At 42.2% G+C, this 70766-nt stretch overlaps 3 protein-coding genes across 14 annotated transcripts; 1 reads left to right on the forward strand and 2 right to left on the reverse strand.

The window, feature by feature from the left end:
* Window positions 1–5025: 5025 nt before the first annotated feature.
* SNX10 (sorting nexin 10) lies at window positions 5026–31572 on the reverse strand. 3 transcript variants are annotated; one of them, XM_065751743.1, is made up of 8 exons: window positions 25362–25452; window positions 23586–23641; window positions 17014–17100; window positions 15294–15394; window positions 14546–14644; window positions 6464–6676; window positions 5895–6007; window positions 5026–5240 (listed from the first exon to the last, which is right to left on the reverse strand). In XM_065751743.1, the coding sequence occupies exons 2-7, from the start codon at window positions 23607–23609 to the stop codon at window positions 5929–5931; spliced, it is 603 nt and encodes a 200-aa protein (XP_065607815.1). In that variant the 5' UTR covers window positions 23610–23641; window positions 25362–25452; the 3' UTR covers window positions 5026–5240; window positions 5895–5928. The 3 variants fall into 3 exon arrangements, with proteins under 3 accessions (XP_065607815.1, XP_065607814.1, XP_065607813.1); XM_065751742.1 differs by lacking the exon at window positions 25362–25452 and adding an exon at window positions 31552–31572 and having other exon boundaries at window positions 5026–6007; XM_065751741.1 differs by having other exon boundaries at window positions 5026–6007; window positions 25362–25451.
* Window positions 31573–45930: 14358 nt separating this feature from the next.
* Window positions 45931–59528, reverse strand: CBX3 (chromobox 3). Of its 6 annotated transcripts, XM_065752938.1 has the most exons (6): window positions 58900–58972; window positions 57653–57703; window positions 53632–53774; window positions 51677–51842; window positions 50209–50303; window positions 45931–48607 (listed from the first exon to the last, which is right to left on the reverse strand). In XM_065752938.1, the coding sequence occupies exons 2-6, from the start codon at window positions 57674–57676 to the stop codon at window positions 48481–48483; spliced, it is 555 nt and encodes a 184-aa protein (XP_065609010.1). In that variant the 5' UTR covers window positions 57677–57703; window positions 58900–58972; the 3' UTR covers window positions 45931–48480. The 6 variants fall into 6 exon arrangements, with proteins under 6 accessions (XP_065609010.1, XP_065609014.1, XP_065609012.1 ...); XM_065752942.1 differs by lacking the exons at window positions 57653–57703; window positions 58900–58972 and adding an exon at window positions 59402–59528; XM_065752940.1 differs by lacking the exon at window positions 57653–57703 and having other exon boundaries at window positions 58900–58983.
* HNRNPA2B1 (heterogeneous nuclear ribonucleoprotein A2/B1) lies at window positions 59092–70553 on the forward strand. 5 transcript variants are annotated; one of them, XR_010623178.1, is made up of 13 exons: window positions 59094–59260; window positions 62630–62740; window positions 63512–63658; window positions 64965–65175; window positions 65483–65584; window positions 65665–65745; window positions 66310–66372; window positions 66768–66887; window positions 67125–67247; window positions 67864–67946; window positions 68098–69026; window positions 69271–69401; window positions 70207–70553. XR_010623178.1 is itself a non-coding variant. In XM_065752926.1 (11 exons), the coding sequence occupies exons 1-10, from the start codon at window positions 59231–59233 to the stop codon at window positions 67923–67925; spliced, it is 1050 nt and encodes a 349-aa protein (XP_065608998.1). In that variant the 5' UTR covers window positions 59092–59230; the 3' UTR covers window positions 67926–67946; window positions 70207–70553. The 5 variants fall into 5 exon arrangements, 2 of the variants coding, with proteins under 2 accessions (XP_065608998.1, XP_065608997.1); XR_010623180.1 differs by lacking the exon at window positions 59094–59260 and adding an exon at window positions 60135–60250; XR_010623179.1 differs by lacking the exon at window positions 68098–69026 and having other exon boundaries at window positions 59093–59260.
* Window positions 70554–70766: the final 213 nt, after the last annotated feature.

Raw genomic sequence — 70766 nt, forward strand, 5'->3', positions numbered from 1 at the left:
TTGGTGAAAGCCAGCCATCGAGGATTGAATAGCTCCTCACACTTTGGTACTTCAATCTCACCACTGAAAAAACAGTCTTCAGTTCAGTATAGAAAGCAAATGCAGGTAGGATGGGAATGTGGGAACAATGCGTTTTATGGGTGAAATCCTGTCCCATTCTAAGACCTTGAAATTCCCAGCAATTGAATTAAAGCCCAGTTTCACAGCGAGTGAATACTGCTTGTATAGGAAATCAAATAGATTCAAAGTTCTGAGACTTGGCTCAGAGGTGTGACTCCTGCAAAACCACAGTGCTCCTTTCTGAAGCACAGGGAGATACTCTCCTAAATGTGCCTTGGTCACCTGAGTAAACAGCATGAAATAGGAACACGTGAGAGGCCTTACAACCTGGGAATGTATGACATTTTGAGAGCGCACACGTGGGGGAGAAAGAATAGATTTTATAGACCACTTCATCATCACAATTATTGATCATGCATTAAAGACTCGGGACTTACACACATAAGAACACAGAAAACCACAAATGTCCAGAACAACAGAAAACAAATGTAGAGCTTCACGTACTACCCATCAGCTCTCAGAAACAAAAATGTATCTTCATTACATTTGAAAACTGATGTTGGAAAACGATCTTTAATTCAAAGCAAGTATTGTTTTGTCCTCGGGAAGAGAAACACCTGACCGGAGCACATCCACAAAGGCCACCTATTGGTTCAAACGAGAATGTCATTTTTAATCTGAGCGACATTCAGAAGGCAGAATTTTTTTTCACCTTCAATATAAGCAGCACAGTGGTCTTTTTCTCCATCGACTTCAACCGAACCAGCCCCTGCTGGATCTGAGCCACTTCTAGTCCAGAAGTGACATTCTGACTCAGGCCTTCCACGCTGGGTTAAGTTACTACACATCTGAGGCAGAGCTGTTCTCGTTCAAAAGGTGTTTTCCATACTCTGTTTTTTGTGCAACATTTTTGCTTTGCTTTATGATTAACCATCAAGGAACAGAACTAATGTGAGAACCAAGCCAACAGCCCATCTCAGCTGATGACTGATTTCTTGGACTGATGTACAAGCTCAAAAAGAAGGGAGTAGTAGTAAGGACTAACTGTAATTTTGCAAGCAGCCAAAATCACGGGTAGCGCTGGCAAGTAATTACTACAGCGTATTTTAAATATTTGAAAGTGCAAATACTTGTAAATTACAATAGCCTGCTATACTTTCAGATGCTCACTTTTGTGTTGTTTTAAGTAATGGTAAAGCACACGTGGCAGATCGTGAGCTCCTTGAGCTGGGTGAGGCTGTCAGACGAAGGATGCCCTACGAAGGAGGGCAGTGGAGATGAACCCAATGGGTCTGATTTTGGTGTTCATTTGTTCTCTCCCCCGATAGCCCATTAATGCGGATGGGACGCTGATTACAAAGAGGCAGCCTGACTCCGGCAATAGGTCTTCTTCACTAATCCTCACTGTCACAGAAATTCCAGCCGCTACCAGAGTAAGAGGCTCAATCCATATTTGCCAGCTCTAATATGAAATCTGTCAGAGCCCAAATTAATGAGTTCCAAATTCCTTACATCACGATAACAGGTTAAGACTGGTCAATTAATTACACAAATCCCGGCTTACATCACGGGGAGCCCGATGAAGCAAGTAAAACAAACCAAAACATTAAATGCTTCGCTTGGCTTTCCCCGCTCGCCGCCGCGCATCACCGCCATTTGCGCGGACCCCCGGGCGCCAGCAGCGCCTCAGCGCCGCGCACACAGCGCGGGGGCGCCGCCCGCCCGGCGCCTCTCGCTGCACCGCAGCGCCCCCTGGCGGCGCGGGGCGGCGCTCCCTCTGCAGGGCCGCGGGGCCACCGCCCCCATTGTGCCCGCGCGGAGCCCCCCCGTCCCCGTCCCCGCTCCGTTGCCACGGGCGGCGGTTGCCACGGGTAACCGCGCTGCGGCCGCGCGCCTCCAGCAGCCGGGGCGCGGGCACACGCGTGCGCGACCCCGCGGCGCGGAGGGGCGGAGCGGGCGCGGCGGGCAGGTAAAGCGCTGCGCGGCGCCGCGGGACGGGCGGGAAACGGCGTTCCGGCGGCATCGGGGCAGCGCGGCCCGGGATGCTCTGCCTGCCTGAGGGAGAGGGCACCTTCCCTATTTTTTCTTCTTTTGCATTCCTTCCCCTTCCTTTTTATTTATTTATTTTAACGTTTTCTTCTTCTTCTTTATTTTTCTCCCCTGCTTCGCTTCTTTCTTTATCCCCTCTTTTTTCCTCTATTTTTTTCCCCTCCTTTCTTATTTCCTCATCTCCCCCTCCCTTCTTTTTTTTTTTTTTTTTTTTTCAATTTCTTCTCCTCCTCTTCCACCCCCTCCCTCCCCTCCTCCGCCGCAGGAGCTTCTGCAGATGCTGCACACACACACCTACACACATATGCACAAACCGTTCACCGGGCTACCTCGCAGATCAATAAAGAAGCAAAGCGGAGGTGCCCCAGCCCCCAGCTGGGGCCGATTCCCGCTGTAGGAGACAGCTGCGGTGCTTTCCGACGCGTTATTGCGAAGGCGGAGCAGCGCTGCAGCACGATGCTTCAGCACCGTAACGATTGGAAGGGACCGTAGTCCCTTCCACCCCGACCTCTTCTCTGGTGCTGTGACTGCCTTTCCTCGAGCATCTGCGCCTTTCCTGCTCGAAAATGGATTGTGTGCTTTGATGCTGGGGAAAAACGCAGCCCTGTAAAAGCCAAAGGACAGAAACGCTGCAAAAACACACATCTCTGCACTCTGAGTGCTAAGTCACCTATATTGTGCACCTACTGAATTTAAGTATGTAGACGTTTTTCCCCAAATAATGACTTAGAAAAATCCCAGGCACGGGGTGTTGCAGGCAGAGGGTGAGGGGTTTGCAGGAGCACCCTGCTCCTCACACAAAGATCTACTGTCCAAAACACATTGCTTTTATTTCTCTCATCTTTCTTGCAAGTGTGTCCCAATGGCACTGTAACAGGTTGCTCACTACGTCCTGGGGGTATGCACTGTGTAAGTATACACTGTATGAGTGGGGCAATTTCCTCTTAATTTTTACAATAAATACATAAATAAAATTAAATAAAGAATGGGAATAGGAAAACAAAAGAAAAGCAGAAAGAAAACCAAACATAACTATGTATGCACAACTCAAAAATAGCTGAAATTATTCAGGGCACATCAAAGCAAATTGGATACCAATAGAAGAAAAAAAAATAAAAACGAAGCCTCAATGGTAGGTTTAAACACAGGACAAAAGGTGTAACTTGATGTAATTAATTGAAAACTTTTAAGAAATCATCATATAAAATGGGACCGTTGCATTCTGAGCAAAAGCTACAGCACAGCAGTTAAGTGCAATTACTTGAGCGCAGAATTATTGCCATCAGATGAAATTGGCAATAGTAATTAGATGTGTTACAAACTCGACATTACCCTGTTTGAAACACCAGCAGGAAATGGCACGATGCAAAATGAAGGAATAACACTCCGAATGCTGGGGATGCTCTCCTAAAAACAAAATATATGACACTGCTGAACATCACCGTGTTGCTCAAGTTGCAGAAGACGCCGATTTTCTTTTAATGTATTTAAATGTGAGTTAAATATAACTAATGCTTAACTGTTCCCAATTAAAGTGCCGTAAAGCATTCGCATGCACTTACATACAGCTGATACACAAAATAAATACTGGGACATAGAATACTTTTCCTTCTTCTTTAATAAATAATAATTAAAAAAAAAATGATGCAGTAGTACAACCAATGCACCCAACGAGAAGATTAAATATTTAAACATTTCTGTCCGACAAAAAGAAAGATCCAATTCCAATGTTTGAGCAGTCTGACAACAGAAATGGTGCAATAACAGAGCTGTTAGAAAAGCAGTTATTTATTTCAGAAACATCTCTGCTTGGAATACAGTCAGCAGCGCACAAACAGGTCAGCTCCTACAGCAGAAAAACAACACAGCCACAAAGGGTCTCCAGGCTTCGTGCTTCTGCACTTTGTCAAACATGAGGGCTTGTCTGCAGGCACAACGGTGAAGTGTTTCAGCAGTCCAGCTCAAGCTTTTCACATAAAATTTAAAAATAATTTAAGAAAAGAAACCTCTCCTCCCCAGTAGTTTAAATAAAAGCAGTAGCATCGTCCTCTGACATTGCTCCCATTTCCACCCATCTTCTAAATAAGCTCCAAAAACAATTTCTCTAATGTCACATCCTTTTGAAACAAAGTTGTGCAATGGAACCATCTCCGTGTGGCATAACAGCTATTTTTAGGCTACTTTCAGTGATAACTTGTTGCTTTAATTAAACGTTATCACTTTTACGTTAAAATAGCTTTGTTGCTAACTCGCACACCAGCCGAGATGGTGAATAGATACATTTGTGCAATTCAATAAGACTAAGCAAAAAGAAGCACGGGTATTTATCTCGGGAAAGTGCTGCCATCAACAGAAATCCGTGGCTCCAAGCAGTTACCTAAGAGATGTTATCCTCAGGCTATTAAAACACGTTTCTAAAATTACACAGATTCCCAGCTGGATGCTTTAAAAAAAGCATGCCCGCACATGCCTGTGCTAACCTTTATGAGGTGTCCAGTTCATAATCTATTGTTGCTGTAACACACAGGTTAAAAACACCCCTTTGAGAGGAGCTGCACGTTTCTTAAAGAGGACACACACACACACCCATTTTAGGCCGAGAAGTACAGCACTGGAGCACACGGAGCTCTGCTGGGGCCATCGGACCCCCCAGCTCTTTTTAATAGCAGCTAAATGTCAAATACAAGCACAACACCACGGCAAAACGTATTCCTTCAACAGAGCCTGGGACAAGACACTATGCAGCTGCGTTTAATCAAAATGGGAATGGGTGGTTACGAAGTTGTGTCCAAGCCTGCCTTTTGTTTGTGAAGCACTCCTATCCACACTGCAGCCACAATGGAACCGGCAGCTCCGGGTACACCCAAAGATTCAAGCCCACATTTGTGCTGCTTGTTGCAGCCAGGGGATCATCATCACCTTGAAGTGATGGGCACTGTTTACGCTGCTACATCAAAGCACCTCTCCTGCCATCTCCATAGAGGTGCCTAAAGTTAAAAGTGTTGGGTGGAGTCCTGGCCACAGTGCAGACAGTGGAAAATTCAGCCATTGGTTTTAATGGACTGTGTCCAAGATTTTCGCTGGGAACGAGTACCCATAATTTCCCTGGGAACTGAGAATCCTCAGCAACCCTAGAAATTATGTCATTTTTATTAACGTTTCCAATTTCCAAGCAACCATACACAAGAATTTTGGCCTTCAGTTCTTATAACATGATAAAAACAGGCTTTCCATAAACATCACAGAAAGATCAGGGAAGATATATTTATATCCCAAATTGTCAGCAGCATATAGTTTGTACAAATGTTGTTTTGCTGATGTTGCTGAGCTACTTGAAAAAGTTAATACCTTGTGGGGTATGTAATTTCATCACCAATGTCAAATGACTTCTAAAGATGAAACTTCTCTGTTGCAAATTACAAAAAGATGCTTTGACTGTGTTTGATATGATACACCAACTCTAAAGCTGAGGATGAAGTTATCTTTATTTTTCCAGCTCTAAGATGTGCACTCGCTAAGGGAAATATTTTAACAGCCATGTCAGTCAGCGGAACATGACTAACCCAGTGCTGAGATTATAACAGTTACAGAAAAGTAAATGCAATAGGTAACACATCAACCTGAGTCAGCTTACATAATAAATCAAAGAAATAATATCATGGTCTCTTTAAAAACTCTGTAAGGACATATTGTTGCATTGACAAGAAGTCTTTTAGGCTCACATTGCTAGCAAGTTGCATTCCTGTGGTGTATGTAACTAGTAAACATAGGAGAAACCACTTCACCCTGTCCTTAGGATAAGAGTACAGAACTGATCTTTCACGATTCTTCAGAAGCTAGGCTTGCTTTACATCCACATGAAATGCTGTCATCACTAGGTCCAAGCCCGGAGGATGAACTGCAGAAAAAGGGGAGAGGAAAAAAATAAAATAAAAGGAGGAAATTGGTTTTCACAACACACTCAAAGCCTGAGTAACAGAGGAGAACTTTAATTATCTCCAGTCACAAAGAGAGACAGGAAATTTGGACTTTTAATTAGCCATTTGGAGTGCAGTTGGATATTTTTTTTAGCAAGATAATTTAAACGCGAATAATTCAAGTCTGACTAAATGAAATTCACATAATCAGAATGCAGATAATTGAATTTCTACTGCATTCATTAATTCAGTGTGGAGGTGTGTGTGAAGACTTCTATGATGAGCTGTCACAGCTCAATAAAATCTCAGTCAATTAATTTTTTCATTATCTTAGTATTACATCAACAAAAAACTGAAGCACACGCATGCGTGTGTGTATATATATACATATATACACACACACACTCTCTCAGAAAGTAAAGAAATACAGAAATCACCTCTCTGAATCAGAGTCTGCATCGTTTCCCTTTTTTCTCTCTTCATCTTCTATAGGAAAGCGTCTGTTCAAAGAGGCAAACTTCTGAATCGCATCAGCGACAGAATACTTGGTCTGCCCAGATACGCAAGCCTCCATATCTTCTGGACTTAGCTGAGTCTGTAAGAAGAGGTGAAGCCTGCTGTCTGAGAGCAATAATGCATTTTGTAGAACCCTTTAAAAAAGAAAAAGAAGTGAAATGTTTCTATATGGATACACACACATTCTGAAACTTTTTACCAGAACAAAATCTAAATGATGTCCTGATTTTAAGATCTCTTATGAATCCTGAACCAATCACAGAAGGCGATGAACTTATTAAAATGATTAGGAGTGTGTTAATTTTTAAGTTATTTGGAATTTTAGGAGTCTAAAAACACAAAACTAAGAGTTAAGCATGTCTGCTATAAGAATAACTTCAAGGACATTTCTTCCACTAAACCACCATTTTTACCACATTAATTAATGATTTTTAGGCAGTCAGAGACTCTTAAGAAAATGTGGTCTGTGTTGATAATTGCTTTTTAAGTAGCTAAGCTCTTCTGAAGATTACAAGTCACCGATTTCTTTGGTTGGGCAAAGAAGTGCATGTGCCTGAAGTTCTGTCTCTGTACGCAGTGTCTGAGCTCTGAAAACCCCTGTAAGCAACAGAGCTAACATTAGCCAGAATTTATTTACATACTTACATTTAAGCAAGAGTGAAAATGCTGCTACTGAGCACAGCTTTAATTGTATCCATGAACAGTTTTCGGAGAAGCTTAAATGAAATTTCATACTAGCTTTGCAAAATTCCATTTTCATATTTGGTTTATATGTATTTCAAGTTAAATCTTCAAATGCGTTTAGCACAGAGCATTTACTTTCATACAGTATGGAGTAAAGAAAATGCAATGCACTCCAGTAACACAAAGTTGTAGAGGGACTTGTGTGGACTCAAAATTGCAGATTACTGCTACTTTGAAATATATATATATAAATAAAAATATATATATATAGAAATCACCTCTCTCTCTCTCATATATATAGGAGAGAGAGAGAGAGGTGATTTCTTACTTTCTGAGATTGTGTGTACATATATATATATATTTTGCAGTTTTGCTGCAGCATTTAGCTACAGAAGGAATTGTTCCATACATATAACCTGGAACACGTAACAAAAGATCTTTTGCTTATATGTGCATTTTTTTTCTTACCTGCACGAGTAAAGTCATGGCTCCCTACTGCTGTGCCAAATAGTGCCCCATAAAAATTACTTAAATATTTTAAAAGAAACCAAACTATGAGGAGTCACACCATTTACCTGTTTCTACCTGTTTAAGGTTATAACAGTTGCCCCCAAAATAACAGCTATGCAATAGGAAACAAGAAATGACATTAATGCAGGTAGTAGTAAAAGCAATAAGAAACAGTGCAATTGACAGATACTCTGATTAAAAGGAAATGCATTACTGATTAGTTCCTTCTACCAAATGAGACTGAAGAAGTGCTTGGACTGTAACATTTTAAAATACAAATACGTTCTGAAATCTGTGCTCTAAAGTAGCCAACATTACAGCTACATTTAATTAATATGCTAAAGAATGTCTGTGTCTATCCCTATACAATTCTGGCAAATGAAAATAAATAATAAGAGCTGTCTAACTGAAAGCGTAGGATATTTGTGTTTGCACATATTTCCATTGCTTAGGTAAACACACACACATTCTCAACCAAATAATTCAAACTTTGACTTCTTCCAGTGAGGAAATAGCTCCAATGAGTCCAGTGACCTACCAGGTGCATATAAAACTCCGTCTAAGAAGGAACAGGCTTCACTGAAACTCAAACACATTCTCATACCAACGCTGTCTTTTTAACCTCATATAAATTCTCACAACTCTCATTAAAAATAAACGTAGCAAAAAGAGTACATATCTGTAAAGCCAATGCATGCAGTGTATTAACATAGTGAAAAACTTCTTAGCATTCGTAAAGAAGCAAACGCTGTGCAAGTCGACCCAAATCACAGAATTTACAAGTCTACACACCTTGAAGCAACAGCCTCGTGAATAGTTTGAAAAGCCATCATTCACTGGACGCTAACAGAGGATTTCAGCCTCCACTCGTGGCAAACATACGCTCCAAAAGACGACAAACATTGAGACAGAAAATACAAGGAAAAAGAAATACTGTCCCACACAATCCATGTTTATGGTTTATGTGCTCAGAAGAGTGAATTTTCTCCTCCCTCTTTTCCTCCTCTTAAAACAGAGGGGGGAAAAAAAAGTATAAAAAGAAACAGCACAGAGCTTAGCCCTCGAGTAAGGATTGCTACTCGTTTTCCCAGGCTTATAAGCACAAGGAGGGGATGCACATTTCTGCAATTCTAAGCATTGGCGTGTCTAATACAAAGTACCACAGCAAAAGCCAAGAGATTAAATTCTGCCCATGGCATTTTGTTTCACAGATTTCCTCCTTACTCTACCTCCAAAAGTTTCCTGCCACCCAGCGAAAACACCAGTAACTAACTGCTCACACGATTACACCACACTTACAGCTTGGTAGCTGTTTGAAATTTATTCTATTTTCTTTATACAATAATGGGTAACTTTAAAATTGATCGTAGATGGTTTGAGGCGTTACACCAGAGGAGTAATGAGCGCTAATGTCAATGATATTGGACACAAATTCATTTTAGCTTTATTTCACGTCCAGTACAATTCTGCTAAGCCTTGACCTGCAAAAGCACCATTATTAACTCAGCAGTAACCCAACACGTGGAACAGCAAACAAAAGCGGTAAGAGTACAGACCGATCAGGACCTCAAGGCTACTGTCCTTTTCTTTCTTTTTCTTTTTTTTTTTTTTTGGTGCTATAATTCAATTTCCAATTTTACTTTACACTGGACTCATTATCTCCCTGCGATTTTCTTCTCTGCTTCACAGCGCCATCTGGAGCTGAAATGAGTGAAGAGAAACCAGGGGGAAGGAACAGGAAGACGTAGGTGAAGCTAATGGTGCGTATACACATTTGGGGGCGGAGGAAGACGTCAAACACAATGCATTTTGCAAACCATTTAAAACAAATGGAAAAATGCACACCTTTCACCTAGTCATACCTTTGCAACGTTTTCCTCTCTTTTAATTAAAAAATAGCTTTGCTTTCACCCTCCATCTGAACCAACAGGTTAGATTGCTTTTTAATTGCATCCTTCTAGCAATCTAAATGAAAAATAAATTCTTCACTCCCCATAAGCGCTATGTTTTCCTGTTGGAAATCCTGTCCCAAAGAAATAACCACATGTTCGTGGCCAGGTGCTGGAGCAGCGCTGAGGGTTGGCACAGCAGCCACCCCATGGCCCTCACTGAGCTGGGGTCTCACCCTGTGAGGTGCTGCACCTCTGGAAAAAAAACACTGGGCTCCAGGGACTGCAATATCAAAATCTCAGAGTGCAGCATACAAATGAAAAAGGCAGAATGCCCTAATATCAATACTCTTATTATGAATACCACAGCACAAGCTAAACATTCACACATTTTGAGTTCAACCAGGAGTGCTGGCAGTGTTTCTCCAGCAGTTTTATGACTACAGGTGTCAATGCAAAGCTTCAGTTGCAGTGATGTAAATGGGCTCTCTCCACAGTTGTGCTAATGTAAGAGTCTTGGGGCTCACAATGATAATTCCTATAAACTCACTGGACACATTTAAGAGAACAACAGACTTTCTGTGCATGCTTAGAATGACAATGAAAGGCTAAATCCTGCAAGTCTTTATCACATCAGCGGTCATTACTTGACAGAGATCTCACTCCTCTCAGCCAGATTGCTCACATGCATAATGACTGCTTATGTGATTAAGGGGGCTGCAGGAGAAGGCTTTACATTTGAATTAGAGATAATAAAATCATTTTTTATTCATGGCCATGTGAATCTCTGTTTGTAAGCTTTCAGTAAATGTCTGTGATCTTTGGATCCTTAAAGAAAAAGGGTAGAAAATGTGACTTCACAACCAAAATTAGTAATATCATTTTTGAGGAAATGCTGGGTAGTATACAAGGAGTATTTCTCCTTCTCCGTATTACAGCAAGAACATTTACTAAAGACAAAACATGTGCTTTGTCTTATTTGGACAAGGTCCAAAATCTGGTTTTCTTCAACATGATTTTATTAGGTATATTATACACTGTTCTGCTGGAGGAGAACAACATATGGCCGAACAGTACAACTTAATCCTAACTAAAGATTTCCTGTATCTACTGTAACCTAATACAATGACAGATGCACACTTGTATATGTGTGGAAGGTTAACACTCCGATTTTGTTTTCAACAAATTTACTCTGCCCATTTACATCATATCATGAGAGAAAGAAAATAAAACTTGAGAGACAACAGATCACAGCCTGGGCTGTGGCGCCCTCTATTGAACATCCACTCAGCCTCTTGCAGAGAGCACGGCTGCACAGCCTGCAGTAAACAAAGCTCCATTTCCTCCTTTTAAAAAAGCCTACTGTCTCTCCTCATTCATTTTTTATAACAGAGGAAATGTTACTGATAGCAAGCAACTGTGAAGCAACTGTTTAGGATCTGATAATGAATACATTTAAGAATTAACGTGCCTGCTAAGCATTATTCGCTCCAGTGGGTTTGCTTCTCTCACCAGATTGGAAGACCAGAAAAAGCTTTAATGCTTTGCTCGGAACAGCTCCATTGGAAAGAGGCAGCCACCACTCACAGGAGGAAACCCTACCTGCCCACAGCTGCAATGCTCCAGCACTGACCAAGCAGCCTCGGAGGCCCTGGCAGGCTGGGATCCGCCCTCTTCAGACCCAGTCCCCCACTTTCCACATGTGTCACCCTGTGGGAACCTCTCCAGGAAAAAGTCCTCTACCCCTGTGCCAGCTTATGCTTGTGGGAAGGAAGGCAATCTGAATCCCAAAGCTAAAAAGGAATGAAAGCAAAAGGGATCTTGTAAAACCTAGTACTATAAGGTTGTGCTTCACTTTTGACTTTTAATTTAACAATAAGCTTTTCCAGTGAATCTACCTACAGACATCCTCAAATATATGAGGATACCTACCAGGAAAAAAAAATACCAGTCTTCCTTATTCTTACAAAGTAATTCGTAATTGAAAATGGGCTGGCTGACTTCCGTTAATGCAAATGGATTTTTGAAATATTAAATTATGCCCAGGCAAGAAGCAAGCCTTATAGCTCTCCATCATTCAGAGATAATAACCTGTAAGAAAAGCAGGTCTTACCCTGTGCTGGTGTGGAAAAGACGAATCAAAATGGGAAACTCATTTTTAGACTTCACCAAACTCTATGGCTTGGATTTAGTTTCCAGCTATTGGCATGTTCTGCTGGAAGAAGCTACACAAAGGTCCTTTCTAAGCACCTCACCTTACTAACTAGCTGTGTAGAGAAACAGGTAAAGAAGGACAAAGGAACTTAAAAGCAGCTGACAGACACAGTGCTAAGGTGCTCCCAGAGTGCTGCCTCCAGCAGCAAAATCCTCATTCCAATGTCCTGATGAAGTTGCTGCAACTCACACACAGCAGTGGGCACAGGGCAGAATCAGAAATTCTTACAAACCTGAGCTCCATTGCCAGGTACTGCCTGGATCTAATAAGCTCATAGAGTACTGAATATAACTTGGGTTCCTGCATTACACGTGGGCATTTGAAAACTGTAACCCATAAATCTCTGCCTCAATAGGTGCACACAAGTGACGCTGATTTCTTCTCAAAAATCAGCAGCAGGGCATTTGAGCTTGACCATGATAACTGCTGCCTCTGCTGGAGAAGATGAAGCACTCAGCTCTGCAGCTCACTGATAGCTCATGCTGTCCTGACTCCATTCCCACCCCTTCGTTATATACCAGGAGGTCCCACCTCCCTGACCACTGCTGCACTATAGCACTTAGACCTTCAGTAAAGCCAAGTCTTTCTACATATATTTATATATTATCTTTCTTCTGCTTTTCTATAAGCAGTATAAACTATATATATACACACACACACACTGTATAAGTAATATATTTGTGGTTTATTTATAGCTTAAGATGGAAAAACTGGAGTACTCCTTGTAGTATTAGCCAGAGTAGTCCAAAAATCAATGTTAAAGACATTGCACTAGTTAATGTATCACCCCAGATGCCCTTTCATACCTTTGGTCTGGGCTTATTTAAAAAGAAAGAAAGAAAGAAAAGCAGCATCACGGCAGTATAGATCAGACAATAAAAAGATCCCTACTATAAATAGCAGTACGTCTAACATGCCAACCAGCAGAGGGCAATGGTAGAGCACGCAATTTGCCAAGTCAATTCATCACAATGCAACAGTATCTCTGCAAGTTCCTTCCAACTAGCCCCCAGGGCTGAGGGAAAGCTGACACCTTTTTTAAATGGCATCCAAGTTGAAACGTTTAAATCATTTCCTTGCAACAGAGATGCCTTTTTCCTCAATCCTAGGCTAACAGCAGCAAGGCAAAGCACTCAACAAGCTGTCATTTTCTCCTGTCAGTACCCTTTCAAAACAGGCATCCACAAAAATCAGAATGTGATGATCTGTTTTATCTACCTCTGTGTTTTGCCTCCTGAAGCACAGGCAGTGGCCATTATTATTTATGATGTTGAGATGCAATACTTTGTTACCAGATTGGCCTACGCACTATTTTAAAATAAGAGCGATTTTAAAAATGCACCACTCTGTGAGGAGGTGCAGCTAAGGTAGAACTACTCAGACACAGAGACTGAACTACCATACTCTTCAGCTCACCATCAGTATTAGTGACTGTACTTCTGGAGGCAATATTTCAGCTTCTTTTCTTACTCTCAGGATAGAAACACTAATCCTTTTCTGCTTTCCTTCCCCCAACTTATACACTCTCAACCAGTATTTATCAGCCATCCTTTTGGCCACAGATCCTGTATATGATTGTGTATGGAAATATTCCTACAGCCTCTACACTGGCTAGCTCTCTTTGCCTACAGTTGTTCAGCTTAACAAACATACTTCTGGAACAACCACTTACAGTCTGCTATGGAAACCTATCATTGTAACATACTGACTGGAAAAACAGTGGGCCAAGTACTCCTCTACCTCCTGACTGCGTAAAGCTTAAAATCTTAAATAAGTTTTCTTCCTCTGGTTATGCAGTTCTGCTTCACAGAGGCATTAATAACAATAGAAGATGAATGTCTCTTCTCAGTTTTGCTATGCTCTTAATCTGAACAGTGGCTAAAGGCAGTGCCCAAAGTCATTCACAGTTCTGCCATAGCAACAGTGAACAGGTCTGCACTCTTCACAGCAGCAGAAAGATATAATGGCAGAGAAAGGAGAAAATTACAGCAATGAGGTTCTGCCACTGCAGATGGTGAAGGGCTTTATAGCAGTGTTACTGAGCAGTGCAGTGCTGGAACTAGTACAGTGCTCCCCTGTAACTCATGTAAAGGAACCTAGCTGTACTCTGTCCTAAATCCTTTACATAACACCACAGCTGAATGATTTTATACAATCTGCAGCTGTAGTGAAAATTATCACAGCTGCTAGAGCTTGTTTATGTTGGCAGTAGTAAACACAGTAATTGGCATTATAGGTAGTTCCCTGTTAGAAGAACTCACTATCAAATCTTCCCAAGCTCCCAGCAGTTCAAACCCCAGAATCCATTACAGAGACATTGATATTCCATGAATACAGAGATGTAAAGAAGTCTGCTCCTTTCTATAAACTCAGCCAGCTTATTCTTGGAAGACATACATAGACATCACCATGAAATATTTTTCAACCTTAGTAACAAATCACTAAGCAACATACATGCAAAACTATTAGTCGTAATTGGTCAATGAAATGCAACAGAAAGCCCCAAGCTGAAATTTTCTTAGAGCCAGTGCAGCTTAAGTTTGTGTGTATGTGTATGAAGTATGCCTCTCTGCAAATAAAGCAAAATACACAGCACGTACAGATGACCACAAGGTGGCTCTCAGGTACCAGAGAAAAACTACAGTCAATCAGAAAATCGGTGACATCATAAAAATGCCAGCCTCAATAAGATAAGATGCACTTACTTCTCCAGGAAGTCTTGTAGACCCCGCCGACGATGGTCCACGTGATGAGGATTGTTCATGTTGAAAAAGGGAGTTTTAGATGGCAGCTCAGGTAACTGTCTTTATAAAGAACAAGCAAAGACACAGTTAAAACCAAGCCTGAAGCAACGAAGAAAAAATGATTTAAGCAAATCACAATCTCACATCTTTGAATATTATGAGTCACATTCCAGAAGCCTCATGAAACTGAATTTGACAATGCAAGGTAGATAAATCAGTGGGCTTCTGACATGCCTCAAAAAAGAGGAATAACTAAGATATAGCTGATGTAGTAGATAAGGCCTCCTGTATTTACGGCAGAATATAAGCACTTCCTAAAAGCATACAGAGAAGGTACACCTATGCTGTTGTTGCCAGCTAGTTTAAGCAGAACAGCCTCAAATAGAACATCGCCCAGCAGTCCGTGTTGGCTGCACTGCTGCTGCCACTACTTCTATGCAGCAAATGGAAACAGCTCAGACCTGTCAGAAATTAGACTGGGAGTCCCTAAACAAAGGTTATCAGTACAAACCACATCCTTCTGAGTTAAAACACAGAAAATGCCTTACGCAGAATTAAACTGTAGTAGTAAGAAACACAGGACACTTTCCAGCTCCGATTTTTATGATTCTCAGAATTAAGAAGAAACAATGCTCCCCTTCTCTGTGTTATTACATAGATTATTATGTAGATACTTAATGAAACAAGTCAGTCATAAAAAATTGCTCACACGAGTACAGCATTGCTCTGAAGCCTCTGCCGAAGCCAAACAAATTCTCGGAAGCGTCGTCTAACACAGGATGTTTTCCTCGTAAAGCACATACTGTTTGTCTGTTGGGAAGTTAAATAAAAAAAACTATTCTGTAAACCTGTTCAGCATAAAGTGCAGACATGATATCAAGGAACAGCTGAGATGCTAATCCTTGAGGTACCAGTGGAAAGCTTGATATTAATTCAGTTTGCATTAAGGACTACACTGTATCTCAAACAGGACTGACAGCAGCTTCTACTGCTTCTCAGGGAGATATAATCAAGAGATCAGGATAATGGTGCAATTTGCTATAACAAGAAAAAAAGTTTTAGTAGACAATGACAAGCTTCAAAGTCATGCTTCACTGTTCTAGTTACAATTCTGCAAACAATTAGCTGTTCTAACTGTACAATCTTAAGTTGAATAAATTGCTCTGTAAGCAGTGGCATTTGGACATCTTCCCATTGAACTCTACTACTCAACCAGAAAATGCCAATTCATCAAGAAGAAACAATTCATGAAAATGAAATGGTTTTGCCAAGTTTTTCAGTGGAGCATACATTTAGGTGAAACCCCATCCCCTAGACAGGACTCCATTACAAAATTGCCTGCAGTCTAACCATCCCCCAGTATCTTGCTAGGAGCTCTTAGCCAACTGTATTATGCAGACTATGCAAGGCACAGGGATGCCAGCTTACTCAAATAGATGAGTATCCTGGCTACCTCATAGCTTAAGAAGTCTAGGAGATAGACAGAAAGGGAATCTAGCTATTCTAGGAACCTGGCAGAACCAAGACTTAAAATCCAGCAGGTAGACTGGGTGGTAGTACTGATCTAGATGCCCGATCAGAGTCCTGGCAGGAAGCTGAGCAGATGCTTACCAGCTTCAGTGATGCTCAGCACTGAGTCACGTAACACTGTGTCTAAATGACTTTGTCCCAAATTAACAGCTGCTGAGGAAAACAGTAATACTATTGAGAAACACTACTGCCTATGAAACAGTACCGCAGCATGTCACCCACTGCCGAATTCAAAGAGCTTATGGAGAGTGGATGTCAAAAATACAATCACTTCTGAATCAGTACTTAAACCACACTGCAGAAATTTCACAGCTGATTGACACACATGGTAAAAATACTTGTCATAACAATTGCCCAGAAAGGTTGAGGAGTCTCCTTCTCTGGAGATATTCAAGACCCACCCGGATGTCTACCTCTGCAACCTGGGCTAGGGAGTTGATTTGGCAGGGGGTTGGATCTCTAGAGGTCCCTTCCAACCCCTACAACTCTGTGACATTCAGCAAGCAATCATTTGACTTCTCTGATTATACCAAGTGCCTAACTCGCACAAAGAAGAGAAATTTTCTCTCGTGTTAAGCTATCAACTATGTAACTTTGTATTCTCAAACTCTTCATCCAACAGTGATACACTTCAGAAAATTTTTATTTACACCGCAGTTAAAAATCCTGCATCTAGATTTATCAAATTAGGATAACTTGTCTAATTTAGGAAATTAAAGTAACTTGGATTCATCAAGAAATAATCAACAAAATAAACATGTTTAGGACAGATTTAAGACACAAGAGGCTTTGACTCTGAGGGAACTCACATTAACACATGGTAAACTACAAATACGAAACCAAATATCCTCATTCGACACATCCATGTACCATATCTCTAGTGATACTTTTATACTCACATGAATAAATATCTCATAGTCTATGTAAGAATGCCACGAGTCTTCTTTCTGTGTCCTGGGGTCTCGCACCAAGACAGTAACAAACTCCTGCAGGTGCATAATAAAAAAACAAGCTATTAATTTCAGAAGACAGAGAACCTGAAAGATTTCCTTGATTGTTCAGCTACTTCATAAACTGAGCTCAGATTAAAAGCTGAAGTGCTGCTTTATTTAATTTTGCAATCCTATAAAAGGAGAAGCAAAGCGCAATGAATCATCTGAGTTACACCACACGCCCAGGAAATTCTTTGCTAAAATGCTAGCTGAAAGGGAATATTTCAGATTAAGTAATATGATGAAAAGTCATACATGCTTCATGCATGGGAGGGTCGTGATCTCAGTAGCTATAACTAAAAAAAACTAACACAAATGTGAGATACAGCTAAACGAGCATTAGAATTGGCTTTTCCCACCTTTGTACCCAACATTCAAAAAAATATTAGAAACATATCACATGTACCCAGTACTTAAATACAGTGTTTTATTTGCCCCTAAATTTCTTTTGTCATTTTTTTTTTAAAGTATTTATGTGTGTTGATTCCAGGGATCTGAGAGGTAACCACTCCATACTTCCACAAGCTGAGGAACTACCTTTCTTCCACACTTCAAATTACTTGCTCCAGACCAGTAGATGATGTTGTACCACTATTAATTGTCTCAGATGTGATTTGATAGGACGAGTTGTGATCCAAGCCTAGAGTCCAGATCCAGTGTGTAATGAGATTAATACTCCCCTTCTGTTATCTGAAATACCAGGAACTTAAGGTGCAGAGCACAGCTGAGGACTGTGGGATGAGGGCACTACTATCCCAGCCTGCCCAGCAATCTGTATAAGGAAGCAACACAGCCACTCTGTGGAGCATAATTCTCAGTTTCCATCTTACAATGATACAGAATATTTATCCTGGTCCTTGTCACATCGAATCTGCTTCCTTACAGCTCATACGTTTATATTACAACATAACTTCACGTAGCCCAGCTTCTAGTCACAGGGGTGTTTTTTGCATTTTGGGCACCATTTTGGTATCTCTCATGAGTGTCTTGTCAACCAAAGGCTATTTAATAGCTTCCTACCAGCTCTGCTACTTCTTCCCTCACTAAGGAGCACTGAAGGTTGATTCTCCTCTGCTCTGTGTTCTTTTTATCCCCACACAAACATGGCACAAAAGGATCAACAAATGGAGCTGCAGTCATTTCTAACAGCTGAAGGTCAATGCCTTGACAATCAGAAAAGCACCAGTGGGAGATGTGAGAAAAGTTATTCCCTCTCCTGAGGGGATTCTGATCAACGTGCTAAATGAAGTACATCTCATAGACACAGTCTTCTCTTTCCCTGTATCTTACTCCTCCCAGAGCTGCAAACAATTGTAACCCTTTCTTTCCTCAATCCTGCAAGCTAAAAGAGAAACAGTTATGCCAGGGAGCTTTACACAGGACTCTACCTCTTAACTGCAGCCCAGGAGTCACAGTTATAAACAGCCTACTTCTAACTAACCTTGCGATCCTTTTCCAGTATCAGTTAGCATATTATCTTTCCATTATGCTTCCTGTTACCTAGGTTTCTCAAATTACTTCATTCCCAAGTGACCTCTCCTTTGTGAGGAATCAAACTAAGCTTGTAAGTAAATGACTCCTTTAAACCTCTACCATACCAAAACATTATGATTAAAAATTATTATTGGATATGCTGTGGGATAGCTATGGGTTACACTGTCAGTGACTTCAAGCCATGTGATTTCCAACACAAAACCTTATGTACTTTTAATTTCCAACTAAACAGACACTAAGTTTCAATACTGCGGATGTCAAACACCTCTCACACTGCTCATACAAGAAACAAGACCCATTGCATGTGCTGTGGTAGTCAAGCATATCACAGGTATATCACTGAGCCAAGAACCCAAGTGTTTTACAGTACAGCAGGGCACCTCAGGAAACTGCCATACTCACAGTCAGCATAAGCTACAATTTAGAATACCTTAACTTCAGTAGAGCAATAGGTGTTTCCTTTTTTTCTTCATTTACAAAAGGCTGAGGTCAGAATGAAGCAAGATAAGCATTTAACAACTAGAGAAGAAAAAAAAAAGCATGGTCTTTCCCAAGAACTGCAGGACTTGCCCTACAGATATCCTGAATCCAGGAAGCATTTGTTCCAATTCTTGTTACTGTTTCTGCTTCTGTGAAATAGTGGAAACACGTACTGAGTCCACCCCTTCTCTTTTGAACTTCAAAGCACTCTCTGGGATACAAAACCCCACTGGGATAACAACATTGACTTAACACAGGTAGCCCTAGCTACTTGCAATGGATGCAAATTCACTGCCACGGGCAGTGCTTAAGTCACCCTATAATGCTAGCCTTGAACAAAGCCAGGATTCACACACAGGCTATGTGAGGGTCTGAACAGAGTAGATGGCAGAAGATTCCTCTGGGGATGGCTCAGACCTCTGGTCACAAACATCACACAAGTAACAGCAGTTTCATACAATAATTGTCTTTCTCCTCCCTATATACCTCTTTCCCTCCCAGCCTTGCTACAAAAGTTTGGCTACCCTTAGTAGGCATGTCTATCTTCAAGTGATCTGCTGTTGACCTGTAATGGACAAGGCTGAACTCTTCCCACAGACCACATCAAGACATACTTTACCTTCTGTCACAAGACTGTGATGCAATCCAGCCTTACAAACTGGGAAACAACCCAAAGAAAACCAAAATTTCAGGGAAGTTTTGCTGATTAGTCTGCTGCAATCATTTTCAAGCTGTCTTCCTTCTCCCAGTTCCCTTTGTTTTTCCCAGAATTGCAGATCTACCAGTTATGCCATATTATATATATTTTGCCTGTGTTTTGTTGGGTTTTTTTTCTTGTTTTTCCTTGTTTGTTTTTGAGGACATACCATAGCATTCAAGAATGATATCTTCCCCAAAAAGCCTAAGGCAACAATTCTCTACAAACCAGAATTTATTGCTGATAGAACAAAGTGTCCAACCTTGAGTGTGGAAGGCTATTGCACTGGAAACTATGTATTTACAACAGAAAGCTATCAGCAAGTAGCATATCCATTCATTTCTTCTCCTATAAATGGTGAAATTCACAAGCAAAACATCTCCTATCCAACTCCTGGTACTACAGCTTTCACCTGAATTCCAGCTGTCACACTGGTCCAAACATCTGCATGAAGAACCTCAATTTTCCTCTAAAACTGGACTAGCAAGGAATTCTGTTAAGCGACTGAGGGAAAAGAAAAAGCAATTTCTCTCCCCTGCATGAAATAACTCTGCAGAGTTACTAGACACAGAAGCAAAGCAGATACATGCAGTAATAAGAACAAAAAGCATCTAACTGCTCAGCAAACCAGAAGTAGAGCAACTTCTCTGTCAAGATATTCTTCTTAATGACTACAATTTCCATGCCTGCCAGCTTAGGTACAGTGGCATTTCACTGCTCTGCCCATACAAACTGGAGCAAACCAAGCAGTTAAGAGTCAAATAAAAATGACAAAACAGCCAAAAGGACCCCGAGGTCTGGCTTGTACATACCCTCACAGTTACTGTCCTGTACAGAGAACAGGAGAGAAGACAGCAGAGGAACCGGGCAGTGCTAAGATTATGTAGACACAAACACTAAAGACTGAAATGTTTCCATTTGGATTTGCCCCACAGAGAAAAATACCATAAAAGCAGCTGAGGCAAACAAGACTATTTCTTTGTTTTAAACCCCCCTTTGTCTCCTGTTGGAGATTTTTTTTCCCCAATAGTGCAATGGAATTCTGAGATAAAGCATAAGCCAGAAGCTCCAATATGTAGAACTTGACCACAAAAACTGCATTTCTGAAAAGTCTATTTTTGTTTTCTCATTAGGAAAATAGGAAATCTGACACAGAAATGTCTATTTTTAACATGGGAAAATCTACCACGAGAGGGAGGAATAAAAATAATCTTGTGTTGGATGACTATATGCTTCATTCATTCCAGCTACACCAAATCTCCATGTTCTGGACAGTATCAGGTGATAACCTCATGCTTTGCGGTGCCTCTGTTATGCATCTGACTAGTCAATAACCCTTACAGAGTCATTTTCCATAACCTTCCTAGAAAAAAAAGTTTCCCCATCAGGTTGTCCATTAGTAAAAGGATCAATCACATATTACACAGGGCTTTTCACACAGAGTGCAGTGGTCCTTTCTCTATGCATGCTGGATAGTAAGACTGCTAAGGAAAAAGCTAAGAGACAACGATTTGTTCAAATAGTGAATTCATCAGCACTGTGCCAAAGAGAACACAGGTATATCTGTGGCTCACATTGATCAGGACATCAGAGTTCAAGTCTCACTCAAATCGTTACATCCTAAAAATATAAATCTGATGACCAATTGAGAGACATCTGAAATCCAAGCTCTTCCCTCCCATCCTGGTGTCTGGACCACTCATGCATAGTCAGCTCCTTTCTGATGCACTGAATATGAAAGGCACTGCATCACTCCAGACATTCTGTAGCTTAACGACTCAAGCATGAAGGATAAAGCATTATTCCTGGACCCTGTGAATGCCCTATGCCATACTCTCAGTGAATAAAGAAAGAAGATACGCCTCTCTCCATTCTCCCTATTTCACTAATGGCAGCAATGGTGAAAGATCAACATTCCAGAAGGTGCTTCTCCTGCAAAGTACCAGTTTCTGGCAGCCTTTAACTCTTCCTGCAGCCTGATAATCCTGGGGCATGTCAGTTTAAGCTCTCTATTACCTGGTTCCAGCAAAGAATGTGGATTTCCTGCGTTGCAATAATTAGATTACCAGGATTCTCCGCTAAATCAGTAATCAGCAGATAGTTACTCAGTAATTACAGCAGTCTGAGTTTGGTTTGGGCTAAAACAAACCACAAAGAATGAGTGCTCCCTGCTGGTTCAGCCACAGCAGACGCAGAGCCAGGGTTTCACAGTGCTTCTTAAAATCCAACTCCATTATATGTGAGACCAGCACTCTTGTGGAACTTATACCCTTTTTTCTGTGTGTGCCTGTTGAGGCCAGAGCTTCTCACACTTTTGCATTTCACAGTGACCTCCAGTCCAGGAGGGACCTTAGCACGTTCACACGGTTTTTAGTGCTCATTGGTTAGATGGAAACATTTTGTTCCTGTCTTGTTGACAACAAACCAGTCCTGGACTGGAGACAGGAGAAAAAGGGTCTCTGTGGCTCCTGAGGACACCGACCACAGCAGTAGAAGCAACAGCAGCTGTGCATTTCAAATGAATTCTTCCTCAACACTGCCCTCGGGGTGTACTCTTCAGACCCATCAACCTGTTTTCCCTATGACTTGTAGATTGCTCCCAGCTCCCAACATTACTACAGAACACTAGCAATGTATTTTATCAGTAAATTTGCCTCCAAAAGAATCCTCTACACATTTTTTAACTGCAAATCAACTTACATTCTTGAAAGCTTCAGTGAACTCGTTTTAATATATTATTTCAACAAACTGTTTTGAAACAGTGCATGGTTTGAACTGCAAAATATCATTTACAAACAACTACTGCTTTCAGAAAACTTCCACTTGCAGCTGCTGTAGGACTAATAGACATTAGTACTAACCCACCAGTGACAGCACACAGTCACAAATGAAAGACTTTGGTCTCTCACGGATTTGAGCGGTCTTTGAGGTCTACTCTTTCAGTACTCAGTGTGCTTAAGAGAATGAAACCTTGTTCACATATTCAGTTTTTACTCACTTTTAAAAAGAAATACAATTAACAAAAGAAATGGTGGCAAAATGGGTGATCATTTGTTAGGCTTTAATTAGTTACATCTGATTAAACCCATTTAATCTACCAGCATCGCTCAACTACATTAACCTGGGTCTGCAAAGCAGGATTGACTATTTGCTCTGTACTACAGAGATCCATTTCAATCTCATTTATCTCATTTTTAGGACCTGAATCAACTGTACCAGAAGTTACAAAGACCCAGAAATCACCAGACAAAAAAATTCTGTGGCGCTGCATACAGTGCAGTTTCAGAGAAGGATCAGAGGGGGTTTAAATACTCCTTCAGATTGCCTTCCTTTGGCTAACATCAGCCCTAATCCACACAAGTGGAATGGACTGGGGGCAGGGCATTGCATTTCTCAGTTCATATAACAAGTTAGTTTCACTTCCCAATCTCTTGTTCTGAAATGATACACAGTTTAGGTTGCAAATTATTAACAGCAACTGAGATTGCGTCAACAGCCATTGAAATGACCGTCTCATTTATGAGTATGCTTTGTTCCCAGCATAGCACCCCTTTAACACAGCACAGCCTGATCACCTATGTATGAACATTTTTAACTGGAGATGCTTCAGAGGTGAAGGCTGTTCTGACTTCAGGTATCGTCTGTGGAAGAAATAGATATGCTTTAGACTTCTCAGCATCACTTCCTTGGAATTATTCACCACATGGTGTGAAATGTTAAAAAAAATTGCCACAACCAATTATTATCTGATATCCACCAGGTTAAGTAAACTATACATCTCAATGAAATTCACTTCACAACCACTTACTTGTTTTTCATGTTTCGGTGTCATCTTTAGTATCTCGTATTAAAATCAAGACTAACCTGAAATGGAAAAAAAAAACACCAGATATCAGCCTGCCATTTAATTATCATTTCAAAGGTAATATTCACTTCTGCTAGAAATTAGTAGGAAGAGACACACTCCACCCCATACATGGAAGAAAGCACATTTGCACCATAACTTAGAGTTTATTCATTAAAGTAATCCCATTTCTGTGCCTTCTCAATCACGATGGACAGATTCTGTGTTTAGCAGTGACAGAAACACTGGCTTAGTCCCTTTCTGGGGATGCATACAATATTAGCAATCCTGTACCCCAAACAAACCTTGTACCCCAGTGCTCATCCTGGCCACCCCAAATCTACACCAAGCTCTCAACAGCATTTGCAGCAGACACCTCCTGCTTATCTACTGCAAAAAGGAAAGCAGACACAGCACTGCTTGGGCCACACTGCTGGGCACACACATAGCTCTGTGTGACAATAGTGGGGGTCTGGGAGACACCAATGTTATCTGGGTGGCCCTGCAGACAACACATGAAGTTGGCAGAATCCAAAAGCCTCTGTAAACTCTTTCTCCACAACAAATCATTGACAAACCATTCAGATCCTGCATGCTAGGTAACACTTAGGCTAAGTTTCACAGCATGTATGGACTTAAAGCTTCCATGTGGGGAAGTACATAATTAGGGCAAATCCAAAAATCCTGTCATTAACTTATATTTTAAATCCACTCTTTCACTGGAAATCCTGATAAAATCTTAACGACCTCTGCTGTTGCACAAAACAGCCAGCTTGCCCTGGGCAGGCATACTCACAGGAAGAACAAGGCAGATTTATTTCTGGCAGGCATGCATACACTGCCTATGTAAATACAATGGCCATGGGAAAAAGGATTTGAAATTTACCTTTCCTCTTCATCTCTCACCCAACATCCAGTCACTGCCAGGTAACGCACCCACTCACCCCCTCAACTATCGCATTACACAATTGCCTCATCAGCCTCCTCTTCCCAAGCCAAACAGGCCCAAAAGTTTCCCTTCTTCCTTCCAAAAGTACAGCTCTCTGCTAGACCAGAGGTCAGAGCAGGCAATTCCCTGAGCAAAACCCTCTTGCACAACTTGCCAGAAGGACATGCGGTGTTGTTAATGATGGTGGACCATCTTTCTTACCCAGCCTTAAAGTTAATATTTCAGCACCAAGAAGCTGCCTAAAATACTTAGAATACATCATTTTTATCATCAAGTAATTTGAAAAAAATGGAATTACTGGAAGAAGAATGCTCTGGTACTTATATGCACACATGGGCACGTTTTTTTAGCAGACCATGAATGTAATTACCAACCAATACATGGGAGGAGAAAGAGAAGAAATGTTCTAAGTTGCAGCGCTGCAAATATCCTCAGCTAAAACTTAATACCAACGGTTCTCTTGCTTTAGGAAAGAAATATAATACCTCATTCACAGCTGTTTAAAGTTCACATATGGGAACAGCAAAATTCATTTTCCATTACACGTGCTATAGGCAGGTGGGCTGTGAACACAGCAGTTACACTGCCATTAATCTCAACCCTCACCAAAGCTGCATTTACCACTGACTTCAGCAAGTCCAAAATCACCCCAACCACATCAGGTTGAAAACACTGAGTACAGGACTTAGCTGTGCAGCAAGACCAATGCTTTAGGACTTTAACATGAGCAGAAGGTAGAAAAGCAGAGCAGTTCAATAGTGTGCTAAAAAACACCTGCAGAAAAGCCCTACCCAAAGGACTGCTGAGGGAGAGAAGAGGCCTGCAGATGACAACAGAACATTGCTGGTCTTTTGTACTCAAAAACCTTCCACTGGCAGAGAAACAAACCAGTGCTTGGGAAAATAAAAATCAGTGGGAGATGTGCAGATCTGGAAAAACATTTTCTAAATGTGACTGGAGGAAAAAAATATATATTGCTTTAAGTCTTTTTTCTGCTTCTCATCTATTTATTTATTAATACTCTATAGTTTCACAGAGTTAATATAACACCTGCTCCTCTCAGTATGCATTTCTGACAGCTCCTCATTTCATAAGCAAGGAAACCTGCAGAACAGATTTACAACAGCTGACAACAACATTCAAGCACAAGAAGACGACGCAGGACAACTTGCCACACTTCCTGGAGTAAAAAAAAAAGCCAGAACCAACACACAAAATATACCACACAAACACAAAAAAGCAAGTATTTCAGTGTTTTCCTGCAGAATAATACATAAGTACTACTAAGTACTACATTTTATTTCACAGTGTAGAGTTGCTCTCATATTTTTAAATTAAAACACTTTTAGCACTGCTGGGGAACATCATTTAGTTATCCTCCTCACAAAGAAGGGAGTAACTTCTCCCCTACATTCCCAAACCAAAAGATCAAAACTAAAGCAGTATCACAGAGACAAAATACACAGCAGTACACTGAGGCCGGCCTGCACAAGGCGAGCAAGAGCCACTTGCAGCTTTCAGACTCAAGGCCTTTGGTTGGGCTGTGGACCCAAGCACAGTTCTTTCTAGCTGCCTTGTGATAGCTGTGCTCAGCTGCACTGGGATTCCACCACCAGCCCATGGCACAGACAGCACACCTTTCTGCTCCACGATTCTTTGATAACTCCATATAGCCAACATTTCCCCTCAAGCCATAGATGTGGATCTTTGGCCCAAGAGCTATCCATCCACCCACCTTTGGTTATCTGTAAAAATGTGAATAAATATTCCCCCCACCCCCCAAGCTTTAAGTGAGCAGTTTATTTTTAGACCTTGGTCACAATCAAAAGTCATATGCAATCACAAGTCCTCAGCTGTGCTTTCAAGGTTGTTTCCATCACAGTATCACATGAAACTTCCTTCCTAGGCTTCAAAGTGATGAAAGAGATCACATATCTAAATACATCAAGGTCTTTCCCAAATTTTAGGTCTTACTTATGCTAACACTTGTATAGATCACCTTAAGAATGTTAATCTACAATTTTCAGATAGTTCAGCTGCATCCATACATGCAGTTCCCCATGCCCGCATACATCCAACCATACTGTTTGCATGTCATCCATAAGGATGCAGGGGATCTGACCCTACAGATTAAACCCACAAACACTACAAAGTGTGAAGGAAAGGCTGCTACAGTTGTTTCCAATGAAAGAATAAGGAGCAGAAGAAAGCAATGTTACCTCATTTACGTAAGAAAACTGCCTGAAGTCTTAAGAACAGCCATGTACTATTAGCAGATAGATCCCTAGGCTAGCCATCTACTCTAGGCCAAACTATAGAGGTCACAGCTCGCTGCAAAACTATCCTGAGGCCCAGGAACAAGCCAGGAACAAGTAAGTCTGGTTATGGGCTGAAGTTAGCAGTCTCAGAACACTTGGTAACACAGCCCAGCTGGCAGACACAAACACACTAGTGTCCACAGAAGGAGCTACCTTCATTTTTCAGCACCAGCAGATTGGCACTTTTAGTTTATACGTGTGTTAGAGCAGAGGCATGCCCACTACCAGCATCTGGCACACAGCAAGCCTACTTCAGTTTTATCTCCTTCACATCTTATTTAAAAGCTGTTCCCTAGCTGGGACCAACCAGTTGCTAACCCAGAGTAAGCAGATGCCTTCTAGACCATCTAGTCCAGTTTGATGTCTGGGGTTGATGTGACTGCACTCAGGAGAGGAGTCATGGGCTCTCCTCTGTACAAAGTACACATAAACAGAAGGGTAAGGACTGTAACTTTCAGTTGTTCAGGCTGCAGCATGCCCATCCTCTTTTCACAAACCCTGCCAGTTACCTGCACCACCTTCCCCCAGAAAATGAGCATAAGGGTCTGTTCATTAGAAGTGGAAAATATAACTTAAGAACACAATGTTTTCCATAACTCTGCACAGAGCCCATAGTGTCTGAGGGCTACACTGTGATGTCAATAAAAGCACCCCTCCAGCAAACCCTTATTACTTCTCACCTTACTTCACTGGTATTTTGTCACAGAAGCAGCAGAAATGCTTCAGTGCTCAGCAGGAAACAAAGACATTATCTTAAAGGTCTTTTAGAAGAACAAGATCTTTCCCAGTCACCAAGAGAATTCACAGGCTGCCCCACCAACCACACTACACAGATACACCCTACCAAAAGTCACCTGTGGCTGAGCTTGAAATTCTGACACCTAGCTGCTGCTGCCAAGATGTTTGGTTAACTACTCTTTTCCTACAGGACTTCACTCCATTTTCTTGCAGAATGTTTATGTCCAGCAGGCAGAAGATAACTCTGTACACACTACACTGCCATTTTCCCCCTACCAGCCCAGCCATCCCATTTTGCTGAAGTCTCCCTAGCTACTAACACCTGTTTCATCAAGAGAATGAATTTGGGCTTTTGTTGAAGAATTCTTCATTTCAGAGGAACCTGAAAACCAAACAGGTAACAAAGCAGCAATTTCCCACAACCCTTCAAAATACATTACACAGGTTACAGTGTCAGGTATGGGTCACAAATTTCCAGTTTCAGTAATGCTACGGCACACTTTGAACTGCATGAACTTGAAACCATATTGCTGCACGGCAGAATGACTCACATGCCAAGCTTATATGAGGCTTCTAAAAGCTTCAAGATAGAGATGAAATATCAAGAAATATGTTCCCAGTACAAGAAAGCATTGGATGTTTCTTTGCTCTCCTATTAAGTCTCCAATTGCAGGCATATTCTCAACCAAAGGACTTCACATATATTGTGCAGAGTTGCCAGGTTGCTGGTCCTAGAGCAACTATTACTTGTTCTTCTTCCATTAGAAAATATAGATAAGGCTCACAGGATGGCAGATAGAGCTTTTAGGCCATGACTGTAGAAGGGTAACAGTGGATGACGACAGAACATTGTGCACCAGCCTTCACCTCAATAACCACTCTACTCAGGACTGATGGTTGTCACAGCTTCCACAGACTGACTGGGAACTGCTCAAAATCCTCCTTCAGCTCTGGAGCCTGGGCTCTCCAGGCACAAGCCAAGCTGGTCAGCTATGCCAGCCCATCTGCCATAGCAGATATTTCAGTGCATAATAAGAAGCTATAACTAAGTGACATGGTTTAGTAGCGTGATGCATTGCAGGTTTTGTGGCTAAGGGTATTTTCAGAAGGCCAATATGAGGGGAAGAGGCCTACAAACAGAAGCATCAGTAACCTTCAAGATAAAAGTTCCCTAAAATTTTGAGATCCCTTTTCTATAAGGCATAGGCTACTGTTTCTGGAAGCAGCAGCAATCCAGACCATCTGGCATCTTCAGACACCTTTTAGCTATAGCCATACTCAACATGGAAAACTCTGGATAGGCACTAGAATTCTTGCTAATACCTGCCACAAACAGGGAGTACAACAAGCAGAGAAAATAAAGGGGATGAAGGAAGTAATCTCCAAGCTAAAACAACTCAAAGATGTACATGTTGTGCACACACAAGCCACGTGCACATCTTGTTAGATACACCAGAGAGAAGTTGCAATGTAAAATAACCAGAGAGAGTTAAAATAGATGTTGTTTTTGCAAGCTCAATTACAAAGCCAAGAAGATTTTATAAATAGATTTTTAAGATACATGGATTCCAATCTGGTCTTGTAAGATTTTAAATGCTGCTTCTGAAAAAGCATCCCTGTTGAGATGATATTATTATTATTTCTTCCAGAACTTAAAATATTTAATTCTTGTAAGAAACATTATTTCAAAGCAAATTAAACCATGTTCAGAATATCATCTTCCCCCAGGTAGATCTCTGAATAACTAAATTTTATTTAGCACAGGGAAGAAGAGATGATGGAAGCTCTACCTTTACCACTGAGCAAGTATAACAGGAGCCAGCAAGTGTAATGCAGATTTACTGCAACATTTTTTTTCAGTCTCATATATGCAAATGCTGACATCATCTGACCTGTTTTTTTTTCCCTGACTCATACCCAGTAGCATTCTGAATCTCACATGCCAGAAATTTCTCACTTTTGCTCATTTCAGATGCCTTTAATTTATCACATTACTTTTTTCTGCTGTCAAGCTTTCTGCTGATTGAACTGCTGTTGCACAGTGGTGCATGTTTTATCTTGGCTTATTTCCTGTTAGAGATTTCCTTATTCTGTTAGGACGGTTATTTTATGAAGCACGGCCCAGTCACAGCTACGAAGTGCTGACACTTGGTTTTACCTTCAATGAAAGTGAGCCAAAAGTGACACTCTTGGTAATAGCCACAGAATTACAACTGCTCACCTAATTGTGTGCATCTGGTGAGATGGCTAGTAAGGATAGGGCAGAGTTAAAATTAAAAATCAGTTCCATGATTACATCCTGAGACAAATCAGCCCCTAACAGTCTCTATAACTGCATTTTAGAGCAATAGAGAAGATGCATATGTTCAGTCAATGCTGCAAACTCACCAAGCATTTTGATCAGCTCTGTTCTAACTGCAGTGTTTCTTAGGTCTTTTAAGTTGACCAAATGCACCAGGGATCAGAACGATGACCCAGCTGGACGTCCTACTCTCGTCCACTCTTGAATACAATGGCAACTCACCAACACTCTCGTCCACTGAAGAGGTCATAAGAATCATTATTGCAAAATCTGAGTGCTGTCGCACATGTAGCTGCATTCATATAGTAAATCTAGTTTATCTAAACTAGTGTAATAACAGTTACACAAGAATGTATTGGCAGTGAATTCAACTGGGCACCTTGCATGTTGAACAGGCTAGCATCTTGCAGAAGTAAAACAGAATTTTGGAAGCAAGTTGGTTTTCAACAATGAGCTCTGAAAAGCTTGCTGAAAGACCTTAGGTGAGAATCTTGCACTCCTACTGTAAAATTTAACCTTGGTCTAACACAGGAGATAGATACCCTCTTCCTGGCCAGCAGGCCAAACAGGTCTTCCTCTCACACCCACCTGTGACTACTAATGAAACAGCAGCCAGAAGGTTTCCTCTCTGAGGATCAGAGCCTAGGATGGCTCAGTTTCTGCACAAGTATTTATGCACAAAAAGGTCTCCATAAATCCCTCAAAGGAGTATTTTGGGTATAAATGCCCCCTGATTTCTCAGTCCCACTTTCCCAAGACAACTTCGTGGTCTGGGAGGTGGAGCAAACACATAAGCCAGGCTCCTGTTCTTCCTAGCAGATCCCACCTTTATCTGCGTGCAAATGAGAGTCAAAGGGCTTCTTTCTGTCTTATCACAGATTTGCCTTCCTGTTTTCCCAGCAGCCCTGCTGAGTCAACTCCCCAGTTACACAGCAGCTGATCTTCACAACAACCTATCTAACATAAATATAAGACAGCCCTTAGGTTCTTGGCAAGCAGACCAACTCATGTCATAGTCATTAAATTCTGGTCTCAGCAGTTCAAATCTAAAGACACGTGAGAGTATTTTGGAGATGTGTTCCTCCACACCACAAGCATACATGCAGCTGTTCGCAAAGCAAATAGGATTGCAGTGACACCATGCTCTGATACAACTATTTATATACATGAATGCCCAGCATGTCATGGGCAGAGAGATCAAAATGCTCTACTGTGCACAATACTCATAGCTACATGTTTCTCAGTTGTTTCCTTTCTCCCTGTAAGTACTCCCACAACCACACAACTTACAACCTTGCCTTTTAATGCCTCATTAATAGAATTTTGTTTCTCCCGGGAGGCAGCACGCAGCCCTTAGGAAAACAAAGCCTTCCCTTCAAGGAAGACAGCTCATCAAACAGGTACCAGAGTCATGACTAATTTAAAACCACACGTTCCCATTATGCAATTAAAATGATGAGGCTATTAGAGGGCACAAAGTTATAGTCCCATGATTGTGGGTGTACAAATGTGGCAAAGTAGGCTAACACCTCATGTTCCTGCTCCTCATTTCCTTGGGACTTGAACCTGCAGAACCCAAGGTGTAGGCAGCACAGCACAGGAAGGCCAGGGTGCACTAATCACCACAGTGAAACAGATGCTTTGCTGCAGAGTAGAATACCTGGCTCTGCCTTGAAGTGTAGAACACCTCTGGATGAGCGTGCCCTCCTAGAGGACTCTGGCAGGAAAGGAAGGGAGGGGAAGAAGTAATTTTCTTAAGCCACAAAACCTTTAAACACCAGGAAATGGGAATTTCTGCATACCACTCACATAAGAAGCCAACACAGAAAGTAAATCAAGTTCTCTTTATGCACAAGCAACTGAGGAGAAGATCTGCAACAGAATCATCACTGGTTTATTTTCAAATTAAATGCATCAGTGTTCATCCTGTGCTCTCTGTAGCACTGCTGTCAAGAAGGTGCTGAAGCAGGTGCATCCTCCTGGGCAGACATATGGGATCATGCTCAGCATGGGTTTTTACAAGTTCAGTTCTGTCAACAAATGTACCTCTGCTGTCAGGTACCAGGAGATGCTTTGTAAGAACTCATCCTGAAGTGCAAGTGAGACAGTGAGTGTACAGACATCTACAGCAATGCCTGCACAATACCAATCCCGAGACAAAAACTGCTGAAAGACAGGTTGCTAGTAGAACAGAAGAAAACAAACAAGGTAGAATCTGCATCACCTAGACAACCATCCTCTGGAACTGAAGAAGTGTGTGTATTGCAGGAAGTGAGTACAGAGCCAGCAGGGAGGATGGAAGACAGAGCGCAGGCTACCTACTTCTCTGGCACACACTTGTATGGAAAACATGCCCAGCAAAATCTTCAGGCATTGAAGGTTTCTGTGGAGACTTATCAGTAACTAAACATCAAGAAAATAAAACACAGTTTTGAAGTTCCCTAAGATGAAAGAATCATTGGAGTAACACAAGGGGAAACAGAACCGTTTGTGATGGTTTTCTTGGATGGTCATAGAAGCATTTAGGTTGGAAAATACCTTCAGGATCACCAAATCCATCCACTTAACAGTACCAAGGATAAGACTAAACCATGCCCCTAAGCACCATAACCACACATCTCTTAAGTAATTCCAGAGTTGGCAGATCCCACCACTTCCCTGAGCAATCCCTTGAACAACATCTCTGTGGAAAGATTCCTCCTAAGATCCAATATAAACTTCCCAGTGCATTTCTCTCAAGTCTCCCAGTGTTTCTCCCCCCCCCCCACTCCCCCCATCCTGCAGAAATCTGGACAAACAGGATTCAGATACCTAGACATGAGTGCTCAGCATCCTTTCAGATGCTCTCTAAGTACTGCACACAGTATGAGAGATTTGCCTAGGGAACCCTGCTCCATCTGTAGTGCCCACCACAAAGTCCATCCAGACTTGGACTCTGGGATCTCTTTGCAGCCTCTCCTCTTGCTTTTCCCCTCACACAGAGCTTGATTTCAAAAGCCTAAATTATTGGTGACCAAGGCCACATGCAAGAACTTTTGCTGAAAGTCAGAGCATGATGACTGGCTGCTCCCTGCAAGAAGAACGGCCACTCACACAGCCCTACAGAAGTGTTTTACTTTTGCTTCCTCATTTCCCCAGATCTATACACATACAAATCATTAATGTTTCATAACCATATCAATAAATAAAATGTTTTTGGTGTTTTTTTTTCTTTCCTAAGCTGAGAAAAGATCATTAAAAGCATTTATATATTTAAATACTGCCTAGATGTAGCAAGTAACACTATCAACACAGAAATCCAGTGCAAAACACTATAAGCTATCTTTTTGTGTGTAGTTTGCTATAACTAAGTGTTCCTTTTCTTTTTAAAAATGATAAACGACCAAATATAGCATGATTTGCTTCTTTATCTTTAGTTAGTCTGCAAACAGTTATTTATTTCCCAAACAGGAAATTCCTAGAGAACTCAGAGCTGCTCTTTTCTCTTGGTATTTTCAGTATCAGAAGAACACAAGTTGCCTGAAAAAGATGACTCTGCAATAAAAAGAGGCAAAATATCTAACAGAAAAAGATCCTAAGTTACATTTCTGTTTACAGAAATCAAAACCTAATATGCACCACATGCCAGATGCACGGAAGTAAGATCCACACTATACGTTGCAAAGCTATGATATGCCTGCCTTATCCTATCTACCTGTTCATCTAAAAGAGGCACAGAAAGCCTCCTCTAGCAGTCCCCACTGCTGAGCAAGCACTCATTGTCTTCTTTATGATTTATTAAAAAAAAAAAATCTGCCAGAAGTGTTTCTGTCTTTCATACAAATAAATTACAAAGCCACGTGATCAAGGCAAAATGTTTGAGTTGCCTGAAGTGATGTCAATTAGGAAAACTATTTAACAAAAATTGACTGCAATGGGTCTGCAAGCCTGATTCTGTTCGCTACTGTCACAAGCATGCTGCTTTTCTAGCAGCACTCTTGACAATAATGTCTTATTACTCGGGGTCACAGGAAGAGCAGAACAAGTGGTGAAGTAAGCATATTTGGCATATCTAGGGTTGCTCAATTTGGACCAGGATGTGGGAAACTTGAAAACAACACCTGCCATGACCCTCTCTGAGCAGGAAAAGCTATTTTCTAAAGCATTATGTGCAAGAGCACCATGAGCTCTGCAAGAAATCTCTAGGAGCACAAACTTTGCCCTTACTGTGTTTCAGTCCCCACTTACTCAGTGCTACCACCTTACAGAATGCTACTGATCCCTGCTGGTTGCTGACAGGCACCAGGAGAAGACACATCATGACATACTTATCAGCTGATGTCTTGAAATAATGCTCTATCTCCTTCTATGCATGAGAATTACTCAGCCTGACCCAAATGGGAAATCCCCAAGTACTGGGAATCTACAGCAGAGCACACCACACCACCACTGGCATCAGACCTAACAGTGCCTTTATGCCAAAGCCATGACGTTCTACAGGCACAAAACCATCCAGAAGGGAGCAAAGGAAAATGCAAAACTGATTGCCTGTCATGATGGGATCTAGGTAGTGTTTCACAAAACACTGTACTGGCACAGCAATAGCTTTCCACAGGGATATTACTCACTGAGTGCAGCAAAACCTTTTTAAGAGAAAAGTAAGAGAAATACATCATTCAAATCAATTACTATATAAAAACTACTGCACCTCAACTACACATTAACTACTGCTAGGAGAATCTTCTAGCTGGCAACTGCAGCTTCTCAGTTGTGTAGAAGCATTAATCCTTAAATCCAGCAGCTCGCATTTACAGCAGCTAAGCTAAAAAGACATAAATGAAATAAGAATTATGACATAAATATAATTTATAATGGGCTTTTTTTTTTGTACAAGCATTCAGAGGTGCTTTATTAAACAAATATTTTTGTCTATATTTAAAGTCTCTTGTTTTCTGTTTATTCCACAAATCCTTTGGGACCCATGACTGCCTTTCTGCCTGTTTGTACAGCTCCTACTGCAGAGCAACTGAGTAAAGCTTCTGGGTGCTGCTCTCTCCTAATTAATTATACTATAGCATTTGAAAGACCATGGTGTTAGTACTTCAGCGCTTTTAGGATGTAAGCCTTCTTTAAAATATACACCTAATATGCAACAGTCATAAAGCTCACATTGAGTACATGCCCTTGTGTTAATGTGAGTACACCGCACTAAGTTCTTCAAATAACTGAATAGAAACGCTGCTTTGAGTCAACATAACACTGCCATGATAAACAACAGACTTCTGTTTCAAATCAGGTGTTAAGAGCTTAACATAATATCATAGGCTGCAGAAGGCATACAAATTTTTGTCTTCTGTGCCAAGAAGGCATCAGCATTTCTATGTTTCTACAGGAAGGCGCGTTCAGTTTGTGTCACTACGTTACTTTTAGTTTCAATTTCCCCAGCGCTCACAAGAAGAACGTCCTTTTGCTCCACCCAGAGCCTGCCCATCTCAGAAGCGGACTGGGAAACACGAACTCAAGCCGCTGTTTCCTCTGTGCCATTACTAAGCAAGTCAGCGCAATGCTAGGACGCGGGGCGAGCCGCACGGATGCGGCCATGGGCTGGGTGGTAGTCCCAAATGGACCAGAGCCGGCCCTTGGCAGGCTCACACCGCGCTCCGGTCCGCTCTTACCTTCCGACCGCTGCTAACAGAGCTGGGCAACGCTTACCCAGGATCGCCGCACGCTCGGAGGGGCCGTAAGGATGCTCACCACGTGTCTCCTCCGGGCGCTCTCAGCACAACATGAGGACCCGGGCAGACCCGGGCAGGGCAGGCAGCCGCCCCTACGCGCACCACAGCGCTTAGGTTTGTCGCCTCTGTGACACGCTGACACATACGAAGGCAGTCTCCCGAATAACAAAAAGGCTCGGCATATTAACACCTATCACACACGCTGCGCATAATTATATACGCTGCATTTACGCTACGTGTAGACACGCAGATTTTTTCCTCGCGCATCAGTGTAACGCCGAAGGGAGCAGACTCAAAACAAGGACATCAATTACGTAAACCAGCGTTCCCTACTGCCTGCTATCAGCCACCACCGAAACGAGCCGTCACGGCGCCCTGCAACACAGGGGCAAAGGAGAACCCAACGCAGCCCCACCGACCACAGCCAGCTCCCCCAGCCACTCAGGGACAACCCCGTCCCATCAGCCCGACCCTACCTCCTTCTCGAAACCGCTCGCGGTGACACCGACGTGTCCCCCTCCGCTCCCCGCTCCGTCGGAGCCGCTGCCACCGCCCCTTAAGTCGGGAGGCGGAGCGCACGACAGCGGCCTCGGGCGGGGCCGCCGCCATCACCTGGTGCCCCGGCCCTCCTCCTCCACATCCCCCGAGGCGGTGCTAGGAGTAAGAATAGCAAGGGAAAGATGGTTACATCCCAATTGTTAACTCTGATCTGGAGAGAGGAGCGCCTGCCGGAGCGATCCCTCGGGAGGCGGATCTGCGGAGCGGTTCTCCTCTGGGGATGTAAAGGCGCTCCTGGGATGCCTGCTGCAGCAGGAGCTCAGCCGGAGGAATACTCTGAACAAATGGAGGTAGAGCTGAGGCTGCTCTTGTGTGCCGGAATGTCGAAAGAGGAATAAATAAAAGCGCCTTGGGAAATGCACGCTAATTAGAGTGGAAGGAAAGATGCTAATTCTGTTTCAGCACCAGCAGCGGGTTTCTGCGTCTGAAGTGCTGGGACACACTCAGACGTGTACCGTTACAGAATGTGAGCAGCCACCCTGCTTTCCAGAAAAGAAGAACCGTTTCAGTGTGTGTTTACCTCATTCCTACGTGCTGAAAAGCCCGGAGCCTTTTCTTGGCCTTTCCATCTCATCTGGGTGCTGATTTTTCTCACCAGAGTTAAAGATATGAAGCAAGTCCTGGAATCAAAAACTGTGCTCCATAGCTTAATTTGTTCAACGCTCCCCATTCCAACATGAAATGTTCTTAATTTAAATCATAGAATCACCAAGGTTGGAAAAGACCTACAAGATCATCCAGTCCAACCATCCCCCCATCACCAATTGTTCTCACTAAATCATGTTCTTCAACACAACGTCTGAATGCTCCTTGGATACCCCTGTGGTCAGTGATTCCACCTCCTCCCTGGGCAGCCCATTCCAGCACCTGACCACCTTCATTGATATTACCTTTTTAGTGCTCGTTTCTCTACTTCTTTGTGGCTGACTGGGGCCATGTGCTCCAACTTCTTTCATTTCTTCCTCTTGCCAGCAGAGCAGACGTTCAGCTTGCACTGAGCTATATAATGCTGCCTGGTGGCAGACCCAGGGGGACCTGCTGGGTGTTGCTCCAGGGATGCTCTGCTGCAAGGGAGTGCTGCTAGCAGCTCAGCAGCAAAGTGCAGGATTCTCACCGCTGCTGAATAAAAATATATACATAGAAATAATGGATAAGTTTCAGAAAAATAATCTACCCATAGAAAATACAGCATCCTAGGAGAACAACAGGAAGAAAGGAAGAAAAAAATGAAAAGTATTGCAGTCTAGAAAAAGAATATGAGTACTCTGAGGAAAGAGGTAGAAATGAGAGACAAGCCCTGTAAAACTATGACAAACAAGGGAAAGGGATGGATTGGAATAGTTCTGTTGTCAGTTCAGAATTTGCATGGAGTACTTGCATAGCTGTATGTGTCCAGTGAAGTTCTTGTGCTCCTTTTGTCCATTTTTTTTCACACCACTGGCATTGTGTTGTGCCTTGATGTCCAGAAATGCATTTCTGACAAGTTTTTCTGACAGTTTCTTGGGGATGCAGCTGTAGTGCTGCTGTGAGCTGTGGAGGCTTGCTCCTGATGTTATCTGAGCCGTTCCTTTCTGCTCTTTGGCTTATTTTGTGGATGCGCAGAAGGAAATGTTTCACCTGAAATGTAACAAGCAGCTGCTCTCCAGACAGGGATGGAGCCAGCCGGGTAACACAAACCTGCAGGAGTGGACGGTGTGAAGGGTGGGGCTTCTGCTCAACCCCTGGGGTGGGTTTCCTACGCATTATTTTAGGAAGCACAAACAAATGATGGCAGCAGTTGTGTTACTGGTTGAGGTTTTAAAAAGTGCTTGGTGCTTTGGTGTTTTGGGAGGTGCAAGGATTAAGAGTGAGAAGAGGAAAGAAAGGAACTCTTCAAGAAACACTCTCTTGTTTGATTGTGTTCTGTGGTGGGAATTGTCTTGTATTCGGGAAGGTTGCTTGCAATAAAGCACAAAATGAACACGTTTGCTTGTGTCCTGCTAATAGTCTGTATCCCTTTACTGGCTATGTATAGCAAGACACGGTTCAACAAATGTAAACATTCATACCTGAGAGTATGACATTCCTTCAGGCAGGCTGGATAGATGTTCTGAGATACACAGTTGCTGCAGGAATTGCTTTGTCCTTTAGTCTGAGCACAGCTAAGGGAGAAATTCTGACAAAGAGAAACAACAAGCAATCCGCCAGTACCCTGGAAATCTTAGTGCTAGAAGTATAGCAGGCTTAAACCTGGTTTTCCAAGAGCAGTGCTCTCATGTTCAGGGCTATCTGATCAGTTTGCAGTCTCAAAGGTGCCTGCCTTAGAGATACAGTCTGCTCAAGCAGAATTGGGTCAGACAGAGGTAGGGAGGAGGGGTGGGGAGGAGAAGAAGGAATGTTATTAGTATTTACATGGAACTTGAAAAGGTACTATTCATTTTGCTTCTTTTTTTCCTCTGGAAAAACACAAACAAATATGGAATTGTTTAAATTCAAGTTTTCTGTATTATATCTGATATGAAGTTAGGCTAAAATGGGCGGTCCCTGTGTTACTAGTGTGAGAAGAAAGAAAACTATCATACGGGAAGAACAATTAATGGGAACAGTATGCCATCTTTTCAAGTCCAGCAAAGCAAAATGCTATATTAAAAACTGAAAACCATCAGAAAGAGCTACAGTGAAACAAACAACAACATTCTTAAAGGGACACCTCCTTTACGTATTACAACGCAGCAGAGGAGCAAAGACTGTTTTCTCTTATCCACTCTGTTTCTTACAAGGTGTTTGTTGTTCCCTTTATTTCTGGGCAATTTGGGTTCTGTTTACTCTTGCTTTTCTAGGTCAGATTTAACAGAACAACATGGAGCCACTACGTTTATTTGCACAGATCCACCAGACTGACAAAGCCAGCATCCAGGGCAAATGCTTGAATAATAGAATATACAGCTTTTAGGTTCTGCTTGATACTTAGGATTATTTCAGATGATGACAGTGTTATTTTCTTATTTCCCAGTCTCCTCTCCTGCTTCTGGCTCTTTGTACTGGAATGCACGTCACAAAGGCTGCATAGTCATCCACACTATTTTCCCTGCCTACACCAGGAACTTACTGGTCCCTCAGCCCTCTGTAGTCTAGGCAGATATAAGTATCTCCACACAGCTTAGATTGAGCAAGATTTCCTCTGAAAACAGCTGTGCCTCCAGTAACTGAAAAGGCAGCCAATGGCAAGTATATACCTTGAGTGGGAGGCATCTGGGTCAGACTGCCTAAGGATGGGAGTTTTGTCTTCTGATTTGTAGAGTCTTGGCCATGTGCTGGCATTTAGTTAGCACAAAGACGTGTGTGGCACTTAGACTGTAGCTGTGGGCTACTCTTTGCTTTGCACCCCTGTCTTGATGCATTCATACAAAAAGGTGGAATAAACACTGGCTTACAATATCCCCATTCCAAATACTCTCAGTTAATAAATCAATTTGGTTTTTTTTTCTTTTCTTTTGATGCAAAGAAACCCACGAGTTTTTTTTTTTCCATATGCAATTTATTCCAAATCTGAAAAACCATGAAAAGATTAACCACCCTTTATCTGCTCTGGCGGGAAACTTGTTTTAAGCAGATTGCAATTGTGTGTTGCTAAGTGAGCATCTGTTTCACTTGGCAGATCAACTCACAATTTTCACCGCTTATCTGAAGCCTCTGGGACTCACATCTTCCGCTGTAGTTCCCTGAGCCAGAGGGACAGGTGGGGCCAGCCCGGTGTAGCAACTCCTGCAGTAGGCTTCCTGACAGTGTCCATGCAATTATTTGCTAAGAGATCTTTTTGTTGCCAGCAGGCGAAGGTAGCTGAGAGTAGTGGGAGTTGGAAAGCAGGGAGAGCCTGAAGGCAGAGTAGAAGCCAGGAGGAACTGATATTGTGGAGAGGCATTTGTGTTGATACTTTTTATCTGGATGAGTGCAGACAGGAGAGGTGAGGCTCACAGCGAGTATTTTAAAAGAAGCTGTAGCAAGGGGAAGAAATAGAGTTAGAAGATCAACAGCAGCAGTGTAAGGAGAAGCAGCAGCTCTGGAAAGACTAGGACTTGCTGGGGCTGGCATTCTTGACAGAATGGTGGTGTTAATGGGGAGGGAATCACTCTTCATAACAGCTGGAAGGTGTACACTTTTTCTAATCAGACGGAGAAAAGAAAGAATATTTCCCATTGGTACTTTGATAACAAAGGACCAGGTCTCTGTCTGTGTTAATGATCAGGCGGCTGGACAGATTAACACACATCAGCTGAGTTGCATTACTCCATCAGCTGAGTTACATTACTGGTATTGGTTCATGCCTGTTCTGTGTTGTACTACCTAATATAGTGGGAAACAAGAAAGAGGTAAGCTAAATACTATCAGCTGGCACTGTACCAGGCTTACCTAACAAGCAGTCAGGTAAGTGGGGTCTGCAGGGGTGACCTCTGTGAGCAGAGCTCAGCACTGTCCTGTGTGAGAGCAGAGGCAGCTCCAGCTGCTCCAAAAGGGACCTACTGCTGATCAGAGCTGAGCTGTGAGTGATGCTGAGTGGGCCTCAGGAAGAGAAGATTTAAGAGAGGGGAAAACTGCTGCCCAGCTGCAGCTGGGAGAAAAGAGCAAGGAATGGGAGAGTAGCAGACCTGCAGGCACCAAGGTCAGTGCAGAAGGAAGGCAGGAGGCGCTGTAGGTGTGGAGCAGAAGTTCCCTGCAGCCTAGGAGGCCCTTGGTGGAGCAGGCTGTCCCCCTGCAGCCCATGGGCACCACACAGCAGATCTTCATGTGCAGCTGTGGAGGAGCCCACAGTGGGGCAGGAGGTTTGGGGGAGCTGGATTTCAGTACCTGATTGCAGCAAGATATTCTCAGGTCCATGTGGATGAAATCTACTGAGCCAGCTGGCATGGCACCCAGAAGAGATGGGCCATCCAAAACTTTAGATCTGTTTCAGGGGACCTTGTTCAGTCTTTCAGTGGTGAGTCCCACGTATTGGTTTCCTCCTGCTGCTGAGCACAGCTACACAGTGTATTCACTGCCTTAAAGGCATTACAGTGAAAAAATGGTGCCAATTTCATCAAACTCCACAGCATACATAACATAAGCAGTTATTTTCATATAACATTTAAATTTACGATAACGTTTACAGCATATGCACACTTTGTGCTGCTTTGCATTGATCTCTGTATGGTGAAATGATCCATTGTGGGGGATTCAAAACCCATCAGGGCCCCGAGAGATCCACTTATTGTACACAATGGATGCTTTTGTTTGCTTTTAACATATTTCACTTCTCACGTGTATTAGGGTACCCCACACAGATGTATACTTATTACAAGGAAGTGCCCCTGAGGACCTGCAGCAGCACAGCTGCTACCTGCTGTAGCCGCTTCCTGCATGGGCAGGTCCTGAGGTGAACATCACCACTCCAACTGCTCTTAGTGGCTTCACAGGGGCTTTATACATTGTGTTGTAGGCCAAAAATCTCAGGCCCAGGGCGGCCTGGAGTATGTAGTGCTGAATTAAAGATGCTCTCAGGTGTTTGAGGGACTCTTTGCTTACTTCCTTCAGATTCCAAATTCCAAAATAATTGCTTAGGTTTGTTTGATTACCTTATACTCACCAATGCAGACACTGGTGTAATTTCTGTGGTGGAAAGAGTGGTAAGAGCTCCCAGATTGCTACAAAGCTCATTGGTGCAGCTTTATGGTTTGTTGGCATAGTAACATTGGTAAGGAAGATTGCAGTGCCTCCCACCTTAGGTCAGCTTCTGGCATGAGACACTCTCACGCACTCACCTCAGTTTCAAACCAACAGTTCTGGGCTCCTCTCTCATCTCATTGGCACAGTTAAGCAAAGTATTTTTGTACGGATTTCTTTTCTGCCCTAAAGTTGTATGACTTCAACCAAAGCATTTTGCTACTCCAACACTCTGACCAGGGGCGTGTCATGCAGTACTGGGGGCACAACTGGAATTGTTGTTTTCCAGGGAGCAAGTCAGCAAGCCTCCCTCACCTGTAACTCTCACCTGCTTCTTCAGAGCACACTGTCTTTCATGTCAGAAAGAGCTCAGACCAACCGTGCAGACACAAAGCCCAGCTCTCACCCAGTACAGGGAACAGGAAGGCATGCAAATGTTGTGTGAGAGCCCACTGAGTTGTCTGAGCAGCGTGTGAGGGGCAGGCATGAAGTTGGTTCCTTTTTCTCCTTATTCAAAGTAGACCCAGCAGTGGGCAGCCTGCAGCAGCTATAGCTCATCTGTTTCAGACAGCAAGCAGTGCAGAGAGTGGTAAGGAAGAGCAAGAGTCCTTCAATTTCAGTTCTCTCCTACTATAAAACATCCTTTAAATGTGTAATTGTGTCTTTGAAATTTGCTCCAGAGTCGCAGCTTTATGCACATACACTGTCCTCTATGAATTGGAGGTTTTGCACCGCATTTAACTTCATTTTTTTTCCCTTTGCAGTGCACTGCCCATCAAATCAAGTTGCCTCTTTTTCAAAACTGCAGCATCCCTTACGTAGAGGGCAGTTAATATCTATCACCTGAAAGACTGAGGGATGAGGAATCAGAGTTTGCAACAGTCTGAGTTGCAGCGTTCATCACAATAATGTAAAGAAATGAGAAATACCCCATATGTCTTTCCACACAGCACTCCCAGAATATGGTGTACTAATGGGCAAAGCTCACCCTGCACTTTGCATCGTTTTCTTCAGCCACTCTGCAGCACCCTCAGCTTTCATCCCCAGCTCAGCTCCGTGGGTCAGCCCAGCAGTCACTGGTGCTACTGCAGCATAAAGAACTGCTTCCAGTGTGACTTCAGCACAAAAACCTTCCCCAAGAGATAGCTATTGACCAAGGCATGATCTTTTAACCAGTTTGAAGTATCAGCATTTTAGAGGCAACATTTCTAACCGTCGAGAAGATTTCCCAGATCTATGTTTGCCAGCATTTGCTGTGGTTCGTCTGTGGTTCTCGTGCAGCAGACCAACAGATACCCACAGGCACTCAGCACAGCAGCCAGCCTGCAGGCACCCACCTCTGCTCCCTGCAGCTGCCCCACGGCTGTCCTGAATGAAATAAGCAGCTCCACCCTCCTGCCCAAGCGTTCAGTAGCAGTTTTGATGCCACCTGAAGGAAGCCTATAGTCACTTGTGTGTCTCAGGGCACTGCACCACAGCCAACCCAAACAGCAGCCATGAAGCCAGCAGTAGGAAGGCAGCTGTGACTGCCATGATCAGCTCTAAAAGCCATTCTCTGCAGTGTTCAGCATGGATCCTGTGTGTCTGCCCTGGGATGAAGAGAACCGAAGCCTCTTTATTCATGTGAACCCTATTTAAGCAGTAAGTATTGAACGCTTGTTGTCACCTTTGTTTCCCAGGCCCTCTCCTTTCCCTCTAACACAGCATCCTCTCAAGAACAAGAGGTGCTTTAACCGCTACACCTAGCAGTGTGTTTAATGCTTAAAGCGACTGTATCTTGAACTACCACTAAAAAAAAAGTAGGACCAGCTGCAAGTCAGCACCTCATTCCAAAAATAGAGGTTTAACAAGTTGTTTTTTTTCCTAAACCGGGTGCATATCATATATTTTCTAAGCAGGACCTGCAGAACACTGATGGGGGGCATGGCATCTTTGGGCGTGCAACAATTCAAACTAACACTTTCAAAGGGAAGCCCACAAACTCCATCTCCCAAATATTTTGAGACCTACAGAGTGTTATGAATACTGTAACTACTGACAATGCAATGGCACTCACGTAAACAGAAGTGTTTCAGGTGTTGAAGCTTGATGATGGAAAAAGCAAAGTTTCAGCTCTTAAGCTTCTTAAAACATTTATTAAAAGCAACACAAACAGTTCCAGAAAAAACAACCTAACTATTGCTTCCCTGCCTTTTGATTTTTATTTTAAGAGGTGGGGAAAGGACTTCAAGAACTCTTTGTACTTCAGCTGTTAAAAAAAAAAAATAAATAAATAAATAAAGAAAAAACAAAGGAAAAAAAAATCAAGATTTTCACCTGATGAAAAGCACTTGGGGAAGGAAGAACCAGAAGCTAAGGATGCCTCCCCTAGTCTACAAAGCCTGAGTGACTAGTACATTCACCAAGGATAAGCTTAACTGCCACACAATACAGCACCCTGAAGGGCTGTCTTTGCACTGGATAAAAATCATTCTGCAGGCAGCACAATGAATGCAAACACTTGACACCACACTAAAATCCTCATCTAGTAACAGAATACATCATAATAGGTTCTCAAACAATGTGCCAACAACACCAGCATCCTCAGAAGTAAGAAAAGAAGCTTCCATCTGGACACTGCCATCTGGAGCACTGGGAATCATCTCCAATTTTCTCACCACATTAACACTAATAAATCCCACAGCACTTTCCAGGAGAAGCACCGTTCCTGCTTGTATGGGGGTAGATCAACAGCAAGCTTTTTCTCTAGGAGAAATGCTTCAGTTCTGTCTAGCCTTAAACAACAACAAAAAAACCTAAACAGTTGAAACCATCTGCCATTAGTTTGAAATAAGAGCCCAGAATGCCTCGATGAAAGTCCCTGAAAAGGACTTGGGGAGATGAGGTTCTCCATCTGACCTTCAAAAGCCTCTGACATTGCCTAAGCCAAAGGCTGGGCCTGCACTAACAGGGCAGGAGAGGGCAAAGCTCAGTGCTCCCACAGCCTCCTGCCCGGTCCCACTGAGATGTGGGGACCACCAAACACTTCTACCTCCATTGCTGCACACCTTGCAAGTGCTGCCACAGCTGAGATGTGGGAAAACAGCAAAAAACCATTACACTGAGACTGCTTGTGAACAACACGTTTGGGAGAATCAGCCACCCTGTACGTTCACTCTGCAAAGCTGAGCATGAGAGCACAGCTCCTTAGCCAGCGAAGGCAGCTTCACAAACCAGCTTTGGCTGTTAACCCCATGTCAGAGGCCTCACAGCAAAGCAAATGCCTTAAATTAACCAGCTACGTTCCAAAGCTGAATAAAAAGTGATGCTTTGAGAAGAAATTCCCAACAAAAAGGACACCAGAAAATATCAGAGGTCAGGAAAATGTCAAGGAAAATGCCAAGGACCTTGCAGACAGCTCTTAGAACATGGATGAGGGACAATCTAGTGAGAGCCTGATGTGAGTGAGTAAACAATGGGCTGACTTGTAGTTAAAGTGCACTCCTAGATACACCTGTAATTATGGCAACTTACCACGTCCTAAACCCACTACAACGCAGTAAGCAACCTTCAAGCAGTTTTAAGAACTGGAGCATCAACTTTAAATTATCACAAAGCACATAGCAGTGGATTGATCTGAACTGATGTAATTAACCTACAATGCTGATTGCTTATTTTGCAGACACAAAGAATATCCATTTTATTCAATTTAACGCAATTTTGCAGTTTAGAGAATTTAGGAAAAAATAGAAACAAGAAGTATGGTGCATTCTTCTTTCCCAATAAAGTAAGAACCAGGCTGCAACTATGACTTACATTTAGGGGTAAGCTGGCACTACCACGTGCAGCTAATGAAGCAAACCAAAGTGGAAAACTGATCCTAGTTGGAATTTCTCACTAGGAAGAAAACACAGTTGTGTCAGGGAAAGGAGCAGTAAAGGCACATCCAACTACATCCCACCATTTGTTTTTGGGCAGCAAGGTCAGCACAGTGATGATGAAACGACAGCCTGAAATCCACTTGTTTGGGGATCAGAAAGGACAATGACCAGAAACCTCTGCATAACTCACTAACTACAGAAGATAATTCATTTATTTAATCAGTTAAAGTTGCTAACATTTGATAACGTCTTTTTGCATATGTACCAAGCACATTCAGCATAACTTTACATAACTTGTCACGTCAAAGCGTTGCATTTCGTTAAGAGTCAAAATGCAGTTTGACACAAATCAAAGTGGGGGAGGGGGAAGAAAAGGAAACTAATACCAGTCAGCATTTCTACCATCGTAACGTAAAGAATTAAGAGATCTACGTAACTGTAACAAGCTGTATAGCAGTTTAAATGTGAGTACAGTACATTTTTACAGATTGTCAGAAGGAAGAATCAAATATATGTAAAAGTTGTAGCTAGTTGCAAAATAACATTTTTAAGGTTACAAATTGCTGGGAATCAACCTTTCAACATAAATCTTCACACATCTAACACAATAACCGACTCTTCGACCTATACTGACTCAAATCAGCAACATCATATCAACCCAATATCCACGCTTTAAACAGCAAAGAAACTGCAGTTTCAGACAGTAAAACACAAACGGTGAAATATTTTAAGATTCTGAATTTAAAAGTATTCCATACTGAAGAAAAAAGACAGGAAAATGCATGCTGCTTTAGAATTCTTGTTTAGCCTGAGTATTTCTCTGGCAACTGGGCAAAAAAAGCAATTTTGGGAATCCTACACATCAGGTGTACTAATATTCCTATGAGAGGCCCTAAAGAATTAAGCCATGAACTCTGCAGAATTGCACATACAACAAATTCAGGGAAATTTCTCCAAGGAGCAGGCAAGAGAAGCAAGCTAAGCTCTGAAATCCTCATTAACTGGAGCAAGGGAAACCCACACTAACTTTTTTTTTCCCCTACAGCCACAGTGAACTATGCCCAAATCCAATAAGAAAGCATATTAAGAAGATAAAGCAGTTACACCTAAAAAGGTAATTAAGCATTACTTCAACCATCCCAGTGTTTACCTGCAATTAAATGTTTTACAATGTTTCCATTCATGATGTAAACAGCTTTTGAAACGACATGAGAACAAACGGCTTTAGTAATGATTTATGAATCTTTATCAAAAAGAAAATCAAGCGTAGATTAAAAGGTCCTTTGTTTTCTCCTCAGGACACCGCATGAAGGTTTCCAGGAATAGTCCTTCCAAGAGAATCCTAATCATCTCACACAGGACTGTGACAGTAGTATATGACGTGATTATTCTATTCACAACTCCAAACTAAGGGCAGTTCTAAAACAAGGTTGGTCATTGACCTACAGAGAGGCAAAGCTTGAGGCCAACAAACTGCCATGCTAGTCACAACCCAAATAAAGGGATGCATGTTGACAAAAGCAAGTGGAGAAAGGAATAACAACTGGAAGAATGGAAAAAGGCAAAACTCCTTTCTTCCAGTTTCTCCATCCCTCACTTTGCCAATCTGAGGGCATTCTCCCAGCAGCAAACGAGATGACCCATTTTAGAATTCAATCAGAAACAAAGCTGCTTGATTAAAAAGTATACAGCTTACAGTCCAGATTAAAATACCACACTTTAAAGGCAGAGAACTATGGAAGTGTTTTTCAGGCTGCTGCCTGAGAATTCTACATGAAGCATCCCATCACTTGTTACAGTATAGCCCCACGTTGGGACCTGAAATTAAAGCAAAGGCTGACATCGTCAACACACCAGGTATTTTCCAATACATCTGCAGAAGCCACTTGGCCCTGTGATCAGGAGCCAGACCCAGGCAGTACAGCTGCTATCTGTGTGACTTAAGCAAGTACCCAGAGCACGAGTTTCACAGCCAAAAAAAAAAAAAAAAAGTTGGCCCTTCCTGACTGGAAAAAAGTTATACTTCACCTAAAAAAGTTAGAGAATCAAAGACTGACATCTGTGTGCTATTGCAATTACAGAGTAGCAGTGGGGTAATAATCAATTTATCCCCAAAAGAACAACTTACAGTTAAATACATCATGAACTGAGAGCTTAACATATAAAAAGTTCAGAAATATCATACCGTTTCAAAAGAGTCACAGCCTATCATTATAAAGGAAGAATATAAAACTATTTTATTGACCACTGTTCACCAGTATTTACAATAAAGTAAACAATATACAGTCTGATAACATTCAAATTACTACAAAGTTAATCTTCACCTGGTTGCCTTGGGATCACGTGATCCCAAATACTAAAAAGAATGAATCTACAGGTGGAAAGGGCTAGGTTTGGGCAAAGAAGATACATGCACATCAATTGTATAGAAGACTACAAAACATCTGTGAGTTTGTTTAAACATTCATTAAGATTCAATAATAACCATGGAAGTTTATGAATGTTTTATAAAAGCTTTTACCTAATATGGAGGAAGTAGTAGTATCAAATGCTCTCCTGCGATAAATGAAACAAGTTGCAGAAAGCTTTTTTCCACTTGCTGTTGATGCAAAACACACTACTTCAAAAAAATAGCAAATTTGGATTTTGTTAGAACGTATGCTTCTCACATTGCTAGTAAACCAAATTTCAGGTTTTAATATTCATATATATATATATATTAAAAAAAAAAGTGATGCAAACAATTATTGTGCTTCATCTTCTGGGCATGAATGCCAGGTTAGTCGTTCTTCATAAAAAGCAATTACAATCTGAGGACACTTCACGTTAGCTTCTTTGGCCAGCACCAGATCTGCCTCATCAGAGTCTTTCCTGATGTAGAACGAAGATAAAAAAAAAGCATAATTATTAATTCACTTATATTCATATCAGGGTTCTTTAAATGATTTTAACATCAAATAAGTTTCAGGAAGTATGTGTTTTCATATAAGCATAGCAGTTCATGATATAACATTCTGGAAAATATCAGCTAGAAATCAGTTTTCATTATAACTTCCACTTTAGCTATAAAGAATTTCTTTGCTAATAATAAGATTCCACAGCTGACATCTTCCTTCCCAAGTTTCTTTTTCTGTTCTAGAGGGAAAATGTGGTTCAAGAGAAACCATTCCTACTGCTACCAACTGTGGTAGAGAATTAAATAAGTAAAACTTTGCTAATTTTACTTTTAAAGCATAATTGGAACTTCAAAGTGAGACCTGTAAACTCAGTAGCAAAGGTCTTCAGAGGTACTATTTACATCCAAATTGTATTACAAGTTTATGCAAGTAACTCGTGTCTTATACTGCAATTTCTGATCCTGTCTCAGGATAACAAAAAAATATATTCCAAGATAACATGCTTCAGGCTCTTTTAAAACTCATTTTACAGCTGTGACTACATATTTGTACCTATCTTTGTTGACTGCAATCAATTATGAAAAAAACTAATCAACTGTGAACAAACTAGAAAGAAAATGTTCCTTTCTTAGCTTTCCCTTTGTGTTTTGTTCTGCCAGTTATCACCACAGAAATTCAAGTAGTCATAACCCACATTTTCCAACTCCTCTCAGTTCCACATGTTAAAGAGAGTTTGTCTGAAGGCAGACTACCTTTCCAAAGCACTGATCTTCAAGAGCCTAAGCACACTGCATGACAAACCAATTCTCTGGAGACTACTCAGTTTGACACTACTAAAGAAACCAGGCTTTTCTCTAAGGTTGTTGGAAACTATAATTCTTATCCCAGCACCATAGGAAATTGGACTCCAAGCAAATGTTAATTCAACCCCTTATATTCTAAAGGCCGGATAAAGAAAAAAAAATCCTACTTCTGTACTGCTAAGATGAGATGTTTTCTGCTAGCACTGTAACTAATAGAACCGTTTTCCTCCTATCCTCCCAACAACACTAACTTCCCCCCAGCTCTTTTCCCTTTTACAGGCTCATAATATGGAGAAGTTTGTCATTGTTTATTCTTCATCACAACTTCAGCTTCTCCACTAGTTGCTTCCAACTCTCTATCGACCTTGTTGCACACAAAACAGCAGACACTGTTTGGTTAAAGGGTTGGCTGCCTAGCAGCTAGAATCTGCTTATGTAAAACACGTAAAACTAGAGTTCTACCTGAAATGTCCCTAGCAAGAATGCTCCTCAGATGCATCTTTTCCATACAAATGCCAGTTTTTCCATTTTTTATCTGAATGTTTACCTTTCTAAATTCCACTTCTATGAAATCGAATCAAGAGAGTCTAAAGTTGTTTTGGTTCTAGAAGAAAGGGGGACTAAGTATAACTAATTTTTGGTTTTGCAAGAATACAGGGTTAATAAGCAGACCACCAGATTCTTCGTTTGCTGAAAAGAAGTTGTCTCATTAGCTAAGTGTAGCTACCAACCCTCCCTCAGTATGGACCAGAACCGTGGATGTAAGACTTACCATTTCATGAGGAACATAAGCTCTCCGCTGCTATCCGTAGCCCCAATTATCCTCTCAGGATCAAGACCCCTTGCAAACCCTCTCGGTTTATCAACCTATTGAGTAAGTTAAAAGATCATTATCTATCATTATCTAACTATCCTTTTATTCTGGCATTAGAGCTAGATATACACATTAATGTGTGTGTGTGTATCAGAACAACAAAATATAGCATTACATAATTATAAAAGCTATCATTACATATAAAAGTTGCCTGAAGGTGATATAAATTTTATATTTTTCATGACTGATCTTCAGACCAAGTAATTCAGATGCACAGTAATAATGAAAAACTCTTACATCTGTGGTTCTAGCAACTATTTCTGAAAACTCAATAGATGAATCAAGCGGCCTCAAATCCTTCTAGCAGATAAACAAGCATGGCTACTGAAACCAACTGAACAGGAAAAACAAAAAATGCACTCCTGGCAGCGGGCAAATTGTGTTCTTTACAGCAAAACAACAGACTTGGGCACTTAGGCTGGCTTCAGCCAACTGTGAAGCTGCACCCATAGGGCATACCTCAACTCTTCTTGGCTCACTAAGACAACAGTGGTACAGAATACGACTGCTTACTGTACTGTTCCCTCTAGTTCCACAATACCCTTGGTGAGACAGTGACCCCTACCATACATGGTGAAGCTACACAATTAACTTCATGCAGAAACTAAAATATCGTTTGTAATATTTACCAATATTGCTCCTGATGCCTTCCAACATCACCTAGTACTTGACAGCCCGTATCCAGCAGCTGTCTTCAGTAAACCACTGACAACCAGCTTTGATTTATACTGTTATAGTTTAAAAGCTTAGAGAGAAAAATGCAAACTACTGAATGTATAAGTGCATTATTTCGCTCTTGCTAGCACTAATCTTATCATATTGTTTGCTCATTTAAATTGGAGGTGAAACCCAAACATTCGTGAAATAGTAGGTTCTCTTCAGTCACCCTTTCTACACCCTCTCCACCACCATGTCCAGCCCTAATCTAAGAGCATGCTTGGTTTTCCCATTTAGCTGTCTTCCCACTCACCAATTTAAAAATCATAGTTCATACAAAAGCCAGAACAGAAGTTCTGCTTGTTCCATTCTCAACCACTTCGCTCTAATACAAACTGATCACATTGTTCATTAGTAACTCTCAACCAATCTTTCTTTTGATTATTCAGCAAGAATCACAGAGCAAGATCGGGGCTTCTGGTCATATAAAGGAACACTGAATCATCTTTTACCCATCATTTTGGCGGGCTCATTAACCGCTACAAATCATCACACTTTCCAAACCACAGTTCCAAGTACTTTGTGATTCTTAGTGTTAAAACCAAGGTTGTTCTAATTCTCCAAGTCACAACAGAATTTTTGGGGTAGAGGGTTGGAGAGGTAGAAAGAAATAGAGGAGAAAAAGTTTAGCACATGAACATATACTTACAGAATCACGTTTTTTCTTTGATTTACTATCATCAGATTCGCTATCTGACAGTGATTTTCTTTTCGCACCATCTGTTTTTTCTTTACCAGCTTTCTGAGAGTTCAGAAAAGCTTCAATTAGCTCTGGACAATCTAAGTTTTCTTCAGGCTCCCACGTGTTGTCAGCACTGAAACATACACACATTTATGTAAAACTAGGAAAAGAAGAGAAGCGTACAACTAGCTACATGGCTCACCCTAAGCAAGTCATTCTTTTCCTCAATTTGTAAGGTATCTTTCTCAACCTAAGAATGCTTCTCTAGCCACCTGCCATAGCCTTCGTGTACTGCTTATGATGAGTGAAAAAAGTAAGCTCTGCTATGCTGAAGAATGCTGATGAATTGTCCTTAAACTTGAGATACAGAATAAGCAGCTCTTTTAACTTCTATGATCTCGGTGGAAGCTAGGACATGCAACCCTGATCCTACCCAGACATTTGAACTGACTCCCTGGTTCCTCTGAAGGCTGACCATGCAAACAAGCTGTTGGGTAAGATCATGAACTAAAACTTAAGGATAACAGAACATATACAACACCCACTACAAATGATGGAAATATAAATACGTCTAAGCTTCTGTGTATCAGAAACATTCTCAGAAGTCCTATCTGAGCACTCAACTGTGTCTCCCTCCTTCAGTTGTGGAGCTTTTGGAGCTGGTCCAGAGGAGGGCCATGGAAATGACCAAAGGGATGGAGCACTTCCGCTACAAAGATAGACTGAGGGAGCTGGGTTTGTTCAGCCTAGAGAAGAGAAGGCTCAGGGAAGACCTGATAGCAGCCTTCCAATACTTAAAGGGAGCCTAGAAGCAGGAGGAAAAACAACTTTTTACAGGGGTTGAAAGTGACAGGACAAGGGGGAACAGTTTTAATCTAAGAGGGGAGATTTAGGTTAGATGTCAGGGGAAAACTTTTCACTGAGAGAGAGGTGAGGCACCGGCAAAGGCTGCCCAGAGAAGCTGAGGATGCCCCATCCCTGGAGGTGCTCAAGGCCAGGATGGATAGGGCCCTGGGCAGCCGGACCTCACAGGCAGAAGTCCTGCCCACGGCACGGGGTTGGAAATGAGCGGGCCCTGAAGTCCCTTCCAACTCAAACCATGCTAAGAGTCTGGAACCACAGAAAAAAAAACAACCAAGGCTCCATATCCAGAGCTGGGTACTGCAATTGCTCTAGAGTATGTATTTTGCTAAATAACATTTTGCACCATCCGTGAATGTTCCCTCCAACAAATAAACACCTCATCAGAAGTCCACAGGCTCTAATAGTGCCACAGTGGCACTGTGCAAACAGGATGCCTACCCACTGTCTTCAGTTACCAAAACTTAAAGGTGCTAGAATGCAGCAAGTTGCAATGCAACAGCTTTGGGAGATACATGTGTGTAACTACTAACATTAAAATGCTAGGTTTTAGCATTCAATGTGTCCCCTTTTCTCAGCTGATGGAAGCACAGTTGAGCCTACAAAAGGCCTGGGACAGAGACTGAAAAATACCTTTTCAGTATGTCTAATGAAAGCAACCGTGCTTCAGAGCTGCCTACTGTTTAAAGCCTTGCAAACTTTTATTTCTCAGAAATAACATACGACCCTCTGCATGTGAAAGTATACCTATTTTATGACAACTGTAAGTCTAACATCCCTTGATTGATATTGACACAAGCTAAATCAAAGAGCAGTGGCAAAAGAACAATCACTGAGGGCTTTGTACAAGTCTTGGAACGTGACCAAGCACAAACCCTAAGCTACCTATCTTACATTTTATTGTCATGCTTGACTGCCCACTTGAATAGACATTTAAGCTGTCCTTCTCTTTCAGCTCTTTAAGACGTATCCCCACCATCCAATCCCCCATCCACACAGTTATTTCAAATAAATGGTTAATATTTAGCATTGTACCAGAAAAAATAATGGTAATGCCTTACTCTGTAAATCCTTTCCACTTCAAGTAGTATTCCACCTTTCCATTCACAACACGTCTGTCCAGGACTTTCTCCACAACAAATTCTTCAGGCTCTGCCTCTTCAACTTTTTTACCTTTGCCATTTTGTTTCTTTCCCATTTTGTGCTACAAAAGAAATTCAGAATGCCATTATTCATTCTTTTGCTTTACATCGTTACTTCACTGGCCAAATCCAACTTTGCTCAGTAAACAGCAAGGAATCATGTACTTATTCACACTAGAGCCAGAAGCTTGGACTTGTTTCACGTTAGTGCATGAGGTCAGGTAACCTGAGCAAGACATGGTCATATTTTGGGTTGTTTTAGTTTCAGCCACTTAATGAGATACCCAACAAGGAACACCAGTTTTTGTTAAGGTGAAATATCTTTGTCCATACACTCAGTGCCTCCACTCCCCTTACAAATTTAATTCTCAGAGTGCTACATGCTCAAAATTTTAATCAAGCTTCTATAAGTTATCTCCATGCCTATGAAAAGGCGGAGGGCAAGAAACAGCATGAGGCAGAAGTAAAGAAAAGTAATAAGGGAAAATGCATAAAACAGAAAGGGGGTGCTTCTCAAAAACAAACAAAAAAAGTGGTTACTACCTTTTCAAAAAAAAAAAAAAAAAAGCTGATGGGAGCAAAGTTTACAATGTAGAGCTACCGTAAACAAAATATTCAATAATCATCACTAATTATTGAACAGGATGCATGCCAGGAGCAGCAAACTGCTGCAGACCCTTCTCACTATCAGCCACGCACTGATATAACTAACATTCAGAGGGATGTCAGAAAGGTGCAAACGTTAAGACAGCTACACTTAAGGTACATCACTTAAAATGTCATTAAAATTTTGCTAATTTAAAAAACTCAAGTGTTTTTAAGTTCACATTTGATATACTTTAAAAAATATTCTTCAAGTTGTTAAAATAAATATTACATCCACATCATCCTCAAGGCATTCCCAGTTTAATAAGGCACAATTCAATATTAATAGAAGGACACCTTTCAGAATTTCCTTGTTTGCAATCTGGAAAAGGTCAGGATGTGTCTATAATCTTGTCGTACCCCATTTCTGGAGCATCAACAGACCAAAAGCAGTCCAGTTGCCATTTTGGATTGCTCCTTATAGGAAAATGGTTAAAATGGCAGCCATAAATTAATGGGGACAGTATTAATCTGTGAGAACATACAGTCATGCAGCACCTTAAAGCTGACAAAGCTACTTCCTCACTAATATACTCCCTAGACAACAGGCAAGCAGAAGTCACGGAGCACCTGCACTTACTTCATGGCACTTTTCTAGTCCTCTCTAGAATGAACGTGGGTTAGTTTGAGCACACTGTGAAGCGAATTTTGAAACTGATTTTTAGTCTTTGTGGAATTTTTTCTTGATGTGGTAAAAGGAAGGAAGAAAGTATCTGTCAGACGCAAAGAAAACCCTTCTGTTTGCAAAAAGAAGCTGACCTGCCTTTCCAAGCCTACTCTTTGTGCTCTTCTCTTTTTTTTTTGCATTAACTTTTCCTCCCCCAAACACCCATATTCTCGTTAGCAACCCATGAATTGAAGGTGCAAACAGCAAAGACCAGGAAAAGTTTGGAGCTTTCCCCTTCAAACAGCAAGCTTCCATATACGATTATGTCTTGTGTGACATTTGTTTTGAGTTGGGAACAGAAAAGAGATTATTTAAAACAGAGCATATATTTCCACTTTGATAATAACTATCTGCACATCCCAGGTGTATTTTGAACACAGTACTCATGTCTGAGAAGTACCAGCCACACTGGCTTTTTTTTGCCTCCACAGGAAAAAGAAAAAAAAAAAAAGAATGCAGGACTGAAGGTAAACAGACAAACATGAAAACATCCAACTTGTCTATGAAGGCTGCTTATTGCAATAAATAAAAGTATTAAAAAGAGAAATGAGATGAGGAAAACGGGGTACAAAAAAAAAAAAGAAGCAAGGAGAAAAAAGACAGACTCACTGTACCATGCCAACAACATCCTAATTACTCGTGTTGAGGCAAACGGGCTACAAGGGGAACATCTCCATCTGTGCTCTCCACTGGAGTTAAGTCTTCCAGCTCAATGGAAGGCTGCTTCCTGATAACTGTTTCTCAGCTTCTTTCATTCTCGTCACCTAAACATTTCAGACCTCTGCATCATAGTAACTTTTATTTAAGAGAAAGGCAAACTCTTTAGGACCTTAGACATCCAGGTAATCTCCCACAGAAGAAAATGAATATTACAGGATCTGATCTTTACCTTGGAGATCAGTAAGCAATAACAAAGTCAAGGGTGCCTTGGCTTTTTGCTCCAAATATAAGAGGTTTCATTACGCCTTCTGAATAACAATACTTTCCAAACACTTCCTGAGCCCTTTTAACCTGATAAAATAATATTTGACAGCAGAGCCTGAAGAAATACTGAAGAAATACTGAAGAATTCTAACTCCTGAGATTATACAAACCTATGTACATCTCAGCCTGGAGGTGAATATAGCAGCTGACCCACAATGAAGGGCAGAAACGTCCACCAGATCCCCGAAGCTCCCTTTTTTTAGGGTCACCCCATTTAAACCTTAATACATCTAACCACTGACTGCTCATCTGCGGCTCGCCTCCCATCCTGTGCTCAGAAGTCACATCTGACAGATAAGAGATGGTTTCCAATGGGCAATCACTCTTTCTTTGAGGGGCAGTATTAGAACAGAGATGTGACATTGTGATGGAGCATTTCACAATACAAGAGGTAACAAATTCAGAATTACAGTTCCAGAGCTACACTACCCCCAGTATATCTAAGTTTTGCATTCAAATATGCAATGAAGCAGAATTAGTTACGGTTCCCATGGGAACCATAACTGATTTTCCTGACCTGTGCAGCAAAATTCTGAGTATCATATCAAAAATACTGCATTTGCAGACTCCTTCCCCTCCCTAAGCCAGTAACTGCTTCTCTTCCTCAAATTAGGGAAAAGTGGACAATCAATTACTAACAGAAAGTTCAGACATTCATTTTGATGAAATCTTTAGAACCGTTTGCCATCATATAATGTCAAACAAGCACTGCGCTTTGAAGCCAGGAGTTAATAAGTGTTTTTAATGTACCTCAATCTGGGTCAATTAGCAACCATTGTAGGAATTTAAGAACGGGCCTTTTGAGTGCACTGTAAGTCCGTTGTTCTGCTATCCAAATGTCCAGTTGTAGCTATGCATCCTGCTTCAAACTCAGATGCACCTCATGCTATATTTCTTCAGTTCTTCCACACACACACATATGTGTATATATATATATATCTATATATATAAAGTAAGTAGTTGAATGGCAATTAAAATAATTTTTCCAGCAACCAACTGCCTTTAGAAGTTCATATTTTTCATGTTTTAATGTCAAGCAAAGCTTTACAGGGACTTGAGAACCATGAACGCATCATTAAAATAGTCCAGGAGGGGTTGACATCTGACAATCTCTGCTCCTATGAAACTCGAACTGTTATTTGGTAAAAAAAATAAAATAATAATAATAATTTCAAAGGGCATCTTAACTACACCACATCACTTCCCAGTAATGTTATTTTTCCTCTGTAAGGACCACCTTTTCTCAATTTGTTCTTTTTTTTTCTTCTGAATAGAGTAGGAGAAATTAAATGAATACATGATTTTACTTATTTTTGCATAAACGATGAATTACATGGCATCCTGAAAGGAGGCTAAAAAAACCCTTAGTGCTTTCTACAACAGGACAGACGAAATAGTGCACAGTCCTTTTTTTTTTTTTTTAATTATTATTCCCCAACAAGTCTCTGTAGAAATGGTAGATTTGTTAAAGCCAAAGAAAATGTCCTTTCTAGTAGCCTTACTTTCTGGATCTGAAATTTTGGTCAGAAAAATGCTGGGGAGGGGAGATGTGGATGTATCTTTTAAATGGAGATGCCAAGTTATAAGTTTGAAGAAAAATATGTTGATTAAATCCTTACATACTTTAGGTGCGCGTGAACTTACCAATGTAGTTTTATTGGAGGCCATTTTTATTGCAGACTTGCAGAGCTTTTACTAGAAAAATGCATGACAATTAAAAGGAAGTTTACGTTACTCAAAGAAAGGCATCCCAATACAACATGGTCCTTGTTCCAACCCCCATGAATTCACGGCATAGAACATTTACAGGATGGATTAAATCCAGGACAAGAAGCAGCTTACTGCTTTGTCCGGCATAACCCAGTAACACACCTTTACCTAGCCAGGGTAAATAGTGACAAAGTGGTAGATGGGGTTTGAAAAAAGGTTTTCCCAAGGCCTTCTAAGGCACGGAGACGTTCACAAGGAAAAGGGGGAGGACCATCAGGGATGCTTATTTTCTTAAACCCAACAAAACAGGAGCTCAGATTCCAGCAGTTAACTAGAATATAGCTTTAGGCGCATTAACTGTGGACCTGGTGGGGCGCAGCCACACATCTGCAACGTAACGGGAGCGCCCACCGCTTTAAAAACTGCGAATATTTCTCTTAATGCATAACGCTGCCCTCCGATTCTCAAGTTTGCACCAATTTAAGGCCCTGCACCAACCGAGCTCGGCTAAGCCGCACACGCTACGTTTATCCTAGGCAAGCGACGTCCAACACCATCACCACCCTTCACCACCGCACCTCTCACACCGACCACCTCCGTAAGCACATATAGACCCTGCCCCGTTCCAACTACAAAACTTCGGCTCGCACACAGGCCCGGGCACGGCACGCACACGGCCCCGCAGGGCTCAGCCCCCCCCGCGCAGCGCCCCGCTACGGGAGGCCCCGGCAGCCCCGCACCGGGCGGCGGGGAGGGCCGGGCGGGAGCTGCACGCGTCCCCGTCGGAAAGGAAGGAGAAAGGGGAAAGACAGCACAAGAACACTCCCGAGATACCCCCGCAGAGAATGGAGCCGGGAGGGAGGCGGTGGGGGGAGGGGGCGGCAGCGCCTCGCCAAGCCCGATTTCCCCCCCCCCACCGCCACGTTTCCCCGCCGCGGAGGCCTCCCCGAGTGCTGGCAGGCGGCTTTGTCTGCCCGGCCCGGCCCCGCCGCCCGCCCTCCCTCCTCCCTTCCTTCCCGCGGGGCCCTCCCGCCATGCCCACTCCTCCCGCGGCCGCCGCGCTAAGGGGTGCGGGTGTTCGGCTGCACCCCGCGCTCCGTCCCCGCGTCGGAGGGAAACAAACGGGGGAGCGGGGGGTGCCGCCGAGGCGAGGAAATAAGGGGAGAAAGAAGGATACAGACTTCACTGCCGCTCGGCCGCGCCGTTCCCCCGTCTCCTCCCGGCTCTCGCTCTGCGCGCTCTGAGCGGCGGCGGCAGCGGCGGCATCCGAAGCGCTGGGGGGGGGGGGGGGGGGGGAAAGGGGAGGGGCGGGGGCGGGGAGCAGCGCGGGGCGGTGCGGGGCGGGCCGGGCCGAGCCGAGCGCGCCGGCGGCTGACGGGGCAGAGCGCACGACGCCGCCTACGCGCCAGCCGCAACCTGCTCCCGTCGTCGCCGCCAGCACAGGAGGGGGCCAAGACGTCTGTCCCACGGGGGGCGAGCGCAGGGCCGCGCCAGGCGTCCAAACGGAGAAAGATGCCTCGCGGAGACAGAGAGAGCGACTGGGTGAGGGCAGACCGCGGGCGGCCGCCGCCATCATGGCCGCCGGGGAGGGAGAGGGCCCGGAGGGAAAGGCCTTCACTGCGGTGGGTCCGCACGGGGCTGAGGCGGGGGGGGAGTGGGACAGAGCAGGCCGGCAGCACTCACCCTTTGTCGCCGCGTGTGAGAGGAAAGGGCAGGGCGGCAGGAAGGGGAGCGCTGCGTGGCTACCGGCGGAACGCGGCCGGCCTGCGGCCCGGCCCGGCCCGCCTGTCTTCACTAGGCAGAGCTTGAGGGTTATCGCTTCGTCCCGCCCGGGCGGGGCGGATGGGGCCGCGGCACTGCGTTGTGTAGCGCTCCCGCCCGCGGAGGGTGGTGGGGGTGCGGGGCCGCTGCGGCTAATTATAACCCCGCGCTACGAGGTGCGGCCTTCGGCAATTTCCGGAGACAGAATGAAAAAAAAAAAAAAAAAAAGCAACGCTGTGCCAGCGGCGCTCGGGCCGCTTCGGATCCGCTCGGGCGCGTATTAGAGAGCTCTTGCGCTGTCGGAAATTGCCGAGCGGGTTGGGGAGTCGGTGAGCGCTGCGGCTTTTTTTTCCGGAAATTGCCGAGCTTGAGCCGAGCGCCGCTTTAGTTGCTGTCGGCTGCTTCCGGAAATCGCCGAAGCGAGCCGAACGGGCTGCCGTGTCGATTTCGGCTGTTTCCGGCGAACGCCGAAGCCAATAAGCTCCGCGAGGACGGCTCCTTCGGCTCATTTCGGAGACGGCCGTTAGTAACGGCGTCGATGAGTTTTTATTAGGTGACAAAAACACAGAGGAGCGTTGCGCGGAACCGCTGCTCCCCGGGACTGAGTGAGACTCTAGATCCTAGCTATTCTTTAAGCAAAGCCGGGTGGAGCAGGAGGAGGAGGGCGCGAGCGGTGCGCGGAGCTGAATTTCAAATTACGTAACAGCTGCGGCAGCCATTGCTGAGGGCCGTGCGCTGCGCCGGGCAGGGACCGCCACCATGAAGAACATGGTACGTGTGGAGGGGGGGGGCGGCCCGGAGATGGATTTTTAACGCGGTGCCGCGCTCGGTTCTGTGGGGTTAGGAGAGGAGCGGGGCTGAGCTCGGTGTGCGCGGGCCCGCGGTGCTGCGGGGGGGGGGGGAAGAGGAGAGGGGAGGAATGTTCTGGAAGCGGTGGTTGGGGCCGGGTCGCAGCTGAGGGCAGGCGGATGCTGCGGGTCGAGCTGGTGACGGCGCTGTGAGGCGGCTCTTGGAGCGGGAGCTCACAGGCGATGGAGGACGGCGGCAGCGGCGAGGCTCGGGGAGAGCCGTCACCCCGCGGATTGCGGGTAATGGCGGCGGGAGGGGGAGGGGGAAAATGGCGGCCGAGGCGGGGGTGGGGGGAGGGGAGGGGGAGGCCGCGCCTGCAAGCTGACACCGCGCTTGTGCCTGCCGTGCTGCTCCGGGCTCGCGTCGTGCTGCCGGGCGCGGGGCCGGGAGCGGTTTCCCGGCTGTTCTGGCTGGAGGCGGCGGCCTCTGGGCGCCATTTTGGTCTCCGGCTGCGAGGCTGCTCTGCTGCTCGCCGCCACATGGCGGAGCTGGAGGAGGAGCAGCGCCATGCCCCGCGTGCCGCCCGCCGCCTCACTGCAGCCTGTGTCCCGCAGACAGTGCGGAGGAGGCTCTGAAGGGGTTTTCCTTCCGGCGAAGGGTTTGCGCGCAAATTCGGAAAGGATCTGTAGGTAAAATAGTTGATAATCGTGTGTGATAGACCTGCGGCGTAAATGAGGAGTTCCCAGAAACAGCTGTGTTCGGGCCTGGCTTGCGTATGGAGACTGTCACACCTGGGGACGGTGTTTGGGGTGTTCTCATACAGTGTCATTTATTCGTGCAGTGCAGTGACACTGCCGTTTCCTGACCTCTGTGCATGCCTACATCATGTTTTGGCTAGGGTGCTTACAGCACTGTGATCAATGAGAGATCTGTGAACTTGCAGCTATTCTGTTATTCTGTTTAATGTTTGTTATGGTACCATGTTTACTCTCTAAAAAGCAAACATACTTATTATGGTCGGTAGATAGCATTCCTTGAGTTTCATTTTCAAATGTAAGCTGTATGCCATTAAGATTTTCTGATTCCCACTTTTTTTATCCTAATTCTCCTATTTGACATATGTGCATATAGCAATTGATTATATGGGGAAAAGAGGCCCACGAGAGCCAATGAAGCAAGGTAATGCCTAATCTCAAAGCACTTAAACTGAAGTAGTTGGAAGAGGGGGCATTTGTGCATTTTAAGCAAGTCATTGCTTAACATTTCTCTGCTAGCCCACTCAGGTGAGAAGCGATAGCGTGGCTTCCAACATGTAGCTTTAGTTCAAATATTCAAATGCGGCATCCTTTCCTTTATTCTGTTCAAACAGTTCTGTGAAGGGAAGCTTCACATAGTGTGGGTTTGTTGCATCAAAATTTTCCTACCTAATTTTCTCTATCCATACAGCAAGGGCCAGTTTTAGCTTTCTTTATCTTTCTTACAAGAAAAAATACTTCAAATCTATTTCAAGATTCTGTAATTTTTACTATATAGATAGCGTAATGTATCATTCAGAGATCCTGCTGCTTATGGAAAAGAACATCTACTATGCATTGTAGTAAGTAAGTACATAGGAGGTTGAAAGGTTGTTAGTTTCTGTGTTATAATTTTCACATACAAAGGAGATGTAATATCTTCTTACTGGCCTTGTGCTTTTTTAATGACTTACCTGTTGTAGCAGAAACCTCTGCTGAATGAACTCAGTGAAAATTTCTTTTGAGACGTACGTCTTTTTCTGGAAATGTAGTTCATGCACTTAAAGGGAAATGTGGGGGATTTTTTCCGCTTCATTTGATGCTACTGCTGTTAGTAGGGGATGCATGTGCTACTGGTTCCTAGATAGGCTTTACTGATACTCCATCGTACTTGGTTTTAATAATGATAAAATCTGAATCAGTGACCCATTCCAGAACTTCTTAACTTTTTATTTATTTCATTTTAATTTCTTATTTCTTAATGGTTTGTGTAAATACTGTGGTGGTATCAATGCACAGTCTCTTGAGTTACAGTTTTTTAAAACAAACGATATCTGGAATATAGTCAGATAGTATGAATGGATTCATGTTCCTGTTGTGGGAATAGTTCGGGGCATTGTTCTTTTCTAATGCAGTTGTAAGACGTTTCCAGTTCAGGTCTCTGAGAGGAGCTTTCTCATGGAGATATTTAAATGTGGTCCTTCGCTTTTAACATTTGGAGGGAGAGAGGAAGAAGCATGTTGTTAAAATCTGTATCATGAAGTTGGGCCCATACAATTGCATAAATTGCTTAATTTCTGCCAATAATGGCAGAACACTAATATCAATCTAATCTTTCCTGTGATAGAGGGAAAAGGAGCAGTTCCGCAAGCTGTTCATTGGCGGCTTAAGCTTTGAAACTACAGAGGAAAGCTTGAGGAATTACTACGAGCAATGGGGGAAGCTTACAGATTGCGTGGTAAGTTTGGTGTGCTGATGCACAGTGATGATGTGCAGATTAAGGGAAGCTGTTTGTTGAATAGCTTAAGAGAGAAAATTGAACGTTAAATTTTCTTAAGTTCCTGCAGTTGTTTGGTTCATGCTTACCAGTCCTTAAAGCTGTACACAGATTTCCTTCTGCAAACTGCTGATAAAATTCAGTCTCTTTCCAGTAAGATTTCTTGGATTGTATCTAACTGCTGATAACAGCTGTTCAAAATTGAGTGTCATTGCTTGAAATGCATTAGGGAGTGCTAAGTGCAGTAGTGCAACATCTGTGCAACCAGTAACCTTTGAAAGAAAGCTTCTAGTTTGCTAAGCAGCCATGTTGAAGCTGGAAATGGGTGGATTTCTGCGGCCTGTGATTTTTCTATGCTTATTACCTCTACTGCAGAAGCTGTTCCACCAGTCTTGCTTTTAGAACAGTAAATACGTATTTCATAACTTTAAAGAGTGTGATCTTCAGAGAGGTAGAAATAAAGGTTTGATTTTTAGATAAAGATACATATGTGTATAAACACGAATCATTGCTACCGAGTACTTTTGGAGTTACTGGTGGAGTATTAGAAGACAGTAGTGTTCTAAATTTCTCTGATGTCTTGTAGACACTGCTTGTGTATTTGGTCACTATAGCTTGCTACTTCATAGGTAACTGTATTTGAATTGGTTCTCACGTTTTCTCCAAACATGGTTGCTCTTTAGTTCAACATGAGACATGTAGATGTGATGTATACCTGTTCACTGTTTTTAGGTAATGCGGGATCCTGCAAGCAAAAGATCAAGGGGGTTTGGTTTTGTAACATTCTCCTCAATGGCTGAAGTTGATGCAGCCATGGCTGCAAGACCTCACACGATTGATGGAAGAGTGGTGGAGCCTAAGAGAGCTGTGGCTAGAGAGGTAAATGTGGGGCTGAAAGTAGATACTTCTCATGCTTTGAGTGATGACTCTGTATTTTGGTTATGAGTCCCTACTTCAAACTGTCTTGGTTTAAATTTATTGAAAGGATGTGGTTGGGGCACTGTCTCCATATTTCTAGTCTGTTCATTGACTGTTGTTGTTATGGTGAATTCTTAGTAATTCTGGTTGGGAATTGTATCTGCAATGGGGGCAGACTGGGGTCTGAAAGTATTCTTAGCTGAGATGTGTTGGATTTTGTAATTATGGAAATACTAGACTATCTTCTCTGGGATCATTATTCTTACTAGACCTCAAATGAATGAATGTTAATCTTCTGAATATTTCTATAAGATTTATGGGAGAAGTGACAAAAAATATAAAGCATAGCATAGGGACTCTTCATTCCTTCCAGTGGTGGTGATCAAAGTCAGCCTAAGTCTATTCTTGTTTTTGCTCCTTGCACAAATGTTTTTAAAATCCAGGCTATAAATTAGGTAGGCACACAGCAAAGCAGTATACCTGGGTTACTGTGTCATTGAGATACTTGAGTGTGTGAACATTCTAGTTAACTTGTGTTGTCTGCACAGTGGGAGCTCTGGGATGATTTAAGTACTTCAGACATAAGGTTTGACCAGAGTTTTTAACGATTGATGGAACTGCAACTGAATGAGGGCTGTTGTCAGAATTTCCGTTTTCCTTGACCTGGGACTGGTGCCCTTGTTAGCAGTCAGTTTCCAGATGAAGGTTGATTAGCATAACTAAAAGAAAGCAGGACATCTGCATACTGATTTATACAGACAAGCTATTACTGGGCTTTAGGGGTAAACCCTTCTCACCTAGTGCAGCTGCTTAAATATTATGCTCGAAATATGTTTTTTCAATTTTTTTTTGAAGGAATGTGGAGAGTTTATATCTGTTCTAGTGCCGAGCTGTGGATTTGCTGTAGTTGGAAGAGCTTTAAGTGGAATTTAGGCTTCATTGCCATTGGAGAGGTGGACAGAGGAAGTTGATGCATTTTAACTAAGCTAAAGCATGGCTTTTTCTCTTAAATTTACATAAAGGAGTTTATTTCTACACGTTTCATTACGTGTCAGTTGGAGTCTGGTGCATTTCAAACTTCAGCGTAGGTGGGGAAGCAGCTGTTACCTTCTACCTCACAAATAGGATTTATGGATGTGTACTGAAAAAAAGAGTACCTTAGTGTCTGAAAACCTTAGTATTCCATTCCTGAAATCCTGGAAGGAAAAAAAAAGGGAATTGCTTAATTGCTTTTCTTTGTGGTAATTGGGAGAACTCTTTTTAATAGGAATCTGGAAAACCTGGTGCTCATGTTACTGTGAAAAAACTATTTGTTGGTGGTATTAAAGAGGACACTGAGGAGCACCACCTTCGTGACTACTTTGAGGAATATGGGAAAATCGACACTATCGAAATCATCACTGACAGACAGTCTGGTAAAAAGAGAGGGTTTGGATTTGTTACATTTGATGACCACGATCCCGTGGATAAAATTGTATGTAAGTAATCTTCAACTCTGCTTTATTTGGTAACTCTGATTACGACCGTGGTAATTCTGTGAAATTATATTCAAAATAAATAGGTAATAGTGATACTGAAGTGAGTGTTTGTGAATGTATGATAGTTGTGGTGAATTGGGGGAACAGGTATTTTGAAGAAATAATCTAGTACCTAATGAAATCTATTTTACAGTAGGGAGTATGTATGGGGCCAGTTTGGAAATGACTGCATTTTTGTAGCTTGAGGTGCTTGATGTTGCCAGGTCAGTACTTAATGCTTACGATGTTTTGTTTCATGTGGTTACAGTGCAGAAGTATCACACCATTAATGGCCACAATGCAGAAGTAAGGAAAGCTCTCTCTAGACAGGAAATGCAGGAAGTTCAAAATTCTAGGAGTGGGAGAGGAGGTACGTGCAGTTAATTCTTTCTAGTTGGTTTTTGTGCACTTTCCATGGTTTTGCAGCTTACAAATGTTAAATTGTTATAGGGAACTTTGGTTTTGGTGATGCACGTGGAGGTGGTGGCAACTTTGGCCCAGGACCTGGCAGCAATTTCAGAGGGGGAGCTGGTAAGACAGGCATGTTTGTAGCATCTTGTTTGTTTACATCACCCTTAATGTTCTGGGTAACTGTAAGCTACTATGTTTAATGGAAATGCATCTGTAAGTGTTAAAGAATATTGGGGAAAGGTAACTTGCAAATCTCTTGCATAGTACACAAATTGATGAGGTAGCTTTTCAGGGAACTCAAGGGGCTTAATTTCTAAAGGATGTTATTGCAAACCAAAATTAATAGCTTGGTAGTTATGGTAAGAAGTTCACCTGCTTCTCTGTAGTCTTACACAGCGCTCGGGAGCTTCACAGTGAGGGGTTTTTTTGTTTTTTTTCCTTGAACATTTAAATTACTTAAAAGCAAACCAGGTTAGCTGTGTCCAAAACTAACCCAGTACCTTACAAATGGAAGAAAGTGGGAAGTGTAGAGGAATAATAGATAAGTTGTTTCACATACGTTTATCTAAATTCAAGTGTGTATACTTCAGTAGTCTTTGAGATTTGGGTCTTAGGGTCATATGGTTTAGATAAAAACTAGATTGCTACAGGTGAGCTGTATTTTTTTTTTTTTCCCTCCAACAGATGGCTATGGGAGTGGCCGTGGGTTTGGTGATGGGTATAATGGATATGGTGGAGGGCCTGGAGGTAAGCTTGCTTCTGATTGTATTGTTTTTTTCTCACATTTATAACTGTTTATACATCCATTTACTATTTATGTGAAACTTCTGAAGTGCCACAGGTATTTTGTTGGCTTTAAGAAACACATAGCTATTGGCTCATGTTATTCCCGATGTGGGAAATTGTATGGTTATGTCTTGAACAACCATAACCTTCTCTTTAGAACAGTAGCAAGTCATTTCATCGGTGCTTTTAGGCAGTCTGGCTAGTGGGTTTTAGTCACAGTTTAGTTAGGGTGGGAGTTGCATATGTCTTCCTGAAACTCCTACCCTTTTTCTTCCCCCTAAAGAGAAAATACCCTGTGTAGAATTTGGTTACCTTCTACACTGGAAAGTTTATTTTAAAGGATTATATTGTCATAGGTGGCAACTTCGGTGGCAGTCCTGGTTACGGAGGAGGAAGAGGAGGATATGGTGGAGGAGGACCTGGATATGGCAACCAGGGTGGGGGCTATGGAGGTGGCTATGACAACTATGGAGGAGGTAACCCACTGGCTTGAAGCAATCAAGTTTCAGTTGTACATTAGCGCAAATCATACGAAGTTTGGGAGGGATATGGTGGAGTGAGGAAGCTCGATTTTATAGAAGGGATGAAAAAGCGGCTCATTTCACGTGCTGCTGGACTGCTTATATGATGTTGTCTTTTAATTGTGGAATATTGAGAATTCTGTGAACGTTGTAGCTCATCCGTACGTTTCTATTCTTGTATTGATAATCCAGGCAATTATGGAAGTGGCAACTACAATGACTTTGGAAACTACAACCAGCAGCCTTCTAATTATGGTCCAATGAAGAGTGGAAATTTTGGTGGCAGCAGGAACATGGGGGGACCATATGGTGGAGGTACGTCTTGATACCCTTTGGAGCCAGACCAGGCGAGCTTCAGTCCTTTGGGGAGGTGGGAGGGTGGTAAGACAGGTAAAAACTACTAGCTTCTACATCAGCTGCATTTATTCTGTGCAGTATGCAAGTTGGCTGCAGCTTCTTGAGACTATGAAGTTTGTTTTGGGGAAAACAGTACCCCTGCCTCTTTCCCCTCTAGATTATTAGAAAAAACATCTCGTGGATTCCAGTTAGTAGTAGTGTTCTAATGTCACTTTTTCCTGTCATTTTCTGCTTTCACTTGTTTAAGTGTTATTTAATGTGCCGTATAAAACTTGTGGGATAGAAAGTGAAACACTTTTCTTGCAAGGTTCAGCCTGCAAGTAAACTCCACCCCCACAGTGAGGCTCAAACCTATGCAGTAGATAGATGACACGCGGCCCTGTCGACTCGTCTGAGATTTCAGCGTGTAGTGGTACTTCCTGGGCATTAGTAAAAGAAAGTGATATGTTCAAAGCTGCGTATATGCCATCTCTGGAAGTAAACTGGATGTTAATCCTGATAGACTAGTTAGAAGCATTCTGAGATTGCAAAGTACACTGAGTTGAACTGTTGTTTCTCTTTTCTGTAACTGTAGGAAACTATGGTCCCGGTGGCAGTGGAGGAAGTGGTGGATATGGAGGGAGAAGCCGTTACTGAGCTTCTGCAAGCTTGCCATGGGTAAGTATGTTTTTAAGTACTAAAATTGCAGTGATTCGTGAGAGTAGCTGCAGGAGTTAAAAGTTTTTTAGGATATTATCTTTCCTATAAAAAATGGTTAGCTGAATAATTTCATAACCTATTTTTTTACTCTTTACTTCTGTTGAAACAGGCTTCACTGTATAAATAGGAGAGGATGAGAGCCCAGAGGTAACAGAACAGCTTCAGGTTATGGAAATAACAATGTTAAGGAAACACTTATCTCAGTCATGCATAAATATGCAGTGATATGGCAGAAGACACCAGAGCAGATGCAGAGAGCCATTTTGTGAATGGATTTGGATTATTTAATAACATTACCTTACTGTGGAGGAAGGATTGTAAAAATGCCTTTGAGACAGTTTCTTAGCTTTTTAATTGTTGTTTCTTTTTAGTGGTCTTTGTAAGTGTAGAAGCATTCCTTTGATAATGTTAAATTTGTAAGTTTCAGGTGACATGTGAAACCTTTTTTAAGATTTTTCTCAAAGTTTTGAAAAGCTATTAGCCAGGATCATGGTGTAATAAGACATAACGTTTTCCTTTTAAAAATTTAAGTGCGTGTGTAGAGTTAAGAAGCTGTTGTACATTTATGATTTAATAAAATAATTCTAAAGGAAATATTGTGTAATTTTAGATTTTTTTTTAACATTGTAAAATAAGGAAAGGAGTGGGTAGTATAAGGTCCCACAAATAATACAAAGCTATTGTTGTACGTGTAAAATTAAATGCTGGTCAGAAAAAAAAAGTATGTTGTCTTTAAATGATCAGGTTTAAAGTATCTAGATAACTTAAGGGATATCTCTGCAAGGAGAAACACCTTTTTAGATCTTTTAGATGCTGCTTCTTCAATGGCAAGGAAAGGAGGTATCCCCAGCGAGGTACTCTTCCAGGGACACAGGTCTAGTACAAGAGAACTCTTGAAAACGTCACTAAGTTCAGCCAGTCTTAAAAAGCTGTGCTGTATTTCTGCAAAGCTTTAACTACAATAGTTGTATAAGGATGCCAACGAAGGCTGAGGGAGTAGAGCGAGCTTAGTTCTAAGCTTCAGTTAAACTTCTTTAGGTAAGATCTTATTTACTTTTTTTCCTTTCTTAATGTTCCAAATCTGAGAAACTTTAATATTTTATGTGACAGTATTCTTTCAGTCTAGTGATTGTTGTTATGTAGTTTAACATAGAAATGAACTGTGTTAACAATTATCAACTGGAAAAATATGTGAATCCTGTTTTCTTGTATTAAATTTTCTACAGACAAATTTTTTGTTAATTTCAGCTACTTAACGTATTTTTTTCCTACTGGAATCTAGCTATGATATGAATCCTGGACAAGCATAGACTGCTGCCACTGTACTCTGCTACAGTTGAACAAATGAGACCTGCAAGTGTCCATTAGTAAAGCTTTGCAAGGGTTCCATCCCTGGTGTTGGTAGTTAAAATGGTAGGTCACATGTTAATTAAATCATACAACTTTATTTATGCATCCTGCAACGTTTTATTTTCTCTTGGGAGACTGTGCATTATGGTGGTTGCAAGGTAATGCAATGAAGGTAGCGCTGTGCTGTTGAAAATGAACTGTGTTGTTGTGTGTCCTGTCTGCTGTCATCTATAACGCGTTTCATCCTGAAGGTTCCCAAGTAACCTTAGACTGTTTACGTGTAAGGAAAAAAAATTGCACCACAGAATACGTCTGCCTCTGTGAAGGAATGTGTCGTCCATTCTTATAACTGCATAAGCAGTTCTTTAGGAGGAGAAGTGAAAGCTTCGAATGAAACTGCAGGTGGTATTTCATGAGTGTGTAATGTAAATACCAAAATTGGAATTGGGCTAGAACGATGAGGTTTCCACCATTTTTTATAGTTCTTGCAGCTAATAAACCTTAGTGCCAAATTCAGTCAGCCTTACTCTCATTGCATTCAATGTTTGAGCCTCAAATTTACGAAAATTTGCCAAGTAATGTGTCATCTGAGTAAGGGTGGCATACTCAGTCTGGCTTAAAAAAAACCAAACCCACAGAACATTAAAAATTAAAAAAGCCCACATCCTAATTTCAAAATTCCCTTGCTTTTGACAGGCTAATTACTGAAGAATGTGGACTCAGCTAACGACAGTCCTGTTCCTTTTGTGTTAGACACACCAGTGAACTGCTTATACTTTTTTTAAAATGGCTGAAGTTCCCCTATTGGTAATTTGGTTTAGACATATGTGATAAACTTCTTCAGATACACTTTTTTTTTCTTTGGCAGGAAGGTGCCATGCTGCAGGTAACTAATGAAGAAGTGGTCAACCACAGAAACGCTTCAAGAAATAAGAAATTCTGTATCATCAGAAAATAGTTGTTTTTGTTGCCTTCATAAAAACCTAGAGGTTAAATGAATACTGATAAAATATCACAATTAGTACAGCTCCCTGTAATGCTGGGTTTTTTTAAATGATAGTAATAATTGTCTTGTAAACATTTTGAGTAAAACTCAGATTCATTAGGAGAAACAAATTACTAATGTTAAAATAGCAAACATTCTGTGAGTTAAACCTTCAACTACATATTTTTATAACTTTCATAGCTTTAAAATAAAGTATTTTTTATACCAAAGTAGTTCTAGTGTAATGCTTAATAAAATTTAGTATGTGTCTAACATTAAATAATGTTGATGTGCAGCTTCTAGACCTTTTCACAATTCGAAATGTGCCATTTTGAGGTGGATTTAAAACCACATTAACTTGGCAAGTGTACGCACAGAACCTGTTATCTCTGAACTCAGGCATCTGTTCTCTGTTGGGAGAAACAGTGCTGCAGACAAAACAA

This window comes from Cyrtonyx montezumae, unplaced genomic scaffold (assembly GCF_038088225.1).
Source record: "Cyrtonyx montezumae isolate F1298 unplaced genomic scaffold, pur_monq_1.0 scaffold_8, whole genome shotgun sequence".
Lineage (NCBI taxonomy): Eukaryota > Metazoa > Chordata > Aves > Galliformes > Odontophoridae > Cyrtonyx > Cyrtonyx montezumae.

What these genes read in the sequence shown, in the direction of transcription:
- SNX10 (XM_065751742.1), bottom strand. Translation starts at nt 23,609, where the DNA reads ATGACACCGAAACATGAAAAACAA. An exon ending in ACTATGAGATATTTATTCAT is followed by an intron (nt 15,395 to 17,013) that starts GTGAGTATAAAA and finishes ACTTCCCAACAG; the next exon opens with ACAAACAGTATGTGCTTTAC. An exon ending in CTACAAGACTTCCTGGAGAA is followed by an intron (nt 6,677 to 14,545) that starts GTAAGTGCATCT and finishes TCTTTTTTAAAG; the next exon opens with GGTTCTACAAAATGCATTAT.
- HNRNPA2B1 (XM_065752926.1), top strand. Translation starts at nt 59,231, where the DNA reads ATGCCTCGCGGAGACAGAGAGAGCGACTGG. An exon ending in GGAAGCTTACAGATTGCGTG is followed by an intron (nt 62,741 to 63,511) that starts GTAAGTTTGGTG and finishes CACTGTTTTTAG; the next exon opens with GTAATGCGGGATCCTGCAAG. An exon ending in CAATTTCAGAGGGGGAGCTG is followed by an intron (nt 65,746 to 66,309) that starts GTAAGACAGGCA and finishes TCCCTCCAACAG; the next exon opens with ATGGCTATGGGAGTGGCCGT.
- CBX3 (XM_065752938.1), bottom strand. Translation starts at nt 57,676, where the DNA reads ATGGCCTCCAATAAAACTACATTG. An exon ending in AAGTGGAAAGGATTTACAGA is followed by an intron (nt 51,843 to 53,631) that starts GTAAGGCATTAC and finishes TGTATGTTTCAG; the next exon opens with TGCTGACAACACGTGGGAGC. An exon ending in CTTATGTTCCTCATGAAATG is followed by an intron (nt 48,608 to 50,208) that starts GTAAGTCTTACA and finishes GTTCTACATCAG; the next exon opens with GAAAGACTCTGATGAGGCAG.